At 37.3% G+C, this 72089-nt stretch overlaps 1 protein-coding gene across 1 annotated transcript; it reads left to right on the top strand.

The window, feature by feature from the left end:
• Positions 1 to 13267: 13267 nt before the first annotated feature.
• Positions 13268 to 69883, top strand: CHST15 (carbohydrate sulfotransferase 15). Its single transcript, XM_083363273.1, has 8 exons — positions 13268 to 13354; positions 51344 to 52366; positions 54471 to 54810; positions 60509 to 60655; positions 63697 to 63853; positions 66798 to 66954; positions 67637 to 67784; positions 69215 to 69883. Exons 2-8 carry the CDS (start codon positions 51827 to 51829, stop codon positions 69403 to 69405), a joined length of 1680 nt encoding a protein of 559 aa, XP_083219399.1. The 5' UTR covers positions 13268 to 13354; positions 51344 to 51826; the 3' UTR covers positions 69406 to 69883.
• Positions 69884 to 72089: the final 2206 nt, after the last annotated feature.

The following is a 72089-nucleotide window of genomic DNA, read 5'->3' as shown; positions in this document are numbered from 1 at the left end:
GAAGGAAACACCTGCTTAGGAAATTGTTCAAAAAACATCACAAATTTTTCAAAAAAACATCACAAATAATATGCGAAAGCTAAGGACTATGTTGTTAGTCATGCAGCATTTACAAGGGGTCACCCTGTCAACATGTACTGAAAAACTGGCAGCTGAATTTTTCTGCGGCTATTTTTAAAATCACATGCTTGGAGTCAACAAACTTGCCTTGTGGTCAGTCTGTAAAGCAGATAACTCCCAACTTTCATTCAGATTGTTCTTCTCTGACCAACAACTATTTCTAAAACTGAATTTGTTTCAGAAATCACCTTGAGAAATCACCTTGAGGCTAGGAGGAATTAATTATACAAAGCAATTCTCTTTTTAAAATTCTCTTAATTCATCCAGAGCTTCAGAGCAGCAGCTAAACAATGTCCAAGCTATTCCCTTTCTTCTTCCTGTCTTTGGGAGAAAAAGATTTCCGATGTGCACTTTGCTGGCCAGAATCCACAAATGACCCACAAGAATTTTGTTTAAAAAAGAACAGCAGCATCCAGTGGAAGAGAATGAGTACTCTTTACTGGTAAATAACTAGGCGTGTACCCTAGATTCTGTTTTTCCCATGCTACATTTTGCTAAGTATTTCACTTCAGAAGCACTGAGTCACATTTGTCTTTCCAATCTGTTCCTGAATCTCTGTACACATATACTGGATAACATTTCTGGACTATAAACAAACAATGATATGTGATGGATGCTTAGGGCTAAACAAGTTTTCAAATGATTTAAAATTTTGAAAGCTTGTGGTACATATAGTCATAAAAAGCCTGTGGTCTGAATTGCTTGTTGAGAAAATATCTGCCAGTTTTTCTTTGGTATCCAAATGGCCCCAACAGCATTGCTGCAAATAAATGTGTTGGCAACTGACACTTTACCCTACTTTACTTATATTAAAAGAATATAAAGAAAGTACGATTGTAGATACCATGGAATATGTTGGTATGCTGCATAGCCTATCTCTAGGATCTTATATGCTCCAATGAAGCCACCTTGATTGGACTGATTTTCTGAAATAGTCTTTGGCAAATCAGCATCCTGAGTTTTCCTTTCATACTTTGGAGGTATCTTTTAAGGTAATTTATTTTAGAAGGTGAGGAGCTCCTTGGCTGCAGTACTTGATTTAATTTTTTTGGAATAAAATCAGTAGAGTTTTTGACGTGTATTTTAATACTTGAATTTATTCACAAATAGATCAAATGTGTTGAAAACATAGCTTAAATGTTCAAAAAGTAGCCAATTGTCACACAATTATTTCACAGATATTCCAACTTGAAGACCAAACTTAGTGATTTAGGCAGATTTTCTCAAACCATAGCCTCAGACCATATATTTTTTTCACATGGGGATATCTAAATCATATCCTTTTTTGATGGAGTTGAGGTATAGATATCTCCTTTCATAAGTATATTTCATTAAAAAAATATCATTCCATCTATGCTAGATCTATTTACACTATCCACACTTCTATATTTCAGTTCCAATAACAGTACCTAGGTTGCCCTCCTTGATTAGAGTAGTTAACTTTCAGTGTTTTGTACATCTTGGGCTTAGAGTACGGGATAAAAATGACAGTAATGATATAAATAAATCATTGATTGCCAGCATTTAATGATAGTGTAAACTTGTTTGTGTAGCACAGCCATATCTCTTGGGGGGGGGGGCTGCTCCCCTTGACATTGCTTTCATCTTGCCCTCAGTCCATAGATTAGATGAGCCCAAGTACCACTACAGCTATTATTGAGTGACAGAGGGTGGATCAGTCTGGTACTATTAATCATTTAAGGCATATCTAAGCTCATCTATCCCCTTTTGCTTTGGACCCTGGTCAATTACTCTTCTGTTGTTCCTTCCCTGTAGCTTTGGGGGCTTTTTGATAGCTCCCCAGGCAGTGTTATAACTTTATGTAGGCAAGCAGTTATCTTTCTGACTCAACCACATCTGCTCTGAAAAGAAATTGGCTAGAGCTTTGCTAGCTAAGGAATTATGGGAGTTGAAGTCCATGGGAGTTGAAGTCCAGTTCAATTTGCCAAGGTTGGGAAACACTGGACTAGAGTGGAAAAGAATTGATCTCAATCACAACAGAGATATATTGTGGAGTGGAGAAGATGGATTGATTATATCCAGAATAAATATGGGACTAAAAAGTTTCACTTAGCATTTGAATAAGTAGTGGATTTATATGATGTATAACTAGCTTGTAGTTATTTTATTAAGAGTTAAAGTGCGATAGAATTTAATATTTTATTGTTGTTTGCATATTTTAGATTATGTTTGTTTGTATTTTTATACCCTGTATTTAGCTCTGGGAAGTCAGGGAGGGGGGGGGAGGGGAGGGGAGAGTTGGGGAGGTTTGGGGAGAGGGGAGGGGGAGGGGAGGGGTTTTGTATTTAAAAATGTACTGTAAAACTTTTCAATAAAAAAAAGAAAAGAATTGATCTCCATAAGGAGGGCTTTGGCAGGCTTTGCATGTTGGTCAATTTCATGTCCCATGAAATTTTCTATCAGCTGTTGACCTGTAGAGAAAAACAAAGCTGGTTGAATCAATAGCTATTTTGCTTAAAGCATCCAGCAGGAACTTAATTAGGATACCTTCATTTGCTTGTCCACATAAAGAGAGAAATGGAGGCAGGTTAAAGATAGGCCATAGGGATGATAAATCTCAAACCAGCGTGGTTTTAAGCCAGTTTAAGTAGAGATGGGTAGTGCTTCAGTTCAACAGTGAAAAAATATATATGCAGAGGTTGAGGGAAAGTACCACAATAGAACTATTTCTGAGTAATCTCCTATTATAAACTTTTTACTAAAACAACTGGGACTTTCTGAGGAAATACTCTTGGGCTCATACTGAATGGAATTTTGTGCATAATTCCTAAATCAGATGGTTTCCAGATGTTTTAAGCCTGTAATTCTCAGCAACCCTGCCCAATGGCCACTCCAGGATATGCAGTCCTAGTATATCAGGAAGGCAGAAACTTAGAGAAATGCAAGACTGTCTTCACAACCTGCAGCTGAATTGTTTTATATGGTTCAGAATAGAGAGTACATTACAATGATGGGTTTCAGGTATATCTTTCTTTCAAAAAACCAATTCCAGGACCAATACACAGGGGACAGGTTGTAGAGTTCTCAAGTGCCTAGGTATAAGTTCCTGCTATCATGCTGGCATCATCTATAGCAGGGGTCTTCAAACTTGGCCCTTTTATGACTCATGGACTTCAACTCCCAGAATTCCTCAGCCAGGCACACTGGCTGAGGAATTCTGGGAGTTGAAGTCCATGAGTCATAAAAGGGCCAAGTTTGAAGACCTCTGATCTATAGAATATGTGCCCCTCCCCCTGTAATGTATTGGGCTTAATTGTAACACCACGTGGTAGCTGGAGCTAGCTAACGGCTCCCAGCATCTCAGACACCCCATCTCCAGTGCTGCTATTGGTTGTCCCTAGGCGGCAATAGGCTGCTTTAAACCTATTGGCTGCCGCCTAGGGGCCAGGCTATACATTGCTGCAAGCTGTAGCCTAGTTCTCTAGTTCAGATCCTGCAAGCAAATAAACATGATCATTGCTGAACTCACTCGCCTCGTCTTCTTTCCTGCGCAACGAACTCACTGCACAACACCCCCCACCCAACAAAAGCATCTAAGGAAAATAAACTAGATGGGGCTTTTTTTCTGGCATGGAGCCAGATTTCTGGAAGCAAACAGGCCTGCTGTTAGGAAGCATTACATTTCAAACTCAGGAAACCCTTTATAATCACAACTTCTGGTTCTTGAACTAACAGTTCACCCAGGGGCAGTGGAATCATTACCTCATGCCTTGCGGCTATTATTTTCCACTGGTGCCCATTTTGTGGCTGTTCACTGGCTAATAGGTATTACAGCTTGTTAATATTATTCCCATATTTTAGTGGGGAGAGAGGACTAAACTATTTCTTCACAACAAATTACTTACTTAAATCTTTGGGATAGTATCTGAACTTTATGATTTCATCACAGCCTTGTAACAGAATAGATGGGATACAGGGGTTTTACAGTTTAGTTTCCATATAAACAGATAATTGTATGTATACAAACAAACACATAGAGATCCCGGGACAACCATATAGGTATTTTAAAGATAACAAAGGAATGTGTTTATTCTTTCCTCTTGTACTGCTTTGTAATCTAATTCCAAAATTCAAATTTAGTAGTTTTGGAAAGGGAAAGAGAAAGAGGAAGAGAAAGTGAAAGGAAGATCTTAGAAAACAATTTTTCAGGCATATCTGTTACATTAAAATCTGTGATGCAGCCTTGTGTATGCCAGGACATTTATAACTATCCTAGAAAATGTCCATGACTTTGTACCAGAATATATTTTAACACCCACCCACCCCAAATGTATATAGAAGATCACTAAACTCGTAGGTTTAGCCAATTTTAAAAGTAGCCATAGCAAGATGAGTTATCCTCCAGATGAGTGAAACCACTTCCATTTTCCCTAATCATAATGTATTGAGGTTGATGGAAGTTTGACTCAACAATATCTAGCTTGTAGCAGATTTGGGAAGATGTAATTAAAATGTTGGACTTGGAAAATTGTATACATGTCTCCACTCAGACATTTTTAAAAAATTATTATTCAATTTATATGCCCCTCATCTCACCTAGAGGTGACTCTAGGCAGCTTATAAACATTAAACATTAAAGACATAACAGTTACTAGCTGATTTTAAGCCAGCCATTCTTTTCTTTATACAAACCTATTTACATAATTGAAATAAAAGATAAAATCATTGAGCTATTACTCTTCCTGTCTCCACTTGCACATCAAAATATGGCTTTTAATGGAGAATTATAACATTGAAAAATGTCATTCCAAAGTTTTGTAAAGTCTTGGATTAATTCCCATTACTCTATAACTTGAAAATCACTGATTAAATAGGTGGAACTACTGACATATACATCTGAAGTAATGCTCTCGTCTGTGGTGACATGGTGAGATCATATCAGCAATACCTTATTTCTCTCTCTCTCTCTCTCTCTCTGTGTGTGTGTGTGTGTATCAGAAAATTCCTGGAGCAATAATACAAATAATTGATAATAGAAATTGTGACTTATGATGAACAATTAAGATGGGTTAAATCGTACAATATACTTAAAACTTCTTTAAAATTGGCAATTTTTGTTGTTACATCCATGATTTAGAATAGACTTCTGTGGAGTTTGGATTGAGAAATTAGACTCCAGGATTTACTTCGGAATATTTGAGCCTGCAAATGTAATTTCCAAAACCCACTATGTAAGAAAAAATTATTTTGAAGGATTTAAAAAACTTTCAACTTGTTGCCATTGAACAAAGAACAATAACCTACCTCAAGATGTGTTTTTACAGTAATCTTTGAATACTACAAGAGCAATAAACATCTTTCATTTCATGACAACAAAGTCTGATTGCACAGTGAAAATTGGAGATGCATCATTCTATTCATTTCAGTTAATATGGCACTAAAACCTATCCAAGACTTGCAATAGAAATATTAACTCATATAAAATAATTTATTCTAATAAATTAATAATAACATAATGCTGAATTTGGAAGAACCTAGACCAATTGTTCTTTATCTAAGGCTGAATTATTTGGGGATTACAAATTTCAGAATTCTCAGCCAAAATTTTGGGCATTTTTGTTCAGGATATAAGGCAATGATGGCGAACCTTTTAGACACTGAGTGTCCAAACTGCAACCCAAACCCCACTTATTTATTGTTGGGTGCTAGGTGGGTATGGCCCACTGGGTTAGGCATGGCCCACTGGGTAGGCGTGCCAGAAATATTCTCCTTGATTGGCATTCCAGACCATCTCAGGGCAGAAGAACCTGCCTGGCAGGACCTCATTCCTCTTTCCCATGGGACACATCCCAATGCCCCATTCTTCCTCCACCCTTTCCTGGACCCTAAAGGCCAATGAAGTTTCTCTCAACCACCAGCTCTGGCACTCCTAGTTCCTCCGAGCTGTCCATCACCTCTGGCTTTGCCTACTTCTCAGAGCTTTATCTGCATGTGGCACCACAACCCCATTCGTGGATCGGGATGCTCCTCCAAAGACTGACCTCCCTCCCAGTGGCTCCCCTGACCTTTCATCGCCTCAGCTCCACACAACCCCGAAATAACCTTCCAGGAGCAAATTATTCTCCTTTTTTCTTGCTTATCCTGGGTGTTCCTCACAAATACCTCGCTCTTTGCCCGCTCCCCTCAGACCCATAACCAGCACCCCACTCCAGCAGCCCCACTCCAACTGCCAGTGGGGCTGAGTCCCTTGGTGATGGTGGGGCTGATGTTGAGGGCCAGCGGCACCAGTTTCCTTTTGGCTAGCATGGCGGCAGCGGCAGCAGTGGTGGAGGCTGGGACTTGCGTTCTGTGGCACCTAGTAAGGGACCTGCCTCAGAAGCAGCAGCAGCAGCATTGTCATCACCAGGCATGGCTGCTCTAAGCAAGGCCGAGGCTGCAAGCGAGGCCTAAACCTCTCAGCCCGATCCTGAGGTAAAAATGCGAATAGGCGAGAGAAGGAGAGGAAGGGAGCGTGGCCAAAGTGCGAGCACGCCCTTGGATGCGCGAGGGAGAAACTGTGAAAAAAACATCTTCTCCCACCAACTCGCCATCCCGGCATTGGCTGGAGCTGTCGCCACCATCCATCCACCCTTTCCTCACAATTGGATGGCTTGCCCGGAGGTTGAGGCAGGCCGGGAAAAAGTCAGGTTGGGCCATAGTTTGAGGATCCCTCAACTACAGCGTTGGTGGCTCTGTAGGCAGAGGTGCAAAGTTCTCTTCTCTGACAGAAAACAGAACTTTGCAGCTCTGCCTACAGAGCCACCAAAGCAGCAGGTGGATTGCCAGAGGCTCAGGGAAGGCAGGCGCTGAAGTGGGCAATTGGGCCATTGGCAAGAACAACGTGGTTGAGTGGAAAGCAGCCTCAGAACAAGTGGGACAGGTAAGGAAAGAAATCCTCTGAGGCTGCTTTCCATTCAACCACGTTGTTCTTGCCAATAGGCCAACCGCCCACTTCAGCACCCTCCCTCCCCAAGCCTCCGGCAATACACCTGTTGCTTTGGTCAGCCTGCCAGCCCCTACCTCAATGCCCTGCCCATCACCACCCATCACGGCCGCCCCACAGCTGCAGGGGCTGGCCTGGCATGGGCCCCACCCTCCCGCTACCATGCAGGGTAAGGTTGCTGTCCCCACCCAGATGTACTCGCCTCCCCCAAGTGTTTTTTTTACTAACCTGCCTTTCAGCTACATTTCATTTCTCTGTTTGCTTCTCAGCCTTCTCCACATGTTTGCGGGACTATTGTAAAAGAAAAAAGTTCCATCAGGCTTTCTAACTTCTTGCGAGTTCTTATGAGAAGTTAGAAAGCCTGATGGAACTTTTTTTTCCCCACAAACATGTAGCTGAGAAGCGAATGGAGAAACAGAATGCAGCTGAAAGGCGGAAAAAAAAAACCACTTGGGGAAGGTGAGGCCAACTGGGCAGGGGTGGCAATCTTACCCTGTGCGGCTTCGGCAGGTGTCTGGCGGGGTGGGAATCAACTGGTCTACCACCATGCTAGCACCGCTGTGTTGATTGTCCACCCCATGCACAGGCCCTGCCCCACCCCTCACATGGAGCACCCTGCTCCTGCTGCCCCCCACCCCCACACGGCACCTTCTCTCCAGCTCCAATGCGTCACTTCTTCCGCTGCTGTGTGGGACTAAAAATAAACTTCAATCAAACAATTCCAAGTTTGTGAGATCTGTTTTTCCCTGCGAGAAGTTGAAATTGATTGAAACATATTTTTTTGCACATGGCGGCGGAGGCCTAGTACTGAGGCGATGGCGCGCGTACCCACAGAGAGGATTCTGTGTGCCACCTGTGGCACAAGTGCCATAGGTTCACCACCATGGATATAGGGCATTTACATGCTTTGGCATATAAAAAAGACATGACAATTCATGTGATTCTTAACATGGGGACCAAGTTAGTGTATTAGAAAAAAATCTGAAAAATAGGCTAGTGGAAGTAATTTGGTAGATTGGAAAGCTATATCCTAGAGGAATCTCTGTTCAATAAGATATTACTTTATTTGGAACAGACATTACAACTACACCAATGCAGGAACAGATTAGATATTTCAAATTAATTAGTAACCTGATAGAGTAGTTTTAAAATCCATTATGGTATGTTGGTGTGTGTCAATATATATGCATGTATATACATGTGTGTGTGAATATATATATATATTCAAAACACACCCCCACCCAATCAGAACACAGCTAACCCCCCACCCAATCAGAGCACACCTCCACCCACAGAACACCCCCCCTCTGGCAGTTTAAAAAAGGAACAAACAGCCACTACCACACACTTCTCCCAGAAGAACAAAGCTGAAGCCACCAGCCTGAGGATGACGGATGAGATTTCGTCGAAACGTTGCTCTTACACTTTCAATTCTACATGGGAAAAAACCCCGAATGACCAAAGATACACACACACACACACACACACACACACACACACACACACACACACACACATATATATATATATATATATATATATATATATATATATATATATATATATATATATATATGTAGAACTTTGGTCATTCGGGTTTTTCCCCACGTAGAATTGAAGGTATAAGAGCAACGTTTCGACGAAATCTCATCCGTCATCCTCAGGCTGGTGGCTTCAGCTTCGTTCTTCTGGGAGAACGAAGAACGAAGAAGAACGAAGCTGAAGCCACCAGCCTGAGGATGATGGATGAGATTTCGTAGAAAGGTTGCTCTTACACCTTCAATTTTACGTGGGAAAAAAAACCGAATGACCAAAGATCTACATACAAACACCTGCGAAAACCTCAGAAAACATATATATATATATATTTATTTGTCAAGTCATTTAATATATAATCAGCCCAGGTTCGAATCTCAGATAAAAAGGGTATGACTGACTGATGAGAACATAAGAAGTTCGAAATGATCATTTCAGCCTCCCTAAAATTCTTTATTAGCAATTTGAATAATTTACACACACACACACACACACACACACACATATATATATTCACATATATTCACACACATGTATATATACACACACACACGAGAGAGAGAGAGAGAGAGAGAGAGAGAGAGAGAGAGAGAGAGAGAGAGAGAGAGAGAGAGAGAGAGAGAGAGGAGCCTATCATTAATCTTTTTTTTAACCATGGGAGAAGGTAGCAGTCTCAACTCCAAGAAAAAATCTTGATCTGCCCAAACTTATACATAATTAGAGAAAGATAAAACCTAAACCTGTGGGAGTGGTTTTTTTTTTCTGGAATAGCTTTTTCCCAACCTAGTGCCTAGTAGAAGGACAGCCTAGGTTACCCATAATCACCACCACCACCAACGAAAAATAAATTAAAGGATGAACTAGACACACAAGACAAATTGCTGATTTGTACAAGCATGATCTGAGCTTAGATGTATGGTATGGTTTTATTTTACTTGAAGCATCCAACCCGTAGTTTAGGAATGGTCCTGGAGGCAAGATATCCTTTGCTTGGTTTCAGTTTGTGAGTATCCTGCACCCTTTCTTTTAATGAGCATTACTGAATATTGTATTCATTCATTTAATACATAAAAATTGGATCATTGCAATTTGTAATCAGACCTTGAAGAGAATGTTGTAGATTTCTGCTGGTTAAAAAAAAAAAGTTCTGACTCCCAGCTCATTTCTAGGCCCAATTCAATGTGCTACTTATTATTATCTATAAGGTTTGGAATCTAGTTGTTTATTCCGCATACAACATTCTGGTCTATGTCCCAACATCTTTTATGCTGCATTTTGGAAACACATTTGAGTAAGATTTTTTTTGTGACATGATCATTATAGGGGAACCTCATGAAAATTTATTAGGCCCCTTTTCTGTTAGGATGGAAACAATAAAAAGCTACCAAAAGCTACTGTGCTCTTAATGTACTTTAAAACCTTGCTATTTTAATAATTTGTTTAAATAATCTGGGATTGGAAAATTGGGTATTTTATTTTATAAAATTAATAAATGAGAAGAATATTAAAGTCAAGATTCTTAAATATATAAAATTTGAAATGCATGTGTAATAATTTAGATGTCTTGGTTTCCATGTTAATGGAATAACCAATAACAGGCAAGCAAGAAAACAACACTAAAGCCAGCATCTTTTTCCTACTTGCCTGTAGAGATCCAATATATAACACTATTTTTATAAAAACATAAAAATATGTACTAGACGAAATCAACCAATGCCAAGCAGCTATAAGGTGATCCTTTTTCCCCCCAGTCATGTTTCCCAGTGACTGATGTTATAATATTACTGTTTCAAATTCAACAAGATTCTTTCAACGTGCAGACAAAGAAGAACTTCTAAAGTGGCCCAAAGATGATTGATAGAACTGGGTCTTTAGGCTCAAGCCTTAACTGTATTCCAAATAAAAGGGATAAAATCAGCATAGGTATACCTCTCTTTCTAAGTCATTCCTATTCAGGCCTACTTACAAATATATTCAAATGTGTTAAATGAGTTTTACTTGCCAGTTCAGTGGATAGACATGCAATTAAGGTTCCTGCTATTAAAGAAAATGAATGACGTTCAACTGGAAATTTAAGTTTTTTACAGTTAAAATTAACAACTGAACAAATGCTATAAAGAAACTGTTGAAAATAGGGGCTTTGCAATACAGGAGTCAACATATCTAGGACTGAGCACTCTGAGGTGAATTGTAATGGTTTCAAGTGTCTAGTTTTGTGAATTCAAAGAGTAGAAATGGAGAATACTGAAGTAATTAGATTGGAAACCAATCTTTTACATCAGAATTAAGCAGTGTTTGGTCTTCCAGATGTTGTGGAATGTAATCTCATCAGCCATAGCCTGCAGGGTTATATTAGATACAACTGAGGAGCCTTGAAAATCTGAAATACCACAATTGCCCATCTATTTTACACTGTTATTATGTTCATGTAGGAAAAATGAAGTATAATGTGTGAAATGAATATAAATATTTTAATTACTTGTATTTATTTTGGCCAATTGTATAGAAATAATTTGATGACACTGATTATAATGTACATAGCAAAATATACTATTGTGAATGTATTGTGAATATTTCCACATAACAATTTCCCAATAGTTTGTTCAGCCCTGGAAGTATCAAGAGGTTGTAATGCTTGGTTTATTGTATGCAAATTTTCTGAGCTAAGAGAGATATGCTACGGGGTTCATTTTTTCCCCCTGGCCTTCAAATGTGTAGGTAGTATGGCAACTTAAATAAGAAATGAATTTGTAAGAAAAATTTGGTAAGTAGAATGGACTTGATTCTATGTACTGTATACCTGCTAAATCTCTCATAAATTCCTGGTTTTTTTTCCTGATTGGAAAAATAAAGAGAGGGAAAGACTGGGTTGAAAATGGCTGGGAAGGCAGTTGTACAGAAGATAGGTACAGATAGATTAAGTGGCATTCTGCAACATTACTGATCTGATGATCCATTTGTGTGTTATGTGAAGTATTTACTTTGTACACAATTACTTAATAGTGAGCTAAAGGCAATATACTCAAGGGTGTTCTTTTTCTTTGGCAGATTTGAAATAACTATTACCGGAAGCTGCTGTTTAATTTTAAAAGTTTATTGTTCCAGAGTTTTTGTTTGAGCTACACATTTTTCAGAAGCTGCAAGAACAAGAATGCGAATAATCAGCACAATATGCCTTTGGGAGACGGTTTGCCATGAATTTAATTAAACTGCTATAGACCTTCCAGGGCCAAGCTTCAACTTAAGTGCTAGAATATATTCGGTACAGTACTGCACCCCTGATTGAAGTTAGGATACTGAATGCTTATTTAACAGGATTACACGTGATAGCAGCGCTCAGATCTACCGGTATTGTCGTTTCAATATTGCATCCTGAGGGTATACATGATTGGAGCATATTAATTTTAATATTGGGGCTTAGTAATTAATTTTCTCAAAAGGGCACTTTCTCAAAAAGTGGCCTCACCCTAACGGCATGACTCTTAAAAGCCAACTTTAGAATGCCACAGCCGAACGGAAATGTCCGAGCTTTTCGGGGTCCCTGCCCATCTTTTCCGCCTTTCTTCGTCCAAAAGTTGGAAGCCGCGCAGGGCAACAAGAAAGCCCCCGAACTGTCAAGAGCAGGCCTTTTCTTGGCTGGCCTATGGCAAAGCTTCCACCCCCTGGATTGAAGCCATCATAATGTGTGCTTGGGAGACTCCTGCAGTGTATGCCTCCCAGCATACACAAAGGACAGCACAGCAGGAGGCTAATGGTGCAGATCAGCAGAGGGGTTGGACAGCTCCGGGCGATAACTGCTCACTCAGGATAAGCCTAATGAGTTAAGCTGTTGACAGCTCCAGGCATGGTCAGCCTGGTGGGAAGCCAGGTTCTACACCCATTGTCACCTGCACTGGCAGGAAGCCCAGGTTTGAACTGATTGGATGCCATCCACCTGGGCAGGTACAAATAGACGCCAGGCTTCCCTGTTTCCCCAGTTCGTTCTGTTCAGAATAAACTCATCGTTACCCCAGCTCTGTGTCCGTCGCTATGCGAAGCACTCGACTTGACAACTCCAAAGCCAGGGAAGTTTTAATCAAACTTCTTCCTAATTTTAGCCCTTGCGGCTGCTCAGCGTTAATCTTCTAAATGGGTTTCTGCGCGGCTGCATCGCGCCGGCAAAACGACCAGCTCGGTGATGCCCGTCCCGTGCCACCCTGCTAGGGACTGTCTTGGCGGCAGAGATCGGCCTCCTCCTCCTCCTCCTCCTGTTAAACAGCAAGCCCCGCAGCAAAGCGAGGAAGCCGATCCAGGCGCCGCCGCTCTGCCACCCTGAGATCAACCCGGCGGTTTGTGGTGGGAAGGCGGCAGGTCAGGGGCACCACGCCCCCTCCCTCCCCCGGCCGTCCCCGCCTTCCTTCGCCCGGTGTGTGGTGCAGCGCGCGGCGGAAGCGCAAGCGAGCGCTTGGAGACGCGGCGCCGGCTCGAAGCGAGCCTCCTCCGACCGCGCGCCCGGCTCTTCCCAAGCCCCTCAGCTCAGGGGAGCGTGCCGGTGTGTGTGTCTGTGCGGGGGAGAGAAGGGAGGAGGCTCCGCGAGCCAAAGCCGGCGGGGAGCCCGCGGAGAGGAAAGGGCTCCGCTTGAGGTCTTGGCGACGGGAGATGCCGGGAGACTCGCGGGGTCCGCCGAGAGAAGAAGTTGCCTGGAAGGTGGAGGAGGAGGAGGCCGCGGCACGCGCCCGCCGCTGGATTGTGCCGGACCTGCATTGCTAAGCCAAGGTCAGTCTGGCTGTGTGTGTGTCTCTGTGTGTGTGCGTGTGTGGTGTGCAAGGGAGAGGAGGGCTCGCGCCGAGCCTCCCCAGGACTCTCCGCCTCACTTTGAGGGAAGTTGTGTGGAGCAAGGAGGGGCGCGCGCGCGCGCGCGTGCGTCTCCAGCCCGCGGCGGGGGTCTTTCGGACCCGGCGCCGTCCACTTCGGCCGCCGCGAGGAAGGACTAGAAAAGCTGCCTGAGCGGAAGGTGGCAACAGGCGCGGCGGCTCCAGTTTAGAAGAGCCAGGGGGTGCTGAGAAAAGCGATTGTTTCCTCTGAGGTGGCCAGCCGGGTCAGGGGAAGGGAGCTTAGAAACCCGCCGGCAGATGCTAAGGAGTCCAGGCTGCCTCTCTTCCCGCCTGCTTGCGGGCGGCGACGATTGGGGAAAAAAAAGAAGAAGAAGCAGAACTTCGGGCTGAGTCAGTTGCGTGGATTCTGCTGGTGTCCCAAAGAATTCAGCCTTCCGTCAGGGGGATTAGGCAGCGGTGGTGGCCTTGCCAACTTATCCAGCCAGCTTCATAGCCCTACAGGGATTTTTTATTTTTATTTTTTAGACTGTAATTGCTGTGCCACACCGTCTACCACGCTGCCGTGCCTGAATTTGTCTTCCGAGGAATTTTTTTTTTAAAAAAATGTTAACCGTATTTTAACAGTTTCCACAGGGGGAGCTATGCTAGCCTGTTACATCGAAATCAACAAAAACATCTTGTGGCATCTTTAGGACTCACGAGCTTGACTTGGTGGAGGTGTCCATGGATGTCACTCCGAATCAAAACATTTCGTGCATCTGATATAATAGATATATAGTCCATGGAATCTTATGCTGTGAGAGAGATGCTGATCCTTAAGAGGTTGCAAGCATTTGCAGGATTGGGAATATCGTACAGTACAAGACACTGAATATGAGGTAGTTTTATTTCCAGAACTCTGCAGTGATGTCCTTGTTATTTCTATCTTTACTTTTCATTGTTCACTGTCATAACTGAAATCACAGTGTCATCACTACTGTTTAGCACCATCATAAACGCGCCATGCCACTGAAATGGTGCATTCATAATATAGATGGAATATTGTGAAACTGATTTAATCCTGATCCAAATACAATGTCTTTTAATATCTAAGTGATTCACAGCATACATTTGTGCTATGTATATTTAGAAACATACAGTGCCATGTACATTTAGAAACAAGGGTTTATCTAGATCTTCATAGCTTTAGAATCAATAGGATTTGTGATAAGAATAATAGATTCCATAGTTTGACAGTAAGAGCTTCTAAGCTATTTATGCAGTGTAAGATGGATATGAAGGTTCCAGATAGGCTTATCTGGAAATTGATGCATATATCTTTCAGTTTTTCATTTGACTATTGAGAAGACCATGGATTTGTTTCTTTACACTATCAGTTAGTCTTTTTGTGGAAAATGCTATTTCTCAGGCAGTTTGGTTCAGGTGGTTTGATTAAATGGCTTGCCACCACAACAGATTTTTCTGTTTCATTTGTTTTTAAACCATCTCTAGAGAAGGTAACTTGTAGTATTAGTGTCATAGAGTCCTTGGATATTGACTCTTAGTGATATTTACTGTTCAGTGACAACTCCCTGCATGTTTTTAAAATCTTTTCTCATTTCCAATTGTTGGTAAAATAAAATTGAAAATGACTTTTGGATAGAAAAGGATAAATAATATTTTGTATGGTATGATCTTTAATGTTCTAATCGGATTTTAAAATTACCCCTTGCACTATTTAATGTGTTAGGTAGTAATAATGAGAAATGTAGGTTCTTGTGTCTGTTCCTTAATAGATAAAGTATATCATTAAATATCAAGGAATTCAGTAGAGACCTGGTGTTTGCAAACAGATAAGGACATTTAGCTTATAAAAAAGAAATCTCATGTGTTTTTCCAAACATTGTCAGTGTGAAGTGAGTCCTTGGAGGAACTGTGTAATAGCTGAGATAATGCAATTTTGCTGGTCTGCCAGTTGGGGATCAGTGATTGATTAATTGAAAAATTTGTATGGCAATTTGCCAGGGATAAATATTGAAACAAGGTATAACTTAGGCAGGATATATTTCTGTTTAATGCTTAGATAAGATAAGAGTGTCTTTGTGGTTAAAAGGTTCATAAACATGAGTATTTGTCAAAAAGTTTCTTTAGATAAATGAAATGAATGAAAAATTAATTTTATTTGCTGCAACTGCTTCAAAGTTTGTTAAGTTATTATAAGGCCCAAACTTTAAGCAGATAAATGTTATCTTTTCATTTTATCATCACAACAATTATTTGATTTGCAGAAGCGGTTTTTTAGAATATAAGATCACTGATAAATGTGAAGGACCAATGTTGGTATATTTACCCTGTTCATTACAAATTTCTTTTTGCATTTTTAAATACAGAGTACTTTATTGTTCAGTTCATATACCATAATAATAACCATGATTTCAAGACCATCAGATTTGATGCAAGTGAAATCCCATTTTGGATTTGTGAAGAAATAGCATATCTTCATTATTTAAATAAACATGTATCAAAAGTAATTCTTTTGTTTTGTAACTGGAAATGGATGGCTGGAAAAATATAAAATTCCATAATTAAAATAGTTCAGGTATTGCACACACTGTTTTTCTATAATTCTTAATAGATCGTATATATGACAAAAGCAGAAATGCTTTCTTATTTATTACTGTAGGATGGAGAAATGTTTCCGTGAATGACATTCATCTTTGTACTAGCTGCTGATTTTTGAAAGGATATTCCTAAAATCAAACTCTAAAAAATTCATAGGCTTCATTAAACAAACTGGATATTATTATTTAAAACCAGTCTTTTCGTGGTAGTGAACAATAATTCTGCATGATATCCTTATTGCTTCTGTCTTATCGCTATCTTATTTGTACATTTAGAAGGCATCGAGTCAGAAGAGTCATTTGATTCATCATAAGGCAAGTGATGTAAATTAATTTACCTGCAGAAAAGAACCCATTCTGTATATAAGGGTTACATATATTATGGACCCTAAAGGATTCCGGAAGAATATTCAAGGCAATATGTACCCAAAGTATACATGTAGTCCTCAATTTATAACCACAATTGAGACCCAAATTTCTGTTGTGAAGCAGGACAATTTGCTCCATTTTATGAACTTTCTTGCCACAGCTGTTAAGTGAATCACTGCAGTTGTTAAGTTAGTAACATAGTTGTTAAGTGAATCTGGCTTCTCCACTGACTTGTCAATAGGTCACAAAAGGTGATCTCATAACACCAGGACACTACAACTGTCATAAATATGAGCCAGTTGCCAAGTGTCCAAATTTGGATCACATGACCGTGGGGAAAGTGCAACGGTTGTAAGTGTGAAAAACGATCAGAAGTCGCTTTTTTCATTGCTGTTGTAACTTTGAACCATCACTAAACAAACAGTTGTAAGTTGAGGACTATCTGTATTTGGCATGAAACTCAAACTTGTTTTGTAATTTTAAACTTTAAACTCAAGATTTAAAAAACTGCTAAAATTTTCACTATGATGTGTTATTAATCACAGTGTAAAGCTTTATAATAGGTTCGATACTTTTGCTCAAGTATCATGATTGAATGCTTTCAACTGAATATAGGTACAAGATGAAGGACACATATTGATTTTTTAAAATTCAAAAGTAGGTATGAAGTGGGATGACCTGACAACATTATGAATGTTACTTTTCAAATAAATGTTGTTACAAACATGAAAGAAAATGTATTTTTATCCCACCTTTATTATTTTTAGAAATAACTCAAGATAGGAAATATATCTAAAATCTCTTCCTTCTCCTATTTGCCCCACAACAATTACCCTCTCGGGTGGCTTGGGAGACTGATTGGCCCAAAGTCACCCAGCTGGTTTTCATGTTTAAGGACTAGAATCTACAGTTTCTCATTTTGAGCCTGATGCCTTAACCACTAGATCAGGGGTAGGCAACCTTGGCTCTTTTATGACTCGTGGCTGGCTCAGGAATTCTGGGAGTTGAAGTCCACGAGTCATAAAAGAGCCAAGGTTGCCTACCCCTACACTAGATCAAACTGACTCTTTTGTTTCAATAAACAGCCTGAAATGGGATCACACGACCCCAGGATGTGTGTTTATACCAATCATAACTTCCAGTGTGGTTGTATGTAGTTTTGAAGTCCATTGTAACTTGAAATGGTCATTAAGTGACTTGTCATTAAGCAAAGACTACCTATATTGTTGAAGCTTTTAGCTCATCTCCTGTGTTGCTGATTGTTTTTTCTCCATGCTTGTTCTGTTTTGCTGACTTTGATATGTTTAATTCTTAGTTTTAAAAAACAGGTAAATGGAAAAATTCGGTGTAGGTGGTTACAGGTATTCCTTGACTTATGGACCACAATTGCGCCTGGAGCTGTTGATCTGATTCTTTTTTGTGACCCTTGGTACAACTGTCATTAAGTGAGTCACCCTGGTTGTTGTGCGAACCACATGGTTAAGTGAATATAAGCATATCTAATTTTTGCTGTAATGACAAAATAAATGCAAAATCACAGTCACATGATTGGGATGCTGGAATTGGTTCTAAATGCCAGCTGGTTGCCAACAGCCTGAAACGTGATCACATGACCCCAGGATGTGTGTTTACGCCAATCATAACTTCCAGCGTGGTTGTAAGTTGTTTTGAAGTCTATTGTAACTTCAAATGGTCATCAAGTGACTTGTCATTAAGCAAAGACTATCTGTATTGTTGAAGAAAAATAAGTGGTAGTTTTGTCCTTGTGTTACAAATTATCTATTACCGGTATCTGGAGGATCCTAACTTCATCAGATAATGTGCTGAGGGAGCAATTGGCACAGTTAATCAAATTCTAAGAGACTGAAACAAGAATGAAGATTCTGAGGAAATTTGCTTACTCCAAAGCAAAATAGATGGGTCAATTTTGAAATCCATAGTTCAATTATATCTAAGCGCTGCTGCATTCCAGTGGCAAGAGTGCTAACACAATCACCACAGAATAAGATCCTGATATGCATATCTTGATTGGATCCCATCATTTGGTATGATGGTCCTAAAAAGCATTTATCCAGCTTCTAAAAAAAAGAAAAAGCCCGTTTCACGGGAAGAGATTATAATGTGGAAACTTCTCTCATAGTTTTTCAGTGGGCTTATTGATGCAAGAAAAAAAAATGGTGCTGTAGAAGGTGCTATGGGGTATAGTAAGCTTTTATCCATATTGTTGCCAAGAGACTGCAGCTGAGTATGATGTAGCGGAAATTACTTTCTAGCTGAATCAGATGAAGAGTAGATCTAGATACTGTGATGGAGTGTGCACCTGGAGAAGCAGTGGGGGCAGAGTTTTGGCAAGCCGGAGCTTTCTCAGAGACCAAGCTAAGAGACAGTGCAGTTCTGAGTTGGAGGGTAGAAAGGGGAAGAAGTTCAGGGTAGCCACATTCTGGGACAGGAGTCTTCAAACTTGGCCCTTTTATGACTTATGGACTTCAACTCCCAGAATTCCTCAGCCAAGCATGCTGCCTGAGGAATTATGGGAGTTGAAGTCCACAAGTCATAAAAGGGCCAAGTTTAAAGACCCCTGTTCTAGGATTTTCAGAATATATCTAGTAGGTTAGAAGGTTATAGATTTAGTTTGGCAGATTCTGTCTATTAGATATAAGCATGTAAAGGATTGAATTGGGATTTTTCTGTGTCATCTCTGGATTTGAGCTTGATAGATAGTCTTATATAGTCACTATATCTCAGTTTCAACCTCCTTTCTAAAAAGGAAACTATATTGGTCCAATTTAAAAATTTAAAGATTATAGAAGTAATATATGACATTCAAGTAATTTAAGTATGAAAAATGCTAAATTATTGATATGTATTATTAATGGAGCTCTGAAATGTCTTGCTGGCTAAAACTTATTTATATCAGAGATGTCATTAGCTATTAAAAACTTTAACACTCCACCTTTAGACAGCAGTTGTGACATAGCACCAGTGTTAGCTTTTTGAGGTCCAGTAAAAATAATTTGTTAATATCACATGCAATATTAATTAGATTGCAAAATGCTAAGGGTTTTAGAGAAATGGTAATAATTGTTTTATCTCCACTGATAGTGAAAGATATTATCTGCTGATAGAGACTGAATACAACACATCTTCTGCAATTTCAAGGGAATGTCGTTAAGGCTATTCATTTTGTCTTACATGTACACCCACATTTCCTGTCCAACCACTAGCTATCTTTCCTAACCCCCACTCTGCCTGCAGTGGCCAGTTAACTCTTTAATTACATTTTGCTAAACTACAGCATTCACTTTTCACATGGACTTAAATCATTACTTTTCTTCTGTTTAATCATCTCCCCATTCTTTAACATTATAATCAGACTTTGTTGTCAAACATTGGATGCAAATTGAGAATGCATTTGGTCCCTTTTCGTAAAGTTTTATATTCCTTGTCTAGCTATTCTTTTGGTATTTCTTGTTGTTCAACTTTAAGTCAATACCCAGTTGACTTAAAGACTTAATAGACTGTTGCTCTATGATAATTTTTTTTAAACTTAACTCAATTGTTAAACAGTGTGCTTAATTTTTTTAAAGACCTTAATATCTTGTCTTTGAAGTAATTACTACTGCCTAGAACCAAATTATTGAGCACATTCATCCTAGACAAGAATGCTGTAGGTTCCCACTCCATGAAAAATTAGAATAGAAGGTTGGGACACCTATCCCATTTTATGGACTATTTTCACCCTGGAGATAAGATTAACAGTTGACTTAAATCTTTTTTTGAAAGGCAGGTAAGATAGAGTTATTCTTTACTGTGTTTATTTTACTTTTGTAATAATGTTTCCTATTTCTGTGACTGTCAAGAATGTTTAGATTCTAGTGGAATATAAATATAAGCTCTTTAGAAAAGAAGACTGCTCTTTTAGGAGCAATATCTACCCTGCTCAGTTCAATAATTAAATAATAATAATTAAATGTCTGTTACGTATCAGGGCTATATTTTTGTGGGAAGGGATTGCTACTGTAGAAGGACAGCATCCCGCCCCCCCACAAAGAAGGAAATATTTTGGGAAATATTAAAAAGGCAGAATATATTTCTCCAAAACATCTTAAAGTCAGAAAAGCAAGCTCAGTTTTCCTTAATAGCCCCAAGCAGAAACTAGGCAGAGGCCAGCTTTTAGAAATGCAGCTGTGATAATCCTTTCAGAAAGGTTGGAGCCAGGAAGCTAGAAGCTGATGAGATTAGGAAGACAAAGACCCCTAAAATCCCCCACCCAAACTCTAAGGACAGGAAACATAATAGGATTAACCCACCAATACCAAAAAGGACACACTGAACGTCAGGTCAAAGTTCATGCCACAGGAACAGGAAACAACCTCAAAAGCCCCAGAAGGTATAAAAACCCACCACTCCCAGCAACATGTGGTCAGCTTTCCCAGAGCCACGCTTCTGTCTGGATTTGCTCTTCAATAAAGCCCAACCTTCTTTCTAAAGCCGTCTCCATTTTGTTTATTCCTGGCTTGGACTGGACCCTGATGAAGATTTCTCTTTCAACACTACTTTATCTGCAGTTTATTTCTTGTAAACTCAGTTGACTAGGTTCAGGAAATAAAATTGGTAATTCAACAAATTGTTTATAAATGTCATATCAATCTTTAAAAAGTTGTCTCATCTTTTTTATTTTTACTTCATAATTCATAACTTTTAAAAGTGGTAGTGAATAAATCATTTCTGTACCAACCTTTGTGAAAGCCTAGATCCAGTTGAATCTATGTAGTTGAATCTGATTTTAATGCTCATGAAATAGTACAGTATCTTAATATTTAAATTAAATGCCATCTCCAAAACTTACCTTCAGCAATTTTGTTTCTTTTGGGCCACTATTTCGCTTTGTTAATCATCTTGCCATAATGGGAAATTTAAAAGCTTGAAAGGTATTACTTGACCTTATTTGGCTTAATAAATATATCATCTTAATATGAATTTTAGAATTAACAACCTGCTAGTTACAATTTCATTTTGTTGAATTAAAGTTGATGTTCGGTTTCCACTACTACTTATATACCTTTGCTGAAGTAATCTAAGGGGAAAAAATCTGCAAAACGTTTTTCTATGAAATTCACTGGAGACTCTTGCTGCTGTGGCTGCTGATCTCATGCATGTGTTTTGTGGGCTTTTTTTTTGGCTGACCTGAGTTCTTCTTAAATAGTAAGAAAACCTTCTGACTGTGTTCTAACAAGCTTCAGCTCAACTACAGAATATGAAATTGAAGATAGGATCTGCAGCAATTTCATGCTTGTTTGATTGCCTTAACTCTGCTTCTTTTAAATCTACTGCAACTTGCAAAACACTGGCAAACTATAAACTGCTTGTGACTCCCTGTCTCCTATCATAGCCAAATTGAGATAACAGTAACTCCTATCTTCTCTTTCCCTTCCTCATGTAATTTCCTCCTTTCTGCAGCCCCCTTATCCTTTCCATACATTTATTATTCCCTCTGCAAAGTTAATATCCAGTCAGATTGTCAAGAGTTTCACATAGAAATTTCATGCTTTCCAGGCATGATTACTTTTTCTTTGAAGACAACCAGATTGTGTTAAAAAGTGAAAACAAACACTCTGGCTTCATACAGTACTCTGGAACAGTCATGTTCTTCTGAATTCAGTGTATTTTGGCATGAAATGGGGAAGCCAGCTTGAAAATAAATATAAGGAAAGCATTCTCTGATAGCCTTACTTTTGTCTTTTAACCCCTGGGAATTATGAGGTACACTTAGATTGGCTAACAAGATAACTCTGTAAATCACCTTTACCAGCTTGATTCCTTCCAAATATGTTGGAATGATTATGACCACAATTTGTAGTCAACTATTTTAATATCAGCATACCTGAAGAATAACAGGCTTGGAAGGCATATTGTTTGTTTGTTTGTATCCTGCCTTTATTACTTTTACAAATAACTCCAAGTGGCAAACATATCCAACATATCTTCCTCCTATTTTCTCCACAACAACAACCTTATGAGGTGGGTTCACCTGATTGGTTCATAATCAGCCAGCTGACTTTCATGGTTAACATGGGACAAACTCATGATCTCCTGCTTTCTAGCCTGGTACCTTAAACACTATGCCAAACTGGCTCTCTGTACGAGGGGTTCCCATCTGTGGGCTGTGGCCCACTATGGGGCTGCAGCCGCTTGGCCACCAGGCCACCTCACACTTGTGCTAGTGGTGCCCCGAGCATCCCACCGGTGGCTAGCACCACCCCGCCCCTCAGCGTCCCACCAGCACTAGTGCCCCCTGAGCATCCCGCTGGTGCTAGCGCTGCCTTCCACTGAGCATCCCACAGACACTAGCACTGTCCGGAGCCTCCCGCTGGCAGTAGCACCGCCCAGCCTCCAAGTGTCCTACTGGCACTAGTGCCGCTCGTGGCTATTAGAAATTAGTTCTCTGTGTCTTATTGCTAAAGGATGACTACAACTTTGGAAGAATACATTCTGGGTACCATTTACTCAATAGTTTGAAGGCCTAATGTTACTTGCAGCATATGAACAAATTGTTTATGAATGTAGTTTACCATGAAATATATTTGCTTTATTTGACTTGCTTTTATTTATCTTGCTTATTTTCCCAATAACAACCTTGTGAGGGGGGTTGAAATGAGGGAAAACCTAATGAGCCCAAAGTCATCCTCCTGGCTTTCATGACTAATGGAAAAAGAAGAATTCATAGTCTAATGGTTTCTAGCTTGACATGTTTACTACACAAGACTTGCTGCCTTCTCTGTCACCTAAATGGTTGTCTCGCTCTTTCTCTTTCTCTATCACATACAGTATAGGTTTATATTATATATATGTGGGCAAATGCATAGACACGTATATATGCACAGAAAATTGTAAGAAGCCCATATATCTATCCATCCTTCCTTCCTTCCCTCCCTCCCTCCCTCCCTCCCTCCCTCCCTCAAAAATGTTCAGCAGGTTAAAAATCAATGTACCATTATAGTACTATTTAATTGAATGGTACTATGTAATTGTCTTCAAAAGCTCACTTTTGTAGTGTTTATTCGGCAGGAATCCATTAGGTTTCGATTCACAAATAACCAATTTGCTCAAAATGTTATTACATAAATTTGGATGACTGGAATTCAATATATGCTTACCTAAGAGTGAGTTTCTTTGAGCTGATTATGAATTATTTTTGCATAACATATCTTAATAAGAATGCAGGATACCAATCTTGGGTTGAACATGTGAGACTGACTGAATAAATCAGCATAATATAAAACTTAAGATTAATGAAGTCATGGTTATACTAGACATTTATTGCATTTGTTTTGCAAAACTCTTATTTCCTGGCGAAATAGGTGTATGATACAAGATCTAAAATCTAACACAAGGTTCATGTGTTTTAGAGATTTATAGAAAAGGTAAAAACTCATGTGCAGTTTGTTAGGGTATTTTATGTACATGTGTCAACTGAAGTCTCCAGGGAAGATTTCATTCTTTACTTTAGTAGCAAAAATAAACTTTCTGCTATCATCTGCTTATATTTTAATTATTTGTAGCTGTTATAAATCTTCAGAAACAGTGATGTTTTGTCTTCACAAAGCATCATAATGACAGCATATTTTTTTAAAGCCTTTGTATGAGAGTTTGCATGTGTCTGAAGATAATGCACTGAAGTCCTTTGAATTCTAGACTGCCACTTCTTGTGTCCATTAGTTCAGTTTCTCCCTTCCCTTCCTGGTTGATGAAAAGAGAGGATAGTAGGAGTGGGAGCTGGATCCCAGCAGTATCCTTTGGAGAGGTAACATTACAGCTCTCTCGGAAAGAGGCGTTCATGTGCCCTCTCCTCAAAGAATCCTATCACTTGATTCAATATACTAGACCAGGGGTAGGCAACCTCGGCTCTTTTATGACTCATGGACTTCAACTCCCAGAATTCCTCAGTCAGCTGACTGAGGGATTTTGGGAGTTGAAGTCCATGAGTCATAAAAGAGCTGAGGTTGCCTACCCCTGTACTAGACAGTTATTGATGTGTCTTCAACTGCCGGTTTTTAAGTGGTTGAAGTACAGCTGCAATGGATGATATGGATTATCTGGTCAGGTTTCAGGCCCAGGTTTACCAAAGAGACATCACTGAATATATATATAAATCATATCTGATAAGACAAAATTAGGGACAGTGTAATTTTCCTGCTTATTGTTTATCCTTTTTAGCTGCCAGCATCATACTACCACAATTTACCTTGTTGATTTACTTCCAAATATAAGATTTGAGTTGCAGGCAATTGCCATTCTTCAAAGACTGCTTAAGAAGCCTATATGGGGGCCTTAAGATATTCTTTTGATTAGATGCTAATATTGGAAACGATACTAAATCATTTTCTTCTTGAAAAAGTAATGCCATCCACGTACCTGGCATTTGTCCACAGAGGCAGCCAAGGAAGATTGGATGTGTGAATTATTTGCATACATGCTTTTTTTCCTGAAATAAAATATATTTATTGAGAAAGTGGCTGTAAACAATAAGTAGAGGCAAGGGAGAATGCAATGGCTCAGCAGTTAAAGTCGTTGAACTTGTTCAAAGTTACTGAGAAAGGGAGCTTTTTATACAGTAGTGCACTAGTGCAGGGCTTTTCAACCGGTGGTACGCGTACCATCAGTGGTACGCGAGCCCCTGGCTGGTGGCACATGAGCCCAGCCTAGCTAATTACAGTGGGAGAGGGAATGAATCAAAACGGAGTCACACAGACCTGGAGATCAGCTGGAGCTGCAGAGCTTGGCAGAATCCCCAGGATCTGTGGTGACATGCTAATTGGAGCTTCCGGTACACCTGGAAGAGAAAAGGAGGAAGGCGGCAAGAAGAAAAAGCATAAAAGGGCCTGTTTTCAGAGGAACAACGAGTGGAGCGAGGAAGGGTGAGTGAGCAAGTGGTATGTTTGGGGGAGAAGGGCTAGCAAGTGCCCAGCTCACTTGCAGAAAACATACTGCTTGCTAAGTGAAGCCCCAGGTTCAGTGCCGGGTAGCCCGCTGATCCTGGGGCTTCACTTAGCAAGCAGCCTCTTTTCTGCAAGCAAGTGAGCCGGGCAGGAGTCTGCGATCGGCTGAGCCGTGCTCAGAAGTCGCGCTGATAAATGCTGATCCCGGGCTCCTGCTCAGCTTACTTGCTTTCAGAAAATAGGCTGCTTGCTGCTGGGCAGGAGCCCGGGATCAGCGTTTCTCAGTGCGATTTCTGAGCGCGGCTCAGCTGATCCCGGGCTCATGCCCAGCTCACTTGCTTGCGGAAAAGAGGCTTCTTGCTAAGTGACAAAGAGTGAGAGAAGGAAAGAAGGAAGGAAGGAAGGGACAATGGCAGAGAGGGAAGGCACCCATCTAGTCCCACTCCCCTCCACCAGAGATCCACAGATTTCCCCCCCACACACACAGGCACCCTGCAACCTGAGTGATGAGCTGGCCACGCCCCCAGCTATTGATCACATGACCCTGGGGCACTGAATGAAGTATGAATCAGTTGCCAAGCATCCTAATGTAAATCACATGACCCTGGGGATGCTGCAACAGTCATAAATGTGAAAAATGGTCATAATTCACTTTTTTCAGTGCCGTTGTAACTTTGAACAGTCACTAAACGAATTGTTGTAAGTCGAGGACTATCTGTACTTTATCATTTTTCCTTTTTTTTTGGGGGGGTCACGTTTTTGACTCCTTGCTGGGCGACTGGTGGTACTCGATATTGCCTTATCCTAAAAGTGGTACAGTGGGTGAAAAGGTTGAAAAGCCCTGCACTAGTGCACTGTATTGAGTGTACTGAGCAATTCTTTGGATGCCTTTGTGCCAATTCACTTCAGTAATGAAATGGTTTAGATCAGGGGTGTCAAACTTGCAATGTCACGTGATGTATTGTGACATATTGCGACTTTTTTTCCATTGCCGGCAATGGGTGGGTGCTGTTTCACCATGACACATTTGGCCTGTGGACTGGCAGTTTTCCATTTTTTATAAATTTTTTTAAATTTAGACTTAGTTTACATTTCTGTTGTTTTCTAAATTACAGATTTTAGAATAAAAATTAATATAGTTGACAATATAGTTGTCTATTCTGTTTCCTTATTTAACTTGCTGCTAATGCGTTTTTCAATGAGGAAGTAAAAGCGGAAGACATGTCTGTACTAAGTGACAACATTTTTAGGATACTTAAACAGCTTTTAGCTTAAGGTTGCTGGAATCCAGTTTTGTTAAATCAAATTTGAATGATTTTATGTTGAAAGTATTTTCTATAAAGGTATTTTCTGTAACCATTCACTAACCATGACTCCACACAATTTTAGGAGTTCAAAAGCACTCACTAAATAATGCACAATTTTTGACTGGCACAATCTACAATTTGGGGATAGCTCTTGTTGTCTATATAATTAAATATATAAAACGTATCAAAAAAACTCCAGATGGAATTTACCAGTCATTTAACAGTAGCTTTCAAATGAATATACTATTATCCCTATTCTTTTGGGTTTTATCTTATCTCTTTTGGTCAGCAAGTGACAACAGTCAAAGGGGTGTCAGCTCCCAGCTAAAGTGTCCTCAGGGTCACTTAAGTAGTGCAGATGTGTGTAGAGCCTTCTTGGCTGCAGGATGTCTTCTGCCTTGTGTCCATTCCCTGTGGAAAACAGGCACAAGCTGTTGGGGATGAGTCTGTGTTGTCTGCATCTCAAACTTAAGCGCAAATGGTTCCTGTAGTCTGCAATGTTTTCTGGAAATCCGTTCATACTCTCGCACCATTCGAAGAGTGTTCCTCTCTCTGTAAAAGAATGCAAATGACCAGCTGACTGCAAGGAATATGAATTCTTCCATTCCCCACCATCCATTTAGAGCTGAAGAAGCTTCTTGGATAAGAAGAGAAACGTCTTCAAAGAAAAACAAGAAACTCCAGTTGCCTCCTGAAAAAGCACCTTTGGGACAGCCATGACATGGATGACCGAGAATCTCCATAGACATTTAGCTATGCGTTTGGGATGAACACCCTTCGAATGGTGTGGGAGTATGAATGGATTTCCAGAAAACATTGCAGACTACAGGTGAGTGAGGATTGGTCTAATAGGCCATAAAATAATCTATATCAAATAGTAGTGCTCCCTGAATACAATAAACAATCCTGCCTAACTCCTCTCACTGAAGCAATTGCATCATTTAAGTGACCTTGTGGGATAAATTGGATCTTTAAGTGGGAGTTTTCATGAAGCTTATATAACAACAGTAATAGCCATCTGTTATAGAATTGATAAATTTATGCTATAGTCGAGTGCTTGATGATGTACAAAGAAAAAAACTAAGATCAATAAAAGCAGCACATACAGTGAATTGTGTTTTGCCGTATTCTTAGCCATGTACTTTTTGGCTAGATACTATAAGATAAAAGCATGATCAAAGGAAAGTGATCCATTTCCAGATTGTTTCTCTTTGAGGATTTATATTGTTTCTACCTATTCTTAACAATTTTGTATTTAAATGTTTGCTATACAATTTGCTGATAGTAAACTAATTGGTTAGTAATTAGTTGGTAAGTCCCTTTTCCATTTCCTGTTGGCGGGCACTACAGTATTTATTTCTGTATTTCAGTCCCTGGGGACCATTGTAGAGTAATCAGTAGAAAAGAACAGAGGGCTAAGACCAGGTTCCATCATTCTAAGATATTTTGAATTATTTCTGATGTTAAATTTTCTTTATTTGTACCCCCCTGCCTTTTTTTTACAAATAACTCAAGGCTGCGAACATCCAATACATCTTCCTTTCCTCCTATTTTTCCCATAACAACCCTGTGAATTTGTTGGACTAAGAGAGAGTAACTTGCTCAGTTACCCTCAGTTGATTTTACATTTGACTTGATTTCAAAAAAGTGTTCCTTTGTTAAATTAGGGTTCCTCAATTTTATCCAGAATCAAAATTTTATCCAGAATCAAAAATAACCATTACATTCATAGTAACTGGATATAGAATAATAATAATATTTCAGATATAAAAAGTTTTGACTTTGACTTACAGTTTTCTTTCGCCATTAGCCACTGGAGAGTGCTACTGAGAATATGATCTCTTGTGTAAAAAAATCATATATAAATCAAGTCTGAAATCCACAGATTGTCCTTTTGTAAAATTAAATTCTTTAGCTATACCACCATTTCATAATCAGCATTATATTTTTCAGAATCTAAAGAGCCAAGCATTTGTTTTCTTCTTAAGGTGCATTTTACTCTCAGGGAAGTTGTAGGAAAAGACTAAGCCCAGTTTCATTTCATTTTGTGCCAAAATGTTCTTTTCTTGTGGAGGCGTTCAGATATGAAACTTTTAACCGCAATCATGAATTGCTCAGGACAGGAAAAGGTTTTTCTTTTGATCAACAATTATGTTTACTGTAGCCCAAGGTAATCTTTTGCAGTGGCTCTACAAAGTAAGTTAATATTATTGTACCCTAATGTAAGTTGGGCAGGTACATAGAAAATTGCTGTAGTGCCTTTGACTATTTTGTGACTCTGATAAGATTTGAAATAGTAAATCTCTTGCTCATAGCTTAGTGCCTTTACCATTTAGATTGTATAAGTTTTCAGGGTGTTTTTTTTCTTGCACTATTACTTAAAGAGCTAAGAAACTTCCAGATGTTTGGACTGTTTGTAATCCTTGATTATTAGATGTTCTTCTAATGCTTACAGAAGTCATTTCTAATCTAGAAGTGCCAAATTCCCTTCTCTATTAGCTGTTATTGAAACTATTTGAATAATATTTTCATTAGTGTTATAAAATCTAAGCAGTACACGGAATACATGTTGGGCATTCTTCTCAGTCAGTCCAAAAATATGAAAAGCAGTATCATATCTTGGAAAACCTTAAATGAGTAGTGTAACTATTTTCAAAAGTTTAAAAATGTATGATTTTTTAAAAACTATTATTTCCTATTATATTTTAAAACCTAAATATACAATTCAGTCCTGCTGCCAGTTGGTAAACAACTGAGCCTCAATTTAAGAAGGACAAATCTTTCATTAATCAGAAGACTACTTATTTTCTCCTCTAAGGACAACTGGAGACCACCTGTTTTTGGTACTTTTTGCAAATCATTGGGCAGTAAGGTACCATTGTTTGTTTGGAATCTTTGTCTAGTATATGATGTGGCCTTATATAATACATTAGCCGAAATAACTGTTGAAACCACAGTGGTTCATGCTTTAATTATGTCTTTATTATGCAGCAAGTAAATCAAATATACATTTTCATTGACATACCATTTGATGCTTGAAAATGGTAATTGAATTAAAGCTTGATGAACACTCATGCGTAGTGGACTGCATTAACATTAAACTTTTTGTTGAATACCATATTTCAAAATTTTATAAATCTAGTTTTAAATTATCCCATGTTACTATCCCATAACTGTGATTTTCTGTTTTTAATATAATTCAGTGAAGGGTTATGCAAGCGGAGCAAGTTTTTGAAATAGCAGTGCGAAACTGGGAAAAGATGTTGGTTTAATGCATTGCAAAATACTGCATTAAACATAAAATTTTACATTATCAACTAATTCTGGTAATAAATTGTTTGCTTCAAGTAATTCAGAGAGGTCTTTTTCACAATGATCACTCTCCTTCAGTGAAGTTTTTTCTTAATAAACCAGACCACAAAATATTTCAGTTTTCTTCTTGTCTTTTTCCTTTAATAATCCTCTTGTCAGTATTTACTTTTTGTGGCCTACTATGGCAACTATATTCAGTGGGAAATGTATACACATAATTTACACCTGTCACAACATGAACGAATGATGTGTTAATTTACCCTTCCCCCATTGACTTTACTTGTTGGAAACCAATTCGGAAGTCACAAATGATGATCACATAAACCTAGGATGCTACAACCATTGTAAATATATGCCATTTGCCAAGTGCCTGAATTTTAATCAATTGATCGTTGGGGTGTTGAAATGGTTGTAAGTGCAAGGGCAGTTGTATTTTGACTTTTTTCAATGGAACACTCTTTGCCTTGGCTTTTTTTGACATTTATGTATAACTTGCAATCATTATTCTATTTCCCTGTCCATTACAATTTCCTTGGCTTTTTGATACATTAATTTTCAGAACAATACTTGTGTCCCATGCTTTTTTGTTAGATCTATAGCCTGCCTTTCCTCTGTGACCTTAAAATAGTATATATTACACTCTATCCTTTAGTTGTTGGTTTGTTTGTTTGCTTTTACCAAAACAGTACTGGGAGGAGGCTGGATTGAGAGATAAGTAATTAGCCTAAACCAGGGGTGTCAAACTTGCAACATCACGTGACGTGTCACGATGTATCATGACTTTTTTCCCATTGCCGGCAATGTGGGCGCAGTTTTGCCATGACGCATCTGACCTGCGGCTGGCAGTTTGACACCCCTGGCCTAAACTAACACAGTAAATTGCTGTAGAACTAAAAGGAAAAGGGGGATATAACATGGCCTAAAATATACTAATTACATACATACGTGCAGAAACACTTTTAAATATTACAGCAAGATAATGTGGGAGATGACTAAATGAGTGAAGGAAGATTAAATAAAGCCACAATTGAAAACATATTGTTTTTAAGAAAATTAAAGACTGAAATATCTATGTTTGGAAGAGAAAGGAAGAAAGGAAGATAAATGGAGGGGAAGGGTTTTTTTTATTGAAAAGTTTTAAAATACATTTTATCTTTAACAATCCCCCCCTCCCCCCCACCTATCAAATGGAGGGGAAGGTTTAATGAAGGATAATCAAGTCAGAATAGACCAAATACAACAAAGGATCAGGATGAAGGAAAGAAAAATCATATGGAATAATAATAATAATAATAATAATAATAATAATAATAATAATAATAATAATAATAATAATAATAATAATAATAATAATTTTATTTATATACCGCCCTTCTCCCGAAGGACTCAGGGCGGTGAACAGGGCAGATATATAAAAAATACAATAATACAAAAGTTAAAAGAAAATTAAACATATGCCCGACTAAAAGGTATAAGGTAGAATGCCATGATATACAAAAGTATTCAAGAGAAGAGATTGTATAGCAATTACAGCAAAAAGGAACTAGAGAATCTGAAGAGTTTTGCAACCACTAATGGTCTGATAGCAAGTATCACTCTGATTTTAGGATAGTTCTGTTGATTGTATGTCTTTGCAATGCATTTGCATAGGCAAATGGCAAAATATTTCAAACTTTATTCCCACTTTTTGACCTATAGTATATCCAGTGTTTTTAGATAAGGTAGCAAATACAAAGGCACTGTGGCTCAGTGTTTTAAAGATGCTAGAGATGGTCTCTGCTTTGGCAGTGTGCATCCTAGCCCCGTGTGGTGGAATGAGCTCCCATCACTTTGCTCAGCTTCTGCCCACTTAGCAGTTTAAAAGCATGCTACATGCGAGCAAATAAACAGGTGACATTTTGGTAGGAAATGTGGCTTGTGAGAATGATGTTTTAACCATCTCTTGGACTGTTGACAGAGATGGTACTCAAGATCCAAAATGTTGTTGATTTCTAATCCATAAAACTGCATTAATCCATTTGTTTCATTTTTTCTTTGTTAAAACAAAAGATTTTTATATAATAATTCCTGAGAATATTATTTAGGTATGCTCTATCAAATGTAAAAAAGGTTAGTAGTAGTAATAATAATGGATGCTTTAAATAGTTGACTCTAAAATACTTTTTTTTCTAAAAGAAATTTAAGGCCAATGACATCTCTTATACATTTATGCAGTTAATATTTTACAGCAGTTTCAAGTTGACAGAAAGCCTTAGTTTTTGATCTAAAATGTTCTCGAGAGCTGCTGATAAGATCAAAGAAAGCTTGAGGTGACAGAAAAACAATACAAGAATCATAAAAGAGCAAAGGTATTTTTAACATCTGTTGTCTTACAAAATATCAGAGCTGACAGAAATTTGGTGGGACTTTTGTAAGAAAATTTCAAAACACTCAGTTAAAAGAATAGTAATTGGTAGTAAACATAAACTCTAGGTGAAACACCCTGATTTTTCATCTGTATTATATTTTATAGGTAGTCCTCAATTTACAACCATTCATTTAGTAACTGATCAAAGTTATAATCGCACTGAAAAAAGTGGTGACTGGCCTTCTTAAGACACTTAAGAGCTCTTCAGGCACTTAACACTGCCCCAGCTCCCTATTGGCACATGATCAAAATTGGGCACTTGGCAGCCGGCATGTATATATGATGCTTTCAGTGTCCTGAAGTCAGGTGATCACCATTTGTGACCTTCACAGCTGGCATTTGACAAGCAAAGTCAATAGGAAAATCAGATTCACTTAACAATCCCATGATTCACTTAACAAGTGCAGTGATTCTCTTAACAACCATGGCAAAAACGTTGTAAACTTGGGTGCGACTCACTTAACAACTGCCTTGCTTAGTAATGGAAATTCTTGCCCCAATTGTGATCATAATTGAAAGTCTACCTATATATCTTTTTTTTTAAAAGCTTCTGGAAATAAAAGCATAAGCTAAAACAAGTAGGCAGTTTTAAGACCCGGAAGCTTTATTTTGATTTCAGAGAATTCAGAGAAAGCCGGGTACACAAAAACTATGATTAGAATTTAAGAATTCTAAGTTGTGGTATCTGTTTTAAATACCAGAACTGAACAAATCCTCCCACACAAAAATCAACTTCTGGCTATCCTAAGCTTTGTTTATGTCTGCATTATAATTTAGGCCTTCCTTGTGTGGGAAACATTTTGTTATTGCTACTGTAAAACAGTTGGAAATCGGAAGCATACAGCAGAACACCCAGAGATTTCTATATTTCAATCCAGAACTATTTTGTGCCATCACTGAATGTAAAATATGTCATGAAGGAGAATTAGATTCTCTAAGGCAGGGGTGTTAAACTGGCGGTCTGTGGGCCAGATGTGTCATGCACAGGCCACACCCACCCTGGCTCTGCAAAGTCAAAAAACCATTGCAATGCTTGTGTCACGTGACACGATCAAGTTTGACACCCATGCTCTAATGTGTCTTGACTTAAATAACATCAGATAAAGAAATAAGAAATAAAACCACTAAATGAAAACTTATCAACATTTTTCCATTTTCCAGGATTATTTTTTAAGAAAATGTGTATGCTATTAATTTAATCTATTTAAACTTAAACTTTTCTTATGTTTGTATAGATACTTGATGAAATAATGACAAATATTTAATTGTCTAAGTGTATTTAATTCTAAAAGATTAAAATCTATACAGATTTGTAGACTTTAATACATAATCAATGCCAAATAGTATTTGCCATTTACAGAACTGGAAGCAAAACATCTTCTAAATAACAATCAGACAGAAAGAAACTTGAATTAGAATTGAATTATAGGCCTAATCATTTATTTTTTATAGGCCTTCAAAAAAAATTTCTTTCAAGTCTATGAACCTTTTCTCAAGCTCATGATTTATATTATTCTCTCTACCAGAGGGCAACTAATCGATGATAGTTTTAAATCTGGGGCTGATTTAGATTCTTGAAGTGTTTGCAATTGTGAATCCTTAAATACATGATTTTCCTAATGATGCTTCTCAAACTGTTTCGTTTGCCCTCTTAAAGAAAAAAAGGATTGATGTGATAGCACGTTTTCAAGGTTATCTGCTCAGTCTACAACTGTTCCAATCATATTTCAATTTTCAATAAAATAAATATATTTTTACAAGGTTGGGTGGAGGAAGATCTTTTCTTAGGTGGTCCTGCACCTAATTTGCCATGTTCTAGTAAGACCTTTCATGTGGCCGGCATGACTAGATGCCAAAGGCGCACGGAACGCTGTTACCTTCCCACCGAAGTGGTCCCTATTTCACGGAGACGTCCTCAGACAAGCGCTGGCTCTTCGGCTTTGAAACGGAGATGAGCACCGGCCCCTAGAGTTGGAAACGACTAGCACGCATGTGCGGGGGAACCTTTACCTTTACCTTTAGTAAGATCTTTACTCAAATAGGTTTGATTTTTGTTCTGATTTTATCACCCTAACAATGTGTTTCATTGCCTTTATGAAAATAAATTCTTCATAAAGGTACAGATGAAGTTTTAACTAAATTCACCTCCAGATTTTTCTTCAGTAAGAAGGTAAGAAAGTCCAGGTTCACTCCAGTTTCTATAGAATAGCTTTAAGTATGTTCTTGAAATTTTTGCAGAATTGTAGCTGTGCCAGAATATGAGTGCATCATGATGGATATGGAAGTGAGATTGGTATGATAGGGCATAGGTGAGCACCAGTATAAACAGAAAAGAGGGAATACATTTCTGTGATGATGAACAGATGAATATACCCATTGCATGAGCTATTCCAAGGGTAGGGAAACCAGCAATTTACTATTGGCTTCTACTTCTGCCCCCAAAGCCTTAATCCTGGGTCCAGCATGACGGGTCATTGGTGATTAGCCTTAAACTGCTGATGGTAAATGCCATGTCCATTTGTAAGTAAGACCATGTTCATTTACTATCTGGTAAATGAATAAACTTCGATTAACCCCTGATAAGAGAGATTTCTATTTGTCAATAAAACCTCTCGTTCTTGGAAAACAGTGGCTCTGGAATTAGGTCTAAATGGGATGGTCTTCCTTCAAGAATAAAGGTCTGCATCTTGACCATTCCCCCTGGATATATGGCTCCTATTGAGTAGCAGATGAACGGTGTGACCAGGGAGAACTTTTTCTCAGCTTCCGCTGTTGAACAGGAGCCCTTGATGATTAATAGCAGCTTATGCTCGTGACCCCACACAACTGAACCACTGCATTGTACTTCACAATAGGCTGCCTTTAAAAAATACTGGATTTGGTGCCCATTTCCTGGCAGATAACAACCACAGTAGTTTTGTAACAACTGTCTTGTAGGCCCTGCATTATCTGCTAGTAGGGTTTTGGACACTATGTAGTTTGGTTCCTAGATATCTACGAGATTAACAAGTAGAATTGACCTATCCATTGAGTGCTTCCTGACATGAATTATTAACTATTACCTACCTTATAGGTAATAATATAGGTAATTAATTACCTATAATTAATTATTAATTATTACCTACCTTCCGAGGTAGGTAAAATGAGGACCCAGATTGTTGGGGGCAATAAGCTGACTTTGTAATAATGCCACTTGGGGACCCCCGAAAGCCCTAATAAGCAGGCATATACATAGAATGAAGGCTATTGCTAAGCACATTGATATGTGCTTTAAATTGTAAGCCGCCCTGAGTCTTCGGAGAAGGGTGGGATATAAATGGGATTTTAAAAAAATGTTCTCAGTTTTGGGGAGGTTGTTGTGTCTTCATATTTATGGAACAGCCATATAGGAATTCTTATTATGTGATGTGAGAAGATATTATATATGATTGTAATGGTTTTCCATTGGCCAAAGACAAAGACATAGATACAAGAACTAACAGTATATTTCTGTAGTATATTCTACAGTTGGGAATAACATTTCCTATGAGTTAGTTTCAGTCATATCTTCATGGACATATGGGAAGTTTCGATAGGCTAAATTATATGTGGAATATTATTGTGGCTTCCTATAGAAAGGAAGGGATGCGGTGGCTCAGTGGGTTAGGACGCTGAGCTTGTCGATCAGAAGGTTGGCAGTTTGGTGGGTTGAATCCCGAGTGCTGCGTAGCAGAGTGAGCACCTGTTACTCGTCCCAGCTTCTGCCAACCTAGCAGTTCGAAAGCATGTAAAAATGCAAATAGAAAAATAGGGACCGCTACGGTGGGAAGGTAACAGCGTTCTGTGCGCCTTTTGCGTCTAGTCATGCTGGCCACATGACCACAGAGATATCCTCGGACAAGCGCTGGCTCTTCGGCTTTGAAACAGAGATGAGTACCGGCCCATAGAGTTGGAAACGACTAGCACACATGTGCGGGGGAACCTTTACCTTTACCTTTATAGAAAGGAATATCAGGATGGATGCATGCTCATATATGTACATTATCGAGCCTTGTAGCATATTCTCTATAATCATATGACATTGCATATGATTCAGTGGAATATAACTCCTGTATAAGAAATAAAGCAAAGTAAGCAGAACCAGGGCAATGCTTAGGTTTTGGATTATGAAATCTGGATTCAAGCCATAAGTCTTGCTGGTTATAAGTTTATAAGTTTATAAGTCTAAATTGCGTGATGAGGTTACTTATGAGAAGAAAGCAGTATTTTCCTGTTTATATCTCTTAACCTATAAGCAAGGATGCATAGAATTGTCAGAAAAGATACTCTGTATTAAGGAAAATTTTAATGACCTTTTAAAAAGCTTTGATTTCATTTGTTGACACAATCAGCTATTTCTTCATTTCCTTGTTTTATTTTAATTGGACTTGATAGATTTATGTTACAGTCCACAAAAGCAAAGATAAGCTTATATTTTTTTAAAAGAAAATCTTCAAAACTAATATATTCAACTAAATTTGGTATAATCTGTGCCATAATTGTTTCCTGTTCTTTGTGCTTTAAGCTGTTATTATGACTCAACTGAAAACTCTAAAAAAATGAAGATGTATTATAAATAGTATACCATATTTTTAAACAGTTGACTTAATTCACATTAATTAGGATTTGGGGTTTAAATACTGTTGGAATCATTTATTCAAAATTTATGTGTTTCAGATATTAAGTGTAAACTTATTGTAGCCATTATTCTGAATGGTATTTTTATGGTCTTTTTGGATATAGAGATGGAATGTATTTTTAGCCTCAACTCTTTTTTTATGGACTTGGTGTACAGTCTCAAGAGTAGTGTGGGATGTTTAGGAAAATTGCTCATTGTGGTTACAATAGTGGGAAAATTATATATACATTTTCAAGCACACAGAATGTATTTTTATTCATCTGTTATTTGTGTATACTTTATATATAGCTACTGCATTATGTAGATAGCTTTTTTTTAAAAAAACCCCAGTAACTGATAATGCAGTAGATGATTTAGCTAGTTCTTTAATACTTGAATATAGGATAAAATCAGTTTTGGTTCATTATCTCAAGGTTACTTAGTAAAAATGAGTCAGAGTTCCAATTAAACTAACTTTCTAAGACATCCACTTGCCTTCCTTTAAAAGTCAGATAAGTATATTTTTACTGTGAAAGTGAAACAGTTTTTTTTCTAAAAAAAATATAGAAGTACAGTTAAAAATATTCAAGCAAATAAGTTGAATAATGGAAATGAGAATGTTGCAATTTTCTCCCAAAAGTAGGTAAGACAAACACTTGGAATACTGCATCCAGTTCTGGTCACCACAATATAAAAAAGATGATGAGACTCTGGAAAGAGTGCAGAGAAGAGCAACAAAAATGATTAGGAGGTTGGAGTCTAAAACATACGAAGAACGGTTACAGAAATTGGATATGTCTAGTCTAGTGAAAAGAAGGACTAGGAGTGACGTGATAGCACTGTTCCAATATTGGAGGGTCTCTTACAAGGACAAGGGGCTCAAACTATTTTCCAAAACACCAAAAGACAAGAAAAGAAACAATAGTTAGAAACTAACCAAGGACAGAAGCAACCTAGAACTAAGGAAAAATTTCCTAATGGTGAAACCAATAAACCAGTGGAATAGCTTTGTCTGAAATGTTATAGCATCTCCTGTTTGAGCAGGAGTTTGGACTAGAAGAGCTCTGAGGTCTATGTTCTATCAGATTGATCAATAATAATGAACAACTAATTTAATAATTATGTTTCCTTTTACCATCAGCAAATCTGTTCTGATTTACAAAGATGCTTTCTCTTTTTTCTGTATGTGTACATGAAAAATCTGAATATATTTTAATTGATTTTTTTAGGATAAATATGACATTTGAACTATAACCAGTATGTGCAAGTTTTATTAAGATTTTATTTTCCAGCAAATTATGGGACAGATAGTCACATTCTAATTTGGACCAATGAAAGATTTTTCATCAACGCTACATTTCAAAGAAAAATTGTCACCTGTTGGATGGATCAACATTTCTTTTGACTAACCTTACATAAGTAAGAAGAGTAAAAACAATTTCTTTGCAATGAGGTTTGATATGTACATTATTGAAGATAAAATATATTGGAAATTCTTTTATAATATATTTTAAAATAACAAATAAAACACACACGGAGAGAGAAATAAGAAATTCAGGTTTTATTTTCCAAATTATGAGTGGTTAGCTCACAAATCCAAAATATTATAATATAACTGATACCAGTTTTCTAGCAAAAATTCACACATCTTGGTTGAATTTTATATTAAAATTTGCTTGATTAAAATGATAAGAGAAAAGAAACTGCTCTCTTTATTAAGATCTAGTTGTCATCTTGGTCATTGCACCTCAGATCTAGTTTGACTGCAGCATTTATCGTGTTGTGAAATTTTGAGCACTTTGTACTGATACTTCTATATAATGCATGCTGTGCAATTAAAATGTTGCTTTCCCAATTTACAAAGGGACGAGGCAAAATGATTAGTTCTTCAATTATTTTGAAAAAAGGGGAATACTAAGTTAACTTCCTTTTGACTTGGCATTTCCGTATGTCGAAAACAATGGAGGGAATTTCAAATATTTCTTTCTTTGTGTATCAGGTTGTCTGTAACATATTCATCAACTTGAATTGTTCCCAAAGGCTTCCCAGGAGGAGATGGTGGACTCTTCAGAGAAGCTGTTGTTAAGACACCTGAAAGTAGAATACTTGTTTAAAAAAGGAATTTTTAGTTTTCGTCTTGTAAATTATAGTTTTGTTCTTTGGGTCTTTCATGCTGCTTTGTTGTTCCTTATCTTCCTCTCCAAACAGGATGCAAAAAATGAGGCCTTTGTTTAATGTAGAAATCAGTCCAGAACCCTTCCAGTTTCCCTACCTCCCACTTCAGCATAGAAAAAGAATTCCCTGTAAATACAATAATCTTTTGAGGAGCTTTCCATTTTTGGAAATGAGTGCACAGCCACACCCCATGGTAGAAAAACAAGGGTTTATTTGCAAGCATCAAGTAGATGACTGCTGTGAAATACTTCTCTCCGAAATGATTGGTCTGTGAGAATTGCAAGAAAAGCCCTTCCTGTGCCGTGAAACATTATCTAATTTCTTATCTATCAGAAGTAACTGAAAAGACATTTAATCTGCCAACACAGTGTAAAGATATAGCTTGAATTTCAGAAAGCTTATCCTGATTTCTTGCATTAATCAACTCTTTTCTTGATATTTTCCTGTTCCTTTCACAATTTCTAACACACATACACACGCATGCATACGTACATACATACACAATCCATTCTTTAACTGATTATCAGAAGCTATTTCTTGGATCCATAGTTTTCAAATGATGTTTCTTCATAGGAAAAATATGATAATGAATATGAAATAATCTGAGGGATCCTTGGTGCTCTCTGACCTTGCTTGTTTTCTTGCAGACGTTTCATTACCTTAACTAGGTAACATCATCAGTGCCAGTAAGGAGTGCCATGTGCTGTCAGTTTATATTCTGACACCTTGCCTGTCTAGGTGGGTGGGGGAGGTCTTAGGGATTCTTTGATTGGGCTATTTTGGTAATTTCTTGATCGGGGTATTGTTTATTTGATTGATTGTCTGAAGGTGACCAACAATCTTGGACCTTCAGACCAACAATCAAGTAAGCAATACCCCAATCAAGAAATTGCCAAAGAACCATTAGTAAACAGCCCAACCAAAAAATCCCTAAGATTGCCCCCACCCACCCAGACAAACAAGACACCAGAATATAAACAGACAGCAAACAACACTCCTTACTAGCACTGATGATGTTACCTAGTAGGGCAGTGATGGCGAACCTTTTAGAGACCGAGTGCCCAAAGTGCAACCCAAAACCCACTTATTTATCACCGGGTGCCAGGTGGGTGTGGCCCACTGGGTGAGTGTGGCTGTGGTGGTCATGGCAGGTTGGGTGGGTGTGGCCAAGGTGGGTGTGGTCACCTCAGTGTCACCACACAGGGATACCTATGGGGGGTGGGCAGGGTTGGGGGAGATCCAGGGGGTCTCTGGCAGGTGGGGCGGTAGGCAGGAGGCTTCTCCTGAAGAGTGAGGTGAGGCAGGGCAGTGGTGCCATTTCCATAGGGCAAGGCAAGGCCGGGGCGGCTGCTGCCTGACACCATCGGTCCCCACACACAGAGGCCAGCGAACGCATGAGGGCTGATAGTTTCTGTCAGCAGTCACAGCCTACTGGCCCCTCGACCGGAGCATTCTGGGGCTCCACAGCCCACCACCAGCAGTTTAAAGAAGTCGCCTCTGAGCTGGATGGTCGGCCGACAGCTGAGGAGGCGATGCAGTGGGTCGTGCTTGGGAAAAGGAGAGCATGGGAAGCCAGGAGGGATGGGATGGGGGGAGGGAAATCAGCCGTGCTGGGATGCATCTGGCCACATGGGACCTCGGCGAGTTAGCAGACGGCTGGTTGAAGAGGGACAGTTGCCATCTCCGGGGCATGGCGCATGTGCCCACAGAAAAGGCTCTGAGTACTTCCTCTGGTACGCGTGCCATAGTTTCGCCACCACTGTAGTACGGTAATGAAAGCAAGTTCGGAGAGTACCAAGGACCCCTCATTTCAACCATGTGCTACAAATATTCTTCATTGAAATAAACTGAGTCAGTTTCATTTCTCATCCAGTGCTGTTGTATTACTTTTACTACCGTGCTATTATTAGCAAAATCCTACTCAGTTTTAGGCAAAATTCTAGTATAATTCCATGAACAAACGTTTACAATTTAGACTGTCACTATTAATCTGTTGATTCTATCCGTCCACTTTATTCATTGTCTCCTCATGCTTTTATCTTCCCTTTCATAATCAGGGGGTTTACATCATGCCTATAATAACTTTGAGTTCTCATTAAATGCCATTCTGGGGTTGGCGTTCTGTGTATTTATGTGGTGATGCTTCTAAATGAGCAACAAAACCTCTTGATGGGAATAGTCAAATTTGAATTGCGGTACAGCTTAATTAACAGCAGACTCTGTTGGCAGATACCTTATTAACTACATTTCTGAGTGGTGCCATGAGATTCTCAATATCATATGACTTCTAGCAATTAAATGTAATGCTGCTATTTACTACAATGGTTGCCCAAGCTACAATTTAAATTCCACTGCCTTTTGTCAAGCTGTTTTAACATCCGAATGCAACAATAAGAACCATTAAAAGGATCTCTAAGCCCAGTCTTTCAAACGCTTGCATTCTGTTGAAGATAGTGCTTTTGTTATAAAAGCAAATTGCCCTCAAACCAACAAGAAAATAAGTCCATTTGCCTTGATTCAATTTTCAGACATTTCTACCTGGATGAATGAGAACCTTCATTTACATTTAGCACAATTGTGCTTTCACTTAGCAGCCTTTTCATCAACCAAGTTGCTGGTTCCAATTGTGGTTGCTAAATGAGGACTAGATGTAATATGCCCATACTCTGGGACACTGAAGTAATGTGGCTTTGTTTCCCCACATTGTGGCAAGTCTTCTAGATAAAGTGGCAGGTCTGTTATAAATATTCAGCCCCACAGAATCGGAATGCCTTATTTTGCTATTAGTGAGATTTCTTACCCTGTTGCCTAGAGAGTGATGCTGTTCATGTTGCCCACGGTACAGTATCTTTCTACGGAAGAGATGCACAGGCGGGGATCACTTTTTAGAGGCAACAGCGTATCTTGTGAGGCTTTCTCTTACATTGTGAATTCCGCAATAAAATCTAAAGCGCTCAGCCATAATGGTACACTGGGGTTTGCAGTGCAGTGACAGGGGCCACTGCAAGTCTCTGTTATGAGGGCTTTACAGGAACAGTGAGATTTTAATGTTAATATATTGCACATTCTGGTGTAGTTTATAGAAGAAATGGTCTGCGGTGGTCAACAAGACAAAGCATAATTCTGTTGCTTTTTCAGATCTCATATCTTTCCGTCTATTTTGAACCTGCTGTTCAGTTTCTTTCCATACGTGGCTCTATTTTTTTTCCATTGTATGATCTTAAGCAAATACGTATCTACAAAGTAGTTTACTTATTTGTACATTTTCTTGCATCTCCTTCCTTAGGTTTAGGTCTTTTCCAATCTCTAAGCCCAGCTTTATCTCAAACTTGTCATACAAATGTTAGCAATTGAACTGTCTGTCTCCTGTAACTTTAAATGAGCTAGGCACATTTTATCTCACCAGGTGCTTTGTTATTTCACACCTAATCTATTGCATGCCAGATTTAACTTAATAATGGAATAAATTCCTGACTATATTCTCTTTTTGCAAATGTAAATTGTAAATGTGGTTTTCTTTGTATATTCTTTTGTAATTATTAAATCTCTTTTGTGATTACTCTTCTTTGGGTACCTTTTCCTTCATTTCTATGATTTGTCTAAATAAGAATTCTTATTTTCCTTTCTTGTTATTTGCTTTCTTTGCTAACATCTAGATTGAGATGCCTGTCCTAGTCCTTCGTAGCTTGATATTGTAAATATGCATGCAGTCATTATTTGTTCTTGTGGCTGAAGATCTTCATTTTCTATCTTTCTTTTTCTATCTTGATAGTTTATTTTCAAAGTCACATGGGTCTTTTCCTCTTTGAAAGATTGGGAATATTTTTTTAGTCTGTTTTTCATCTTGCCTCTTATCTCATTCTATAGTGCTCAAGTTCTCTTTCACCTACGTTAAGCATACTGAATCTGTTCCTTACATAGATTTTAAATTAAGACACTATGCCTTCCAGGTCAAAACGTGCTGGCACACTTATTCTCTTTGTTTTCCAAGTTACTATAAATCTGATATCAAGAATTTCACATTCTGTGCCTGAAGTGATTAGTTAACTGGATTGTATTTCTCCTGTTTCCTATTTTATAGCCACACTGTTTCTGATGTTGTACATCTGACCATGTTGATGGGTAGAGTTTGCATTTACATAGTTTGAGGCAGTACTTCTTCTGTAATTCCTATTGCCATGTTCTCCATTTCTTCCACTTTTGCATTCCATTCATGCACCGCTAGTACCAAATCCTTTACTATTGTTGCATTTAGCATATCTTGTAATCTGCCACAGAATTTCTCCAAATTCTGCATACTCAGGCAGTTTGTAAAATTATCCACATGCCTTTATCTATTATCAAAAATATGCACAGGAATTTTCCTCAAATAGCAATGCCTTATATTTTTGAATACTCACCCAGTTCCAAATAGACTTCCACAGCAACACTGAAGATAAAGAGAAAGGATTGGAAAATGGACTATTTTAATCTATACAAGTCTTATATTATTTAACTTAGTTTGGAAAGCAAATAGCATTAATCAAACAAGTGTATTAACATTAACTGACATAATTTATTCTAATCAGACCATTTTTCATTAAACAGTTTATTATTGATATTTGAATATAACTATGAAAAATGCTTGTTTAGTTCAGGGGTCCCCAACCTTTCTGGGTTGGCAGCCCAGGGTGGGGGGTGAGAGTGGAGGTGCCTTTATGCATGTGAGCATGTGCATGGACAAATGAGACTGTGATTGCGCACATGATGCAAACAGGGCCACGAAGGCCCATGTGATGCTTAGGCGATGCTAGTGCCTGCCCAATGCCGTCATGCTAGCACAAGTTAGAGGAGTGCACTGATGGTGACGCTAGCACCCACCCCATGCTTATGGCATTGCTAGTGCCCATGTGACACTACGACGCTAGCATGAGTGTGTGTGGGGGGGTGCGAGCTCACACATGCACTGGCCAGCCATTCATGCGGCCCATGTAATATTATTATACTAAATTTATAGTAATTCCTGAGGGTAAAATATTAATACACTGGGAACATTTAGTACTTCGGAAGAATTACTTCTGTCTACTGTATTACTTAAGCACCCTCTGTATAGCAATGTGTAGCAATAATAGTACAGACTCAAATTTTAATTGCACAGATAGTTCTGATTTGACATGTCAGACATAAAGAAATGGATTTGCATTCCTTGCGTAATACAGTTGTGGAACTGTTGCAATAACCATCTATTTGAAATCTTGAGAAGGACATCAGTTGAAATAAATTAGGAATGTTATGTTCTTGGCATTACTGAGAAGAAAGAAAAATAGAGGGTCTCCTGAATAGATAATGCTGATATTGGAACAAAGGCTGTTAATGAAGCTGTTAAATCTCCATAAATTATTCTGTCCCTCTTCACAAACCATCTAAGCTACTAATCACCACTTCATCTTGGGGTGATCAGTTCATCATTAAATGTTGAATATAGTACTACTTATATACATTAATTGAGCTGATTCACATTCAAGTAAAAAAATGTAAAGCTTTGCACTGCATAAATAACACCTGCCATATACCAGATGGGTGGAAGATGGCAATAGTTGTCCCCATATATAAAAAAGGGAATAAAAAGGCTTCTAGTAATTACAGGCCCATCAGCCTGATTGACATTGTAGCAAAAATATATGCTAGGTACCTTTTGAACAGAATTGAAATCTGGGTAGAGGAAAACAACATCCTTACAGAAGAACAAGCAGGTTTTAGATAAAACAGATCTACTATTGATAACTGCTTTGTCTTGAACCATCTAATTGCCAAATATGCCTATAAGAGGAGACCCCTGTTTGCTGCTTTCATAGACCTTACAGCAGCATTTGATATGGTAACTAGAGAAGTACTATGGAGTAAATTGACATCCCTTAAATTAGAACCCAGACTCCTGGCTTTGATTAAAGCCCTTTACACAAGTACCTGTTTGAGGGTGTGGTATGGGGTTAATGGGGCTCTGACTAACAGGATTCACACAAAGGGATAAGGCAAGGGTGTATCCTGGCCCCATTATTATAATTTATACATCAATGACTTGCCAGGGTTAATGAAGGATACCATGGTACACATGCCGATAATCCTAAATACTTACTGTAACAGCTTGCTTTATGCTGATGATATGATTTTATTATCATACTCACAAGTAGGATTACAAAGGCTATTAAGAAGATTCAGCTCTTATTGTCAAGATAACTCCCTAATCATTAGCAAATCTAAATAAAAAATAACGGTGTTTGGAAGAAACCATCAGAGACATAAGTGGCAATTAGATGGTGAACCAATTGAACAGGTTAACACCTTTGTATATTTGCGTGTAACTTTTTCCAAGACTGGATCTTGGGCCTGCCATCATCAATGGAGTACAATGGGCGTTCTCTGTGGGCGCACCGGATTTATGGAACCATCTTCCGGTCGAGCTCCAGATGGCGCCTGATCTCCGCTCCTTCCGGCGCGATCTTAAAACCCACCTTTTTGAACAAGCCGGCCTGACCTGATGGGATGGGGTTGGGTTTTATAAATTAACTTAACTTTTAATCTGTACTAATTTATTACAGGCATCGTTGTTTAATTACTTTTAATAATTTTTAATTTTGTATCTTGTTTTTAGTACGTATTGCCCTGTTCACCGCCCTGAGTCCTTTGGGAGAAGGGCGGTATACAAATTAAATTAATAAATAAAATAAATAAATTAATTAATCAAGGTTTATAAGGGTAAGTTTACCACAATGCTCTTGTATGGAGCAGAAATTTTGGGTCTTTAGTTAACCACAGTCCTAGAACAAACACAGTCCCAGCATTTGAGATGTATTTTGGGTGTAGATCCAAGAACATCTGCTGCAGCAGTTAGAGCTGAATTGGGAATTCATACAATTCATGCATTATCTAAAATTAGAGCTTATAACTACTGGTGCAAAGTTAATGAAATGGAGACTGATAGACTCCCCAAGTTATGCCTACTAGAGCAAATAAAACTACAATCACAAATCTCCTGGATCACCAAACTAACAAATTTTGTAAGAAGCTGTGGCCTTCCTGTCTCTTGTGTAACAGGAGAGCAATCCAAAAAAAGAGTTGCCCAAAGAATTAAGTATATAGAAGCACAAACTGATATAGCTATCCTTAGTAAGGTGGGTAACTTGAAATGGCTGAGTAAATACAAATATACTTTTCAAGTAGACATTTGAAGTTACAACTCCCAAAACATCTTAGGGAGATATTTAAATGAGCGAGATTCGAACAGCTTGACACAATGGTCAGATATGGGAGATTTCATGCTATACCCTACAATGAGCATCTCTGCATTTGCAGAGCGGCAGAGGTAGAAGACCTGGCTCACATCCTATTTGACTGTTGCCTGTATAAGAGGGTGAGAGACAGGTATCTTGGTCTATATATCAAATGAATGACCCATTGGGATCCCCATATCAAAACAACTTACCTTATGTCCAGTCAGAACTTGAAAATAACATTTAACATAGCACAGTACCTAAACAAAATGGTTCGGTTGAGATCTGCATATGTGGGACTGATTGGGATAGATTGCAAGGGTGACTCCGAAATATAATTTTATCATATTTTATATCTTAAATTATTGTACACTGTTACAATTTCATTTTAGATTGTATTAATTTATGTTAGGGGTAGAGATGAAAGGAACTGATCAATTGCAATTAATACTCAGTTTATTGCAGTTGGAAGAGTTTGGACTACATTTCCAGGAGCACAATTGTAAACCCCTGCCTTGGTATGTACAAACAGTTATACTTAACTGGATAATTATATATGTATGATACACCAAATTAAAACCAATTAACTGAACCAAAACATTCAAGAAGGGAGGAAATTTATTTTATTTCAATTTGGAATAGTGTATGATATGGTCCTATCTACTTTTCAAAAGTCAGCCCTCTAGTTGTCTACAAAAAGGTCACAGTGTTCTCTTGCACAACATTAAGTAACATATTAAAAGAATGTCACACACAGGCCAAAAAAAGTGCTTAGTGCTTACTAAAATCATTAAAACATAATTTACTATCTTTTCTTTAAGGATAGAATAGAAACTTATTTAAAATATTGTATTTCTTATGACATAATTTTCTCCTGGGTTCATTTTAATTTAATTTAATTTATTAATATTTCTATACCGCCCTTGTCCCGAAGGACTCAGGGCGGTGTACAGGGCAAGAATAAAACATAAGTTACAAAAATTAAAAAGTAATTAAATACATGCCCATAAAACAATAAATACATTAATAAAACCCCCAATAAAATAATAATAAAAACCCCAGCAATCCCACCCTCAGGCCAGGCCGGCTTGTTCGAACAGGTATGTTTTCAGATCACGGCGAAAGGAGCGAAGATCGGGCGCCGTCCGGAGCTCAACCGGTAACTGGTTCCATAAATCCGGAGCGCCCACAGAGAAAGATCTCCCCCTGGGGGCCACCAATCTACATTCTCTGACCGGTGGCACCCTGAGGAGTCCCTCTCTGTGGGAACGCACAGGGCGAAGGGAAGTTGACGCCGGCAGCAGGTGTTCCCTAAGGTACTCCGGCCCCCTGCCATGTAGGGCTTTAAATACCATAACTAGTACCTTGAATCTCACCCGGAAGACAACTGGCAGCCAATGCAGCTCACGGAGCAGAGGTGTGACATGGGAGTATCGGGAAACTCCCAACACAACTCTCGCGGCTGCATTCTGTGCCAGTTGGAGCCTCCGGGTGGTCCTCAAGGGCAGCCCCATGTAGAGGATTTTTTTTTTCTCTTTCAGCATTTAGGCTTCTCACCTGAATTTTGGAAATGCATAGAAATTGTAATTCCACAAAAAAAAAATCATTGATTTTTTTCCTCCCCACCATATTAAGTAAGGCAGTCAGTACTGCCTTAATGACATTCATCATCAGGATATAGATGGAAATAACTTGGCAGACTTCAAGCTTCTATTGGAATTGAAAGATCTTTTTTCATCAGTGAAAAAAATCAACCTTTTAAACCTTTTTTTCATGGATATATTCTTTCTCTATTTAAATTATTTTTTGCAGATATTACTGCAGCAGTTGCCCAAAATTTCATACATCAATTGGATCCATATCCAAACAAGCATCCAACTGTTGACGCTATTTATTGTTACTGTATTGTTTGCACATGGGGGGGGGGGAGAATCATTCTTAATTGCAGTATCACCCAGTGAATTTTATTACATTTTTTCCTCCATCTTATTCCCACTTAAAAATACAAATATGTCTGCTTTTGAAAAGATGTGAATGGGATGGACTTGAAAACCTTCTTCTGTGTTCTATAGTGTTATTATGACAGTACATTTTGTTGGATGAATGGGATTTAATATCCTACAAGACTTTTTTTTATTCCAGCAACGTCATTTCAAGCAATTGTTTCACTAATAGCCCTAAAAGAAAATTCCAAGTCTTGTTTCAATCATTTTTCTTCATAGCATGAAGCACAGCAGTCTTCTCATATTTCTGGGATATGAAAAGAGTAAGAAACATTAAGCAAAAGAAATTACAAGCATAAGTCAGGGGTAACATATATTTATACAGTATATATATATAAATATATACTGTATAAATCTAGTAACTAACACAATTTGCTTACTTCTCATGTTTTCTATGTTTGCATACCCTCCTTTCTTCCACAGCTTCTCTTCTATGATTCCTGTGTTGCCTTTTGTTTGTTTCCTCACCACTTTATTTTTGAGCATTCAAAATCACTTCTATCTACTTCTTTTGCACTGGTTGTTCAAATCTACTTTCAGTCTCAATCAGCTCATATTGATTTTTAAGTTACATCTTTTAGTTTCATGATGCACACTTCCTAAATAATTGATTCCCACTATAAACCCGCACCATAAAGTGGGCAGATTCTTCTACATAACTAGTTTTTATTCTTTTGGCAACACCTACTCCATATAAGAGACCACATACAGCCCATTATCTCAACATTGCATTTGCCACCCCTTAAAATCTTCAATTACATCTTTAGCTTTCCTAACAAATAAAGAAGGCACAGCCTTTAGATCTGGATGGTATTGATGGATTACAAGAATTCTGTGCCTTAGTACAAATGCTGTTAACCTAAAAGCATATTCAGAAATGCAATATATAAACTTTTATTAATAATAAGCTCACACTGATGAAATTAATGGTGACAGCTTGTAGATACTGTTCCAAAGATTTAATCTGAAATGATATTAAGATTCAGTGAAATGTATAAACATAATGCCTCCTCTCAGTTTACTATGTCCCAGGCCAGGCACTGCAGTAGAGTTTTGAATCTATTTATATAGAGATGAAGATGCTCACCTCCCACTCGGAAGGTTGAGAATTCAATCCTAGGCAGCAGCAGATGTTTATCAGGGCGCAAAGAGAAAATATCTGTTGTGAACTCTGCATAGGCATCAGGAAGGGCATTTGGCCAGTAAATGCTCAGTTCCATTCAGTCGCCCCAACTCCACGCCAAATAAAGGGATTAAAGAGTCATAAAAAGAAAAAAAATATATAGAGACAGTGAGCTTGCCAGGTTTCCTGAATAACAGTATACTGTATTTATAAATATATTCTATAAATACAACTTCTTTGGGCCTAGGTCTCCACTCTGTAATATTCCAAGAGAGCAATGTCAGGGATTTGCCTCAGACTGAGAGGGAATAAGTGTTCTTGGGAGCAATGGGGCGGGAGGGGGACACCTGAAATTTTTACTGTAGGGTTGGGAGGATTTCTTTTGGAGATATCATCCACTCCAGCAATGTTGAGAATATATTTACTGGAGATCAAATTGAATACAAAAGCATAATGGCTTCTAGCACCCCAGGGTAATTCTTGATTATTTGCAAGCTCATTGCTTAGCAGGGTAACTCTCGGTGTTCAAAAAGAACTGGTAGTACAGGTTGGGAATGTAGCATGATAAACGCTATGAAGTGAAACTGAGTAGCCAGGATTGACTAGCACCTGTTATAGGCAAATCAGATTCCTTCATATTTGCACATTTATGTACCTGAAATCCTGAACTCTGAAGTGAGGGAGAGGTATGGGGTTATTGAATTGGTAGCTGGTTTCTAGTACGTTTTAAAAAAAGGTATTCTCCTCTGAGGTAGCTAGCCTGGAGAATAAGGTTCCTCCTGGATTTTTATCATCTCTTAAGCTCCGTATTTCCAGTTTATGTCTGGGAAGACCAAAGAGTTCCCAGGTGCTCCTCTTTTGGAATTAATAGGGCCTTCTCTATTTTGAAAGGGTGCTCAGCACTTTTTCACTGAGTAAAAGAGTCATTGATTTGTATCTGATATGTCTTGTGTTGCTATTCAGCTGCATGTAGTCTGACAGAATGACTGTCTGTTTTCCTACATTCTTGGTGTGGCTATTTCCTTCTCTTACATACTGGAGAGCTTGATTCATGGACTTGATGTGATGATGACATATTGTTTAACATCTCAGCATCTTGTTGTGCCTTGGTTATTAATTGTAACTGGCCAACTCCAGTAATTTAATGTCTTTGATGAATTACCTCGAGCTGATGTGATTAGTTGTAAAATAAAACAAATCTGATAATGTAAATAGGTATAAATAAACAACCTGGAGGAGCTCTTTGTAACAGCTGCTGTCTCACCACTATTTTGGCTCCTCCAAGCAAAGTATATTTTAAGACTGAAGATGCATTTGGTAATCAATCATATGTTAATATGTCAAATTTCATAACTTATATCTGTCATCTTTTATATTGAAATATATAAAAGTATTCTCAAAGCCAATTATAAATCTTATTTACATGCAATTCCTTCTGTTATTTTTGCCAAATTTTCTGTGTGCCTTTTTGCGTAGTCATAAACACAGTTGCTTTAAATATTTTGTCAGAGTTTTTTAAAAAATTCTTCTGAAACTAGTTTTATAAACTATCTTTCAGTTATTAAGAATATATCACAAGCCTATAAAAGGTATATACAAATTTTACCTAAGCATTTAACTGCTCTTGACATGAAGACGCCATGGCTCCTTTGATACTAGGATCAAAATCTTGCATTAACTTTTATTTATTGAATCTTATTGAAAATTCACTGTCTACTAAATTAGGTGACACTTTGAGTAATGTCTGGTAAGATTATTCTGGATATTTACTTCTGAATTTTCATATTGTCTTTGTTTTTGTTTTTTTAGGTCATATAACACGACATCCCGAAGCTTTATTACAAAGATGGAGCTCTCTAAAATATCAGTTATTTCTCAATATACATTTTAAAGAACTTTTTTCAAACTTAAAAAATACTGTTGTTTCTCACATAACTGACTGTGTTAACTTTTGATGATGAACTCATTTTCATTTTTGAGTCTTTTCCTTCGGTACAGTGAAATCCCATTCTCACCGTGTTCTTTGGGAAAAACTTAAATTAGTCTATTTTTTTTTAATCTTATCAACTTGCTCTCATCATTTATGCAAATTATTCATGTCAAAATTCCATGTGGTATGCCTTGATTTTCAAGAACTGTGAAGTATTTTCTTTAGTCTCATTTTTTTAAAAAAACAACAACTATTGCATAAGGATTTTTTAACTTGTTTGTAGAAGATGAATTTTGTCTACTTGAATTTCCTCCCTGACTACTGTAGATGGATCCTTACTTCTATGCTTTAATGGTACTAATATGAGGCATTGCATTCATTGTTGCATAACATTATTATCAAATGACTTGCATAAACAGTGTTTCAAGTGCCGAGGCCCGAGTCACAATATCCAAAAGTGTCCTCTATGTAGAGGAGACAATCAAATTTTGTTTGTGGATAGCAAGCAGATGAACTTACTTGCAGTTTTGGAAGTGAGGACTGATCATAATGATAGCTGGGCTGGACTGTTTTGTTTGAAGAAAGGGAAGATATGCAGCTTAGTTTTGGGATTATTAATAATGATGTTAGTGACTGCATCTTATATTCTGACCGGAAGTAAAAATGGTCTTTTGCTTATGCAACCAACACTCCATTATGGTGTTTTTACCAGCAATTCAAACTTAATGGACAATGGCAATTTCTGTGATAAGAAAGAACATTACCAAAAATCTAAAATGAATATTTCATATGCAAAGGATTATTCCAGCATTAAAGTAATTATTGACACTATATCTTCACACATTGAGTTCATACCAAGGTATCCTCCTGACTTGGAAGACCTTAAGAAACAAGAGACGCATGTAGGTATAAAAGTAGTCAATTTTGTGTTGTATAAATGTTTATTGTATTGTAATAGCAATAGCAATAGTATTAGACTTATACTATTTCATGGTGCTAAGCGATTTACAGAGTCAGCATATGGCCTCCAACAATCAGGGCTCCTGGTTATTCCAACCTGGTTATTCCAACGAGCGGGCCTGCACTGATTATGGTTTTTAAATTTGGTTTTTTATTGGTTTAAATTGTTCTTATTTCTTATATTGTTTAATCCTCTTTTAATTTTTGTATTTATATCTTTTAACTTTTTATTGTTGTGAGCCGCCCTGAGTCCTCAGGGAGCAGGGCGGCATATAAATTTAATAAACCTTAAACCTTAAACCATTTTACTGATCACAGAAGGATGGAAGGCTGAGTTAACCTTCAGCCAGTCAGGATCGAACTGCTGGCAGTCAGCAGATTTAGCCTGCAATCCTGTATTCTAACCACTGCACCACCACGGCTCTTAATAAGGAATATTTTCTTATTGGAACAGGTGATGCTATTTTAAACAAATATGCTACTATTTATTTGAGTAGAGATCATATATTTAATTTTATTGTATCATACATTTAAGTACATCTTTATGTTCCTCATATATTTCCCACTATATAGTACAAGTAAGAGGAATGTTGTGGAAAAGTACTTTCATTGCTTTTTTGTATTGACATGTCAACTAGCGGCTGGCTAAAACATTTATATTACAGCCTTGAAAAAAATACCTTGTTTTATTTTCTGCATCTCTGGGAAATATGGAAGGCTATAAATTACTATAAATTATTTCTAGTTGGAGAGCTAACACACATAGGCATGAGTAATTCTTTGCGATATGCATAACTGTCAAGACAGTATGCTATATGGCAGGGGAAGGAAGTAACAAATGTATGATTACATAGTCCAATAAAAGAACTGATAATAATATCCAATAATGAAACATAATTATTTTTTAATTCTTCCAATTATGCATAAAAGTCATTGTGGTGTAAATCCCAAGTATAAACATCTATTACCACATTTTTCCTTATAATTTAATAGGCACAAAGGAGATAAATGACTGCTACGTATTTAGCAAGATAGTATATAAATGCAGACCTCCTTATTTACTGAAGTATCAAGGGGAAGTTTTCAATGCTAGGAAATGTGGATAGTGGTTGGATGCACCGAGTATGTGGCAGTTGGTTAGAGTTGCAGTTGTGAAACTCAACCTTCATGAAGGAAAGCACTTGTGGAGGCTGAATTAGACATCTGTGTAACTCCAGTCTGGGAAGACCTGTATGACTCAGTTAAAATGGCTAGCATGCAAAATTAATATCTTTTCTCTCTGGATATTCCTTCTGCCAAGACTTTTTAATTTATACCGATGAACAAAATCCAATCTGTCATAGGTATTAATAATTACATGTAGTCTTCAACTCATGACCACAATTGAGCCCAAAGGTTATGTTGCTAAGAGGAATTTGTTAAGTGAGTTTTGCCCCAGTTTATGACTTTTCTTGCCACGTTTGTTAAGTGAATTACTGCAGTTGTTAAATTAGTAGCACGGTTGTTAAATGAATCTGGTTTCCCTATTGACTTTACTTGTCAGAAAGTTGCAAAAGGTCATCACATGACCCCAGGACACTGCAACTGTCATAAATGTAAATCAGTTGTCAAGCATCCAAATGTAAATCACATGGATTTATATTTGGATGCTGCAATGGTCATAAGTCATCTTTTCCAATGCCGTTGTAACTTTGAATGGTCCCTAAGTGAACTATTATAAATTGAAGACTACCTGCATAAAAGCTTTGCACAGATGAACAAAATTCAATCTGTCATAGGTATTAATAATTATAAATTAGTTTTTATATGGAATAGTGTACAGTTGCTCGATTTCATGCAAGATAATTGTATTAATCCTTCCTGATTTTAAAAGTTTGCTGAAATATATTCTTCTTTATATCCATCATTCTGTGTCCCCTTGGTTCTGTGTTTCTGTAGTAGAGGACAGCTAAACATCAAACTAGTAGAACATGCAAATAATTGAACTATCATAACAAGAAATATTGCCGTAGTACTTTAACCAAGCTTTTATTGTTTCTGTTGCAGATGTTCTCAGTAATTCCTAACAAATTTCTCCCAAACAACAAGAATCCTTGCTGGTATGAAGAATACAAAGGAAACAATACTAGGAACCCTTATGCCACAAACTCCTATGCTTTGTATTCCAAACGTTTTCGTACAATATTTGACTATCTTCGAAAGGTATTTTGGAATCATTTATATCATTACGATGACAAATATTACCGGCTGCGCTGTCTTCCTTATTTTTATATCATTGGCCAACCAAAATGCGGAACAACAGATCTTTATGACAGGCTCAGACTACATCCTGAAGTGAAATTTTCAGCAATTAAGGAACCTCACTGGTGGACCAGAAAACGTTTTGGTGAGTAAACATGATAATCAGTAATTTGTATTAATTTAAATGATTGCTTAACAATCCTTAGGAAGCAGTATTCAGTAATTCTGAAGTTTCTCAGCATCTGGGAAGTAATAAATGATTCAGCAATCTGACTTTATATCCTGAATCTGTTTCCAAGTTGCCCAAAAATCCTATCAGTTGGCATTTTTAGGGATAAGTGTATGGCACCAACAATATCATTACCTTGAATTATTTGCCCAGTGTAAAATGTGTTGATGTAAGCAACAGTCTTTGTCTTAGTTTATTAAAGCGTAGAATGATTTGTAGCTACAGAAGTTGTATACAGAGTAGTTTGATAAAACATCTTAAAATATCATTTAAAACAGAAGTGTCAGCTGCAAATTGCTTGAACCTATCTAAAAGAAGTTAAAATGAATAGCACTTAATGTTTATTTGGTGGTCATTATTTCAGACATTTATTCCACTTTAGAGTAGGGTTGATAACGAAATTTGGTTCTTGTTATTCTTTCAGACAATATGCTTTCACTAATGTGTATTGAATATGCATTGTACTCCAGAGTTTTAATTACACTTACACCTTACAGTTCTCTAAGCAGCTCATATACTAACATAGGAGCTTATATACTAACTAACACTAACATATACTGATATTCTCTTATATATATATATATATATATATATATATATATATATATATATATATATATATATATATATATATATATATATGCAACAATGCTGTGGGGTATATTAAGCTGCAGGATAATGACTGCTCCAAGTTCATCAAATAAGCTTCATGGCTGAGTAGGGATTTTATCTCAGATCTTGTCAATTGTCTTCCAGCACAAGTGAATAAACAACTCCTTTAGCTCTCTAGCTATTGAAATAAATGAGTTGGCAGTAGCACTGAACAGTGAGATGGCCAAGTTTGCTAATGGCCCAGTTATTCAAAGTAGTAAAAACGTAGATGGGATTAATGCTTCTCTGAAGGTATCTTTCCAAATAGGGGAAAACAGGCAATGCAGTGGCAAATGTGGTTCAGTGCAAGTAAGGCAAAGTGCATCCTAAGTTTGCATAACCACTACTCTAGCACAAGATAAGCCTTGGAAACATTGTGTGCAGTTTCAATCAGCATGTTTCAGAAAAGGGATATTACAAAAGGGCAATCAAAATAATTATGGCGTTGAGGTGATCCCTAAAAATAAAGACTTTTAAATTTTAAAAAGAGGAGGAAGTAGATAAAAATGTTGCATGTTGGTATTGAGAAAGTAATTTTTTCTTTTAATTGTAGTAAGATTTCTGAAGGCAAGAGCCTGGAAATTTAGAAAATAACTATATTTTGCCTGAAGGAGGTAATTCAGTTATTGTGTCCAACTGGGAAAAGGACATTTGAGAAGCCAATAGATCACTTATTTTATTCTTTTGTTGATACTCTATAACAGGGGTGTCAAACTGCCAGCCCGTGGGCCGGTTGCATCATATGGAGGCTGCGCCCACCCCAGCTCTGGCAATGCAAAAAAAAAGTCACGATATGTTGAGACACGTCACGTGATGAGTTTGACACCTATATACATACATACATATATGTGCATCTGTGTGTCTGTCTCTGTGTATATATATGTGTGTGTGTGTGTGTGCGTGTGTGTGTGCATGTATGTATGTATATATAAGCACAGTAGAGGAAATTAAATTGTGGTGCTTTTCTTCTGCTGCCTGAATTGATTATTCAAGCTGTGATCTGTGGCCTGTGTTCTTAGGTGATTAGTTTCTGCCCAGTTGCAGAATTATATTGCCAGAACAATATGAATAGATAGATTGGTCATATAGCATGTGCCTTTTGGGGGGGATGTGGGGTGTATTGCATTGAGAAAAATCACATGCGATCAGTTTCCTTCAGCAGCCTTTTTTAACCTTTATACCTTGGAAGAGCCTAAATGGCTTGGGTCCGGGATATCTGAGGGAACACCTGCTGCCGGCATCAAGCTCCCTTCGTCCTGTGCACTCCCACAGGGAGGGTCTTCTCAGGGTGCTGCTGGTAAAAGATTGCCGGCGGACAACACCCAGGGGGAGGGCCTTCTCTGTGGGTGCGCCGGCCCTTTGGAACCAGCTGCCCGTAGAGCTTAGGACTGCCCCTGACCTTCGCTCATTCCGCTGGGACCTGAAGACCTGGCTCTTCGAGCTTTCTGGCCTGGACTGAGAGTATTAACTGGGTTTTTAACTGTATTTTAATTGTAATTGGGTTTTTAGTTCAAGGTTAGTGTAATCATTTTAATTGTTTTTAATTTTTGTAATTTGTTGTATTGTTTTTAAAAAAACCTTGTGAACTGTCCTGAGTCCTACGGGAGAAGGGCGGTATATAAGTCTAATTAAAAAAAAAGAAGAACCCTTGAAGTAATTTTCAGGTCTTAGGAAATCCCTGTATAAAAACTGCAAAAAATTAAGAAAACTCCACAATACAATTTATTTCTGATTTACACTATCCACATTTTTACAATATTTACAGCAACTGCAAACTGGCAGGCTAGGAGCTGAATCATGTCTCATAAAAATTCTATAAATCACACTCTCTTATGAACCCCTAGGGAGCTCTGAGGTAACCCCAGTTGAAAAAGAGTGACTTCAGTGGTTTAGGTGTAGAGCATTGTTTCATGAAATCTAGTTTCCCAATCACTGCAACTAACACTTGGTGCTAGTTATCATCTGAGGATGAGCTATTTCAGAGACACAATGAGAGCATGATTTTATATCTTCTTGTTTGAATGCAAATTTGGCAGAGTGCAGACACTGAAAGCAATTAGAATTCTTGTATATAGAATAAAGTTTATGACTCACAGAAAATATTTTGCCATAGGCATAGATAATTATTGCATGTGTCACAATTTCCAGATTCAACTCAATTTTGGAAGTATAGCTCATGTGCCGTCAAGTTGGTGTTGATTTTTATTAACTAGATAGGCTTTCTTCAGGATGGTCTGTGCCCAACCTGCTCTTCAAATCTTCCACTGATCATCATTTTAAAAGTCCAACCACTTTGAGGCTGATCTCTTTTTCCTTTCACCTTTTAGACTAAGACTTTTAAGGAACTGGATATTTGCATAATGTCACCAAGTATGATAATTTCAGTGTGGTTGTTTATATCTTCAGTAAGAACTTTGTATTGACTTGTCTTTTTTATATGTTAGAATTATCTGCTTTCCCCCTTCTTGCTAACCCTACTCCCACAGCAATTTAATTTAAATGTAATTTTTTAAAAAAAATGTTATTAGGATTTCAAACAAGAAAGATAAAAACTAATAGAAACTATGGGGGCCTGATGTCTCAGCAATTTAAGATGCTGAGCTTGTCAGCTCGAAAGCTGACAGTCTGGGTTCAAGATCCAAGTGCTGTGTGATGGGATAAGCTCCTTTTACTTGCCCCAGCTACTGCCCAACCAGCAGTTCGAAAGCACACAAATGTGACTAGATAAATAGGCACCACTTTGGTTAAAAGGTAACAGCATTCTGTGCGCCTCTGTGTATAGTTATGCTGGCCACATGACCACGGAAAATGTCTTCCAACAACGCTGACTCCTTGGCTAAGAAACAGAGATGAGCATCATCCCCTAGAATAGGACATGGTTGGATACTTTTAAGTTTTTATCTTAGAACATAAGCTCATGGAGTATTTAGTAGCATAGTATCTTGGCATAGTAAGTTTTGTAACATTTGGTAAAAAAAATTCAGAACCTTTGTTTGCATCTCTGTATACTGGTATATAGGAATTGTCAGATGTTCTTTATAATAATGTTATAACATTTTTAGACTGCATTAATTTCTTATATGGATTTGAAATTTGAAACATCTGTATCAGACAGGCTGGTTTCCAAATTTCTGTATCTAGATATCCAATTCTGTAGTGCTGCAATTTTTTTTAATCTAGAATTCTTCTATTGATGGAATATAGAAAGAAGTAAATACATTCCACAACATGCTCTGACTTTTTATTACTTATTCCCATTATTTTACCATAAGACTCATGGTAATGTATAACTCAGTGGTCCCCAACCCCTGGTCCATGGACTGGCACCGGGCCGCGGCATACCAGCAATCAGGGCGCACAAACAAGTGAAGCCTCATCTGCTGGATGCAGGTAGCACGTGAAACCACGCCCCCTCTGGTCCACGGAAAAATCTTCCTTCACAGAACCGGTCCCTGGTGCTCCAAAGGTTGGGGTCCTCTGGTATAACTGACTTTATTTGCTATAGAAAAGAACATAGCACCTCTAGACTAAAAGTTAAATTATCTGGGTTATCCTAGTCTAACAATTGACAATAGAATTCAGGGGCACTGATGAGGTCATTTTGGCAATCAATATCCATGATTCTTTCTTTTACTATTGATTTGGCCTTCTACAGGGTCAATTGACCTAAATATTCAGGAGAGAGGCCAAGACTGCAAAATTCCAGCTATGCAGGTGTGGTGACAATGGAATTGATAATTGTCTGACAGCAGCAGTGGCACCAGCCTGGGGATCAAATATGATTCTAAGACCAAGATTAGAAGTCCAGATCAGAGCTTTAATATTTGGGACCGTTAGCTTCAAGCCTCAATATTACAACCATTATATGTGCAAGTACAGGATGTAAGTGACTTTTTCTGAGGCGTTTGTAACTTTAAACTGTTAACTGTTGTCAAGGTCTACCTGTAATTCATTTCATGATATACCATAACTGTTCAGATTAGATTTCCAAGCACCCAGTCCTTGAGGTGTCTGTATAGCATAGCAGCTGGACATGATTAAGGCCTGACCACTTTAGATAAACAATCTACTTTTAGCCAAAATTCACTGGGCTTCCTGGACATTCTGAAATATTTGTCTTGGATGGATTCCCTTGCTTTTTCCTCAGAAGTCTTTCATATCTTTGTTCTCTATTTATAATTCTGTATTCATTGATTTTACAGTGACTCATCTGGACCTCTACAGATAGAAGTTACTTTTTATTGTTGTTCCTGACTTTCTTACACATCCTGCCTAATAAAACTACTGTCCTGAGAAAAAGCATTTTGCTATATTATACTAATATAATGCAGTATTTTATCAAATCTTTTTTGCAGTTTGCCTTGGACTTACTGGTTTGCTTTTAAAATATAATCTCCATTCTATTCCTTTAATAGGTTTTGCATTCTGTTAATTAATATTTTGGGTAAAATCTAAGTAAAATTATAACATATTGGTAGGATGCTAATTAAACTTATAACTAAATTTTAAACCATAAATGTTTTCCTATGAATTATGTTCTTGAAAACATGACATTTACATCATTTATACTATGTGCATTTCAGAAATGAATAATCTAAATTAAATGTATATTATTCATTGAGAATGTTTATCCTGTTCAGTAGCCAAAAAGGCTTTCATTGTGTCTTATTGTTACTCTCAGGGTAGCATGCCATATTAAAAATATGACATACCAAAAATGGGTGGGAAAGGAGGAGAGGACAACAAGCAAACTCAGGTGTCAATTTTTAAAATTATTTATAAATAGTCCCCACACTTCTACACAGAAATTAGGATTGCATTGTAATGCAGTCTTTGTATTACCCCAAATTACTTGCATTCTTTGAAAAACGTCTTCTCTTATTCCAAAATGTATATCATGGGAAGTCTCTATTATAAAATTGCTGATTTTTAAAAATTATTTCTTGGTGCCCTTTGTTTTCAGGGATAATTCGTTTGAGGGATGGATTTCATGATCGTTACCCTGTGAATGATTACCTAGATCTGTTTGATTTGGCTGCCCATCAGATTCAAAATGTGCTGCAGAGAGATTCTGAGAACAGCTATGAAAAGAGGAGCAACATTATTATTGGTACAGAAACTGCCGCTTAGGACGGCTTTTCCTAATCTGGTGTCATCTAGATGTTTTAGATCTCACATCTGTAGAACTTTGAAAAAGGCTGATTTATAGAAAATGTATTCCCGGTACTGGTATTGGTATGATTTATGGTTTATGGTATTAAAATGGGAATTCAGACTTTTAAAAATATTTTAGCATTATATATCTGAAATATATACTAGATAACAAAATATGATAGCATTTTATTTCAACAAGTTCTGTTAGCAGAGAAAGGAATAGAGGATTTTTACAGCAATCTTAAAGTAGCTTTAAGCACCAGTGAAATGATAAAATATTTCCTCCATTACAAATCTCTAAATACTTTACTGTGATGCTGTTTAAATATTTGCATTATTTATTTAAAATAATTATAAACATCCAGTATATATATTTTTGAGAAGTAAATATATCCACTTTCTGTAGACTGTTCTCACGTATTATGTTACAGTTGCAGCCTTGATTATCCTTGTAAACTTGGTGGAATATATAATCTATTTAAAAATATTCAAATAACATCATAAGATAGCTATCAATAAACATGATAATAAAAAGCATGTATAAATTAGAAGTAGTTGGGATAAGATTTTATATATGTGTGTCTTCACTTCCTGGTAGGTTGTAGCTGGGCTTTTTTCAGTCTATGCCCTATTCTAATATTCCGGCACAAAATGTTAAGGAAATTGTCTCCTGATTAGCTTAACTGAGTCACCTAAATCTGTATAAAAGGATTTACCTTTGTTTCAGCATTGTTGTTTTGAGACTGGCCCTAATTAGTTGCAACTGTGGAGTCAGCATGACAAAAACATAGTCTAACCAGGTTCTATGTACAGTCAGCAATTAGCAATTGTAACTTTCTAATTTGGAAATTAGAAATGCATTAAAGGAAGAAACCATCCTTTGGTATTGGAGACAAAGTCCTTTATTTTTATATAATTTTTGTTACAGATACACAAACACACACACATGCACACACACACGCACACACACACATATAAATATAGTATACAGGTTTGGCATTTGTACAAAACAATATTTGTTTAATTGACACTCTGAGATAGAAAAATGCCTTAAGATATGCTTAAGGCAGCATTAAACATGATCTAATACAGGTTTCCCAACATTGACTACTTTCAAGATGTGTGGACTTCATCTTCAGCTATTTTGGCTGGGAAATTCTGGGAACTGAAATTCACATGTTACCGAGGTTGGAAAACCCTGTTCTAATATGTGTTGACTTCCTAACAAAAGCGGTTAAACCTAGCTACTCTGATGTAGGATCTGTAGCTTTTATAAACAAATGTTATATGTTCTTTAACAGATTAGTTGTGAACATTATTATGAAGCCGTTGGGCCTCTGTTGCATTTTTATAGAAATGAACTTTTCTAAAAAATGTTTACTTCAGCTCTTCATCAGCATGCATACTATATTAAACTTTTTATTAACTTGTTAAATGTAATTTATTTCATAATATATCCAAAGGATATGAAAATCAGAAGGTCACTTAGGGAACAATGTTATTAAACTTTATATAATTAAAGCTGTAAACATTCCTCTAACTTTAACAGGCAGTGTAATTTTCCATTCAAAAATGTCTCTGAATCAAATGATTAGTGAGTTATAATTATATTGCCTGATGAAACAATGGCTATTTCCTCAGTGCTACACAACACACAAAACTCCAAGCATTCTAGACAGGATTTAGTAATTTATTATCATTATAACGATGACTTCACCAGAATATTTATAATGGATTTTATACAGACAATCTAGAACTATTCTGTAATAAAAAGTAATAGTTTAATCATATGTTATATACTTTTAGTTTCTATGAAAAATTTGTATAATTTTTTAATGTGCAATTGCGACTTGGTGTATCAGTGCAGTAGTGATTAATTTATCTCATGTTGAATATGAATTCCTTTTCATCAATATTACAGTAATTCAGGTCCATAATAGATAAGATTCTTGTAGGAAATGTACTTTTGAATGCCATTGCCAAGTTAATAAGTTGTGAAGAACAAACTGCCAAATATAAATTATGACAAAATAAACAATGGAAATCTACATACCAGCAATTATGCCAATTAAAGGGAAACAATAAATAAATATGTGCCACCGTATATGTCTCATAGTGGACATACTATAATCCACATTATAGTAATGCAAATTCTATAAAAAGATTGGACATGTACAGTAGATTGGTAAAATTTATTTCATTCATTCATGCACGGTTAGTTAGCAAAACTCATCATCAATATGTCTGGGAAATTCACATGTTCCAGAATAATATTTTTTGATACTGTGTATGCTAAGAATTTGAGCACATAGCAAGTAAAGTTCATTGGCATTTACAGGAATCATGTAAGTAATACATATTAATAATCATACTATTGTTTTTCAGGATGAGCAGTGTTATACACAGTGCAGAAAATAAAAAAAACAGTAATCCATAGAAATTAAAAATTTGAGATAAGGAAATGAAAACTATTAAATCTAGTTTATGAATATACTTTTCAATACCTTTCTGTCTTTGTAAATCATCCTTTTTTTGCATCCATACATCACTTCATACATTGGGTTTCATTATTTATTTGTATAAATGTTATTTAAAATGTAAATATCTTTGACATATACCCAAACGTTGGGACTTGTAAAATATAAATTTAACAATATCAAAAGAAAGTAGACTCAATATTTTAGAATGTTTTGTGTGTAAAAGGAAATGGACTACATGGCTCATTCACATCAATATATATCATAGATACCAAAATCTTTCTGTTAACTTGTGTATATTTTTAGATATATTTCTGCTGATAGGCTTCATATTTTTTTTTGCTGAGCCTTCTGTTTCCTACATGTTGAATTTTAGCACGTTAGTTCTATTCAGTTTTTGTGATAGAAGTCTATGTACAACACATGGATAATGGCAGATTTGGGAGATATGATTTATAACAAATTTCTACTTATGTCTCTAAAACTAAGGATAATCATCAGTAGATTTTGTCTTTTTTAGGAGAAGCAAGTGCTTCAACAATGTGGGACAACAATGCTTGGATTTTCTTTTATGACAACAGTACAGAGGGGGAACCTCCATTCTTAATACCAGATTTTATTCATGCCTTCCAGCCAAATGCAAAGCTTATTGTTATGCTTAGAGATCCTGTTGAAAGGTGAGCATCCAATATTTCTAAGATTTCAAATATTTTCTGGTTTTACATATTCTAGTAATTAATAGTTCATTGCGTTGAGAACTATTTGAGATTAAAGAGTTTCAATTTTGCATACTCAGAGAGAATGCCAATTTCAAATAAATGTCAGATCTCCTGATTTTGTAAGAGAAATATTATGATTCCATTGTTCTCAGACACTGTGTGTGAGAGAGTGAATATCTGTTTGTTTGTGTGTGGTGATGGGGAATTATTCTACCAGGCCCATGCATTATGTGTCTTGATATATTGATTCCTTTCAGAGATTGTGCCTTATCATTAGCATTTTGACCTTCACCATATATGTGATGTTTTTCATCCTATCTAATATTACACCAGATTCATGCTTTATACATATAAATGGATATAGTAATAGCTGCGATGATGCTATTGCCCATTTATGTGCATCACATGTACAATTCATGTAAAAAGTGATTGGGCTTCAGTTCTGTATTTGTGGCAGCCATCTGGACTTTTAAAAACTCTTCTCTAAAAATATCCCTGCACTTGAACGAAGGTGGTATTAACTATTGCTTTGTACTAATATTACTTGTGTTAGGCATCCATATTACTTTTTATAGATTTCTTTTAAAGCTGGAAGTGGCATATTTGATATAATTCTTTGTTTGCCATCATTACGACCACAAGCTGTCTTTCAGTTATTCATGTGTATCTCAAATTAGAATTTCTAAACGTATCAATATTCTAATTTGAGATACACATGAATAAATAAGCAACTTATTCAACTCCCGGATGGCTTAACTTCTCTGCTACCACATCTGAGAAAAAATGCTATCAGAAATAACAAGTAGTTCAGAATATTAAACTTCATTTAATGAAAGCTGTCATAAATAAAATTCAAACATGCAATGATTGCTTTTTAAAAGTTTATAGTCATTGCTTTTAAATTAATTATTCTTAATGCAAACATTATTTTAGTAACTGCTGGGCAGACAAATAGTCTGTGCATATATCTCTTAACAGTTTGCATCCAACATTTTGCATAGGGAAAAGTCTAATATATGATGTTCACATGACTCACCCTTACCCATAATTTTTCATATAAATCCCTAAGGCAGCATCTTATGTAGGACAACTAATTTGAAAATCAGGTGATATGATTCGTGCAATTTCAGACAGAATTGGATTATTCACTTGCTTTCACTCCCTTATTACCCCTGTGGGCCTAGGGATATTTGTGAAAATTACAGTAGTCAAAGATGGTATGCTATTTAATGGGTTCTCTAGATTTTAATCTGTCTTTTAAAATGGGCCGATGCTACAATTTGAATTACTCAACCTTGGAGAGTTTCAGGCTAAAAGTACTTTCCTCTGGTTTAGGTTTCTAGTTTGCATGTTTATATGGCCAAATAACTCCTTTATGATTCAGTGAAGTATATAATATGAACATATCTATTCAGTTCCAAGTCATTGGAGGAAACATTGCTTTTAAAATTCTTTCAAAATTGTCTAGCTATTAAGAATTGAAGAAAGTTATAAATGAAGATAATATTAAATGGGTCATCACTAAGCTAATTAATTTGGTGGTACAGAAGGCGGAGCTCCAAGAAAACTTCATCATTGCAGATGAAGCAATGTAGAATCAAGAAGTGGGCACTTGTAGTATTACATAGATTAGGGGTCCCCAACCCCCGGGCCACGACTTACTACTGGGCTGTGGCCTATTCAGAATTGGCCTCTGTGAGTGGGTGGCTGGAGTGTGCGTGTGCATGCAGCTCAACTTGTGCAAGCGGGGCCTTAGTGGGCAGCCCAGTTCCCCTTTCCCCCCTAGCCAGGCCACCAAACCACAAAGGTTGGGTACTGCTGATACAGTTCATTAGAAAAGAATGATAAGGTAACAAAGAGACTAAGTAGAATGACTATTATTACACAGCAGCAATATAATGATTAACTCTTGAAGACTATTTTATTCAACTGCCATTAAAAAAATGGAGTAGGAATAAGTGATATGCTGGGAAAATGTTTGGAATAACTATTATGGTAATAAAGATTTTATTTTAGAGCAATTAAGTTGATCAAAGGTCTGGAAGCTAAAACATACGAAGAATCGCTGCGGGACTTGGGTTTGGCTAGTCTAAAGAAAAGAAGAAATAGGGGAGACATGATAGCAGTGTTCCAGTGCCTGAGGGGCTGCCACAAGGCAGAGGGGATCAGGTTGTTCACCAAAGCACCAGAGGGAAGGATGAGAAACAATGTTTGGAAACTGGTCAACGAGAGAAGCAACCTGGAATTAAGGAGAAACTTCCTGACAGTGAGGACAATCAACCAGTGGAACAGCTTAGCCTCAGAAATTGTGGGCACTCCATCACTGGGAATTTTTAAGAAGAGACTAGACAATCACTTATCTGAGATAGTATAGGTTCTCCTGCTTGAGCAGGGGGCTGGACTAGAAGACCACCAAGGTCTCTTCCAGATTCTATTCTATTCTGTTCTGTTCTATTCTATTCTATTCTATTCTGTTCTGTTCTGTTCTGTTCTATTCTATTCTATTCTATTCTATTCTATTCTATTCTATTCTATTCTATTCTATTCTATTCTATTCTATTCTATTCTATTCTATTCTATTCTATTCTATTCTATTCTATTCTATTCTATTCTATTCTATTGATGTTTGGAAAATAAATTCCACTGTTGTTGGATGAATTGCAGTAGCTTGACAGAGTTTTGTCTAGAATGAGGATTACCTGATACTTTCAGTAAATCTGAAAGAAGCTCTTTCCTTAGGATATCTGAGCCAAACAAAGTTCTACTGCGAAAAACAAAATTTATGATACAAATAATATCATTTGTTTCTTCCATGGGCACTGTTGATTTATTATTTTTATTAACTAGATGTCATGGTTTATAATCACAGTTAAATTGTTTATGTATTTTTTTTCATTCATAGATTATATTCTGATTATCTCTACTTTGCAAGTGCTAATAAATCTGTAGAAGACTTCCATGAAAAAGTGGCTGAGTCATTGCAACTCTTTGAGAATTGTTTGATAGATTTCTCTTTGAGAGCCTGTGTGTACAACAACACCCTTAATAATGCCATGCCAGTATGTATATTTCATTTCAAATTTTATTAACTACTCTGAAGCCAAGTATTATCAGTGTCAGAATATATAAGAATCAAGTACTTTATAAAATCCAGTAACTGAAAATGCATAGGATGGTTTTTTAATAAAAATAACTGCACATGGGGTGCTAGATTAGAGATCTTTTCTCCAACATCTGGTTGTTAAGTGTAGTTTCTAAGGACACACATTTTGTAAACAACGATATGTGGATTTAATTTGAGCACTATTAATTTCTTTTCCCTTTTTTAAGTCCTCTCAAGAAGTTGGACATAAAAAAATGACACCAATAGAGTGAGAGGAAAGATTCTTGGGAGCTCATCTAAAATAGAAATAAATCCATCTGTTCTACAGTATGTCAGTTTGCACTGTAAATTATTTTAACCTTGTTTTTGTATAGCTCAATTAATTAAACAAATATTTTTGGAAAGTTGTATAATAATATAAATTCATGTGTTTCCTGTTGTTTATCCCCATTCCCCAACCTGACCCTTTTCCACATCTACCTGCCAGTTTAACCTCTGCTAATTACTTCCTAATCAGTCATTTCATTTCCCCTTGCATCTCCCATCTCAGAATCTTCCCTACAATGTGAATATAAATGTATCTGGAATAATTTACTTCAACTGTTTTCCCTCCCTCTCTCCCCCCTTCTTTCTCTCAGGTAAGACTTCAGGTTGGTCTGTATGTTGTTTTCCTCCTTGACTGGCTGAGCATTTTCAATAAAGATCAAATATTAGTTCTCCGGTTAGAGGATCATGCATCTAATGTAAAATTGACTATGCACATAGTGTTCCAGTTTCTTGATTTAGGTACGAATTTTAATTAAGAATATCCATCATTGATTTATTGTGATTGTCCTGCATTTTCTAAGGCTTGTTGGCCATACTCCTTTCCCCTGTGCTATCTGTCTTCAGCACAGCTGTAGATAGAGTTAGCTCCAAATGGATTCATTTTGGGAAGGCATTGGAAGCTGTCATATTTCTACAGCTCAGAGCTTCAAATATAATATTTTAATTAGTTCATTTGCTGTCTACTAGTCTATTTAATTCATGCATTCTGACTGTTATTTTGAACTGAGTAGCGTTACCAGCTTTACTTTAACTTAGTCTTTAAATTTGAACTTTACTATACATATAAAAGCTCAAGGAAATTTAAAGAGTAAGTTAAAGTAAAGCTGATAACAGTTCAAAATTAACAGTTAGAATGCATATTTCAATATAAACCACTTCCAATACCCTTCAGATATATCTTTCTTTGAGAGAAGAATTTGTAGGTAGATTTAAGAGAACATAAAACAGCAGCAAAGGCTAAATACAAATGGTCTTCTGTGAGTCAGCCTTTTGTGGATGGGAGCAATTTGGGCTTTACTCATAAAAGTTTAGTTTGAGCTTTGGTGACGCAGTGGTTAGAATACAGTATTGCAGGCTAATTCTGCTGACTGCCAGCCGATTGCCAACAGTTCAGCAGTTCGATTCTCACCAGCTCAAGGTGCATTCAGCCTTCCATATATCCCAGGTGGGTAAAATGAGGATCCAGATTGTTGGGGGCAATATGTTGACTCTGTAAACCGCTTAGAGAGGGCTGTAAAGCACTGTGAAGCGGTATATAAAATAGTCTTTGAGGATAGAGATGCATGAATAATCCTCCCGAGCTACTGAATTGTAATGTATAATGTTACAGGTTGAAAGAAACATGTTAACTTGTCAAGCGCCAAAGATCACATCCACATGTAAAGGTTCAGTTAAAATGATTTATTGCTAATCATGCCTTTTCAGAGAAATATTCTCAACTAACGTTTAGCACCTGCTTGGGGAAAGATAGGGGTCAATGGAATCTAAAAGGAGTTCACTTATGCCTATGTAGAGATTCTAGACTGATCTCTCTTTTAACTCTGCCCCCAGGTTCTGCCATTCCTTCTCTTAATTGTATTTAAGTGATTTTAATTACATTTAACTTTGCTCATTTCTTTGCCCTGGCCTCAACCCTTTTTAGAGTGTAGCCTTTGCCATATCAGTTATGCCTGCCTATATTTAACATCCACTTTTTACCTGATTTAAGGAGAAAAGATGTGGGTGTTAGATCAAACAAAAAAAGCAAATGTCGCTTATAGTTTCTGATTAAACCACCATGTGTAACATTAAAAGGCTTAGCTGTTTATTGAATGTTGTACAACTTGGAAAATGCTTAAGAAAATGAATAAACAAAATTAGATATGATTATAAATATATTTTTATCGTAGGTGCTCTAAGCGAAAAACAAGAAGCTCTAATTACTAAAAGTCCTGCATCAAACACTAGAAGACCTGAAGATCGAAATCTAGGCCCTATGTTACCTGTAACAAAAGAAATTCTATGCGATTTCTATCAGCCTTTCAACAAAAAACTTGCTGAAGTTCTTTCTGATGAAGCTTTTTTATGGAAAAAGTCCTGATTTGACCATTTCAGAGCCACCACTGCAGTGCTTGGAGAGAAAAGATATATTTTTAAAAAAATTGTTTTTCAGATGTAAATAATTGCCATTGTGAAGTCACTAAATCTTCATTTTCATATGTTTCTCTCATTTGCTATTATACAATATTCTTTTCCACACTGGAGCCCTTCAGGTGTGCTAAATTATGATCTCCAGAACTTGAGTCAGCATGGGAACTCCCTATTGAGAAATGGTGGAATATGAACTGGATTTCCAAAGTGGAATATAATGATTTTTGCCATTTTTTTCTCAATGAAAGAACAGTGTACAGATAGATTTGGTTGAAGCAATCTTAAGTCCTCTGGTTTTAAAATAATGTTATTACAATACAGAAATTAGCAGTATACATCTAAAATGCACATTTGTTCTCACTTTTAAATATATCTTGCAATATTTGGAAACTGTTCAAAATGGCTTTTAACCATTAAAAATTAATTAATTTTAACCTAGTGGTTTGATTTTTACTTTGACACACCATATTTACTTTAAATGAGGATGATCCCAAGATTAAAGAACTCTTCCCCAAAGAATATTAGACAATAATAAATCCAGTAACAACTAAATAACATTGCCTTTATTACAATATTCCCACAGTATATAGAACAATCATCTCATTTCATAGGAAAAATATTAGGAATAAATTGTTTCCCCTCCAAGTAAATATAGTATTCTTCAGTAGGCAGACTGTGCACTCACAATAAGCCCATGAAACTTACCTAAAGTATTTAATTTGAAATATAATGAAGCAAACTTATTTAATGGAATGTTTTATTTAAGTGGGCTCCAGGAACAATTATATTACTATTAGCAGCATACATCATTTTCTGAAGAATGTCCATTTTCAATCATTAAATCAAATAGTTTTGATATGAGTTTATACAAAATCACCAGATTAAAGCCAGAACATTCTGGATCAATTTACAGTAAAATAGAATAAAAACATGGGAGAGTTTGTTTGTGGAAAGTGATAAAATGATGTCTTTCAGTTGCTTTACTTAAATGTTATTTCAGTCTGTATTAAACATGGTACAAATCCAAGACCTACAGAAAAGAGTGGGAGTTTAGTTTGAAAAGTCTTCAATTTTGTCTCTGAGGAAATAACTATAACAATTAAAAATCCAAACAGGATTAAATGTAGCAAGCCAAATTTTACCTAGTCAAGAAATATTGACTAAATTAATTCTGTGTTCGCGCCAAGAAGAGCTTTGCCTGATTGACTTTTGATCAGTTTAATTATTTGAAATCCTTTCCCCCCTGCAACAGCAAAGCAAAATAATACTAATGAAAATAGGGAAAGAAGGGAAAAATAACTCAGCCTGGTCATTTAAAAAGGTAGCTCTTCTTATGTCTTTATATTGACATTAGGATATAATCTACCACGAGATGCAATGTGGAAGAGGCCCATAATATTTTTTAATGTTGTGAAGAACATTTTTAATGTGTTTTCATTACCTTTTTATTTATTTTCATTTTTTTTCCTGCTCCAGACGTATAAATAGAAATTAACTAAAGAAACTACATTGGGACTGTATCCATCATTATGTCCAATAGCAGAGTTATTCTCCAAAATCTGAATAGAATAGAACCAAAGTTGATGAACCAAAGTTCCTCCAGGAAGGCCTGGAGGAACATTGTCCATAGGGTCGCGATGGGTCGGACACGACTTCGCAACTAACAACAACAACAACAAAGTTGATGTGTCAGAAAAAAACTTTCAAAGAAAAATCAGGACTTAAAATGGAGTTGCAGCTGGCGTAGGATCCAAGAGAGCACTGTTTGTGTGGCAGTGGTTTATTTATTTATTTATTCAATTTATATAGAATAGGGCTTTTCAACCTTTTCACCCATTGTACCACTTTTAGGATATGGCAACATCTGAGTACCACCAGTCGCCTAGCAAGGTGTCAAAAATGTGATGACCCCCCCCAAAAAAGGAAAAAAGTGATGAAGTACAGGTAGTCCTCGACTTACAACAGTTCACTTAGTGACTGTTCGAAGTTACAGTGGCACTGAAAGTGCCCCCCAAGCCACAGCTGAGCAAGACACCTGCCTGCCCACCCAGCGGCACTCTTCTGTCTGAGGTTTTCATTGTTGTGAGCATTTCTGTTGAGGATTGGCAGCCGGGGTGGGATGGGGGGGTTGCTTTTTATTCCCCCTGTCTGCTGGGTAGTTGCAGCAGGTTTTGGTCCCTTCACATGACCCTGGGACACTGTGACCATTATAAATATGAATCAATTGCCAAACATCTGAATGTAAATCACAAGACCCTGGAGATGCTGCAACATTCCAGCTGATCGGCACTTCTTCTAGGCTCAGCAGAAGCACCAGGATCAGTGCCAAGCTCCAGCTGGATCCCGACACTGATCCTGGAGCTTCCGCTGAGCCCTGACAGCCCTGCAGCTCCAGCCATCTCTCGTTCAGGCTTGTGCAGTGCTGCCACCGGTTCAGCTCATTCCCCTCCCCCGCTACCACCTTTTTAGGATGGTCGCGTATCACCTGTCAGGTGCCAATGTACCACAAGTGGTACCCGTACCACTGGTTGAAAAGCCCTGATAAAGAACATCTAATATAATCTTGGTACTTGATTATTCCTTGATCTGCATGAACCACTAAAACAAGAGGGAATAGTACACAACATCTTCTTC

This window comes from Vipera ursinii, assembly GCF_947247035.1.
Source record: "Vipera ursinii genome assembly, chromosome: 5".
Classification (NCBI taxonomy): domain Eukaryota; kingdom Metazoa; phylum Chordata; class Lepidosauria; order Squamata; family Viperidae; genus Vipera; species Vipera ursinii.
This window is presented reverse-complemented; position numbering and strand designations above follow the sequence as displayed.

Excerpts from the sequence above, each read along its gene's own strand:
- CHST15 (XM_083363273.1), top strand. The coding sequence starts at position 51,827 with ATGAGGCATTGCATTCATTGTTGCATAACATTATTATCAAATGACTTG. Across the intron at positions 54,811-60,508 it reads GTGGACCAGAAAACGTTTTG|GGATAATTCGTTTGAGGGAT; the intron begins GTGAGTAAACAT and ends CTTTGTTTTCAG. Across the intron at positions 63,854-66,797 it reads CTTAGAGATCCTGTTGAAAG|ATTATATTCTGATTATCTCT; the intron begins GTGAGCATCCAA and ends TTTCATTCATAG.